This window comes from Caloenas nicobarica, chromosome 5, assembly GCF_036013445.1.
Source record: "Caloenas nicobarica isolate bCalNic1 chromosome 5, bCalNic1.hap1, whole genome shotgun sequence".
Classification (NCBI taxonomy): domain Eukaryota; kingdom Metazoa; phylum Chordata; class Aves; order Columbiformes; family Columbidae; genus Caloenas; species Caloenas nicobarica.
Window position 1 is genome coordinate 15,873,122 of NC_088249.1, and position 71,415 is coordinate 15,944,536.

The 71,415-nt window shown below is 45.3% G+C and overlaps 2 protein-coding genes across 5 annotated transcripts; one reads left to right on the top strand and one right to left on the bottom strand.

Moving 5' to 3' along the window:
- The first annotated feature begins 2,645 nt into the window (after positions 1-2,645).
- Positions 2,646-35,317, top strand: ASB2 (ankyrin repeat and SOCS box containing 2). 4 transcript variants are annotated; one of them, XM_065635464.1, is made up of 11 exons: positions 2,646-2,961; positions 6,725-6,806; positions 9,120-9,380; positions 10,980-11,084; positions 16,013-16,179; positions 16,821-16,976; positions 18,968-19,213; positions 21,468-21,639; positions 26,565-27,126; positions 30,638-30,791; positions 31,711-35,317. In XM_065635464.1, exons 3-11 carry the CDS (start codon positions 9,139-9,141, stop codon positions 31,845-31,847), a joined length of 1,941 nt encoding a protein of 646 aa, XP_065491536.1. In that variant the 5' UTR covers positions 2,646-2,961; positions 6,725-6,806; positions 9,120-9,138; the 3' UTR covers positions 31,848-35,317. The 4 variants fall into 4 exon arrangements, with proteins under 4 accessions (XP_065491536.1, XP_065491535.1, XP_065491538.1 ...); XM_065635463.1 differs by lacking the exon at positions 6,725-6,806; XM_065635465.1 differs by lacking the exons at positions 2,646-2,961; positions 6,725-6,806 and adding an exon at positions 6,813-6,950.
- Positions 35,318-38,143: 2,826 nt separating this feature from the next.
- On the bottom strand, positions 38,144-39,013 carry FAM181A (family with sequence similarity 181 member A). Its single transcript, XM_065636802.1, has one exon. The coding sequence runs from the start codon at positions 39,011-39,013 to the stop codon at positions 38,144-38,146; it is 870 nt and encodes a 289-aa protein (XP_065492874.1).
- Between the last annotated feature and the right edge of the window lie 32,402 nt (positions 39,014-71,415).

Consider the following 71,415-nt stretch of genomic DNA (forward strand, 5'->3'; position numbering starts at 1 on the left):
GGGGTTGTTTTGTTGTGTTTTGCTTTTTGTGGTTTGGTTTTGGTTTGGTTTTACCAACCTCAGTTGCCTGATTCAGTTGTGTCTTGAAACAAAACAGCACTTAGTAGAGCTGAAGGGCTACTTAATTCCACTAGTGGAAGCAGAGGCTCTGAACAAACCCAAAAGTGAAGAAAATGTTAAAAGTGCTTTCCTAACCTGACTTCTGCTGGTTATTTTAAGGAAATATGAAGAACGAAGTGAATCTCGCTGTTCCTTTAGCCATTTCTTATTTTCATGTGGTCATGCTTCTTTGTCTTTTTTCACACTAAATTCTCTTTTTTTGCACCCGGTTTGTGAGACCCTAGCTCACTCCCTCATCAGCATGAGTTGGCTATTCCTATAATTTTCTATTTAAAGCAAAAGAAAACAGATCTAATATGCATTATCTGGGTTTGAAATCTGTCTCAGAAAATAGCATTAACTTATGTATTTATTTTTGCAGGTGACATTTTGTAATCTCTAGGAATGTCTTGAGGTTAGGCTGAAAATGCAGATCCATAACTGTGCATGACCCGAGGGAAATATTAACAAATCTGATGCAATACTAATAAATCATAATGATTGTTACTATCATGCTTTGGAGGTGTTATTAAAGCCACAACATTGTTTTACTGGGAAAAAAAATCAACCCCCAAATGTATTATTTCATTCCTGTAGAGTAATATTTCTGTAATTAATATTTCAAAATTCTATGAGGTCTTCCTCTGAGGATACCAAAGTATTTCACAGATACTAATTAAAAAAGGTCTTATTCGGCAATCTCTATCCATATATGTAGTCTCATTGGCTTCCCATCTGCAAGGAATTTTTAACTCTTCTCTGAAGTTAATGGATTTGATTATTTCTACTTCACTAATGTAGAAAATGAGAAACAAAGGAGTTAAATGATTTACTCAAGACAAAAGGGAGAGTTAGTGGTATCTGAAAATAGATCTTCTGAAGCACAGTCATGTGCTTTTATTGGAAAATGATCCAGTAGCATTCATGGGAGTTCCAAACACATCAAAGAGGTGCACGGGGTTTCTCACGGAAACCCAGGAGTGTAGGAGGAAAGTGCAGTGTGCTTGGTGTGAATGGCAGGGGGAACCACCTGCAATGTTCACAGCCACTGAGACCTTGAGCCCTAGTACATTTTTTCTAATCAAACAGTCCATCCTGGAAGACATAGGTACCCTTGCTCTGCCAAGCGTGAATCTGCATCACAATATCGGCATTTTTTCTTGAGTTCAGTGAGACACCAAGCCAGCCATAAGAGTGCCAAAGGCGTGGATCTGATGAGAGACTGCCAAAAGGCAAGCAGAAGGGTTAAATGTGGAAGATACTCACTCTTGGTTCTAATCCAAGGCTGCTTACAATCTGAAAGTAATATCAGGGAGAAAAGTCCTGGGTGTTGTTCAAAAGTCACAGAGGCTGACATGTTGTCAAGGGCGTAAGAGTTTCACACCCTCTTGGTGACGACATCCAGGGCTCCTTTGCCTGCCACAGTAACTGCTGAATGTCCTTAACTTTGGGCAAAACAGCAGCCCTAGCACTAGTTATGAGGGGCAGATGGTTTCGGCGGCAGCTGAGGAGGGGGACGTGTCACGTACTTGCCATCCTGTCATGCCAGAGCAAGCCGGATCAAAGAGCAAGCATGGAGAGGGAATGATGCTGGTCCTGAAAGACACTAAAGGCAAAGGAGGTGAGTTGGAAAGGATCACCCATTAGGTGATCCCCTAGGATCCTTGCAGGATTAGGTCTTGCTAAACAGGTTCCCTTCAAAATCACTCTTGCTAAGCCTTAGACAGGGGGTGTTTATGCACTGACAGATGAGTACAGCCAGCCTGAGGCTGGACAAGGTCCTTGGAAAGGAAACCAGACTCATTGCAGTCTAGGCTTTATTCTCTTCATATGCAATGTTTTGCCACAGGAATTAGTGATGCAGGAGCTGAAGGAAAACACATAGGCATCGTTTTGGTACTGTCTTTTACTGTTTCCCTTCATTCATCGTATTAGCTGGGTGAACACATAGAAACCTTCCCAAACTGAGAATTATCTCCAAGTTCCAGCTAATCCAACAGTGTCAATTCTCCTCTATGTGCCTGACTGCTTTCTTCTAGCTCATCCCTGGATCAGTGCTATCTCTCCCTTGGCCAGCTTGCCCTCTGCCAGATGTGGGGAAGATGGCTACCATTTCACATTTACGGCCTCGAGGAATCTGACAGAGGGTCTGTTGTTCACATTTATGTGGTACGAGAGCAGTTCTTTTCCAGTAGTAAGCTCTTAAAAATACTGCTTGGAAAAGGTTCACAGCTGCTTTTGTCATCTTTTGGAATCCTGAAGTCTCAAACTTGCAGCCTTAAAAATATGTGAACCACTCTAAAACATCAGTAAATACCACCTAATGTTTGCCTGTTTTGTTTAACAAGCAGCAGCTAAAAGAAAATTGAGCTCTCTTCTCCCCAAGTAAATAAAACTCCAAGACAACTTATTTTAATTCAAAATTATAAGGCAATTTTTTTTTCTCTTTAGGTTCCAGAAACATGTCCATATATGGTCTACTTGTCAGGGACAATAAATAATGATGTAATAGAAAGGTCAGTTTTGTGTCATTTAGCTACAGGATGCTTGATGAAGTGAAGTTCTTCAGATAATGCAACAAAGAACTATAGGATGGGTAAAAGTTTCTGCCGTGCATATTCAAACAGGAAATCTGAGATTCAGAACAACTTATATTTTGGCTTGTATTTGCTGATCATGGGGTGATCCAGAAATAAACTCCAGGCTTCAAAGCGGGAGTGTTTCGAAGCTGTCCTGCAGTTGATCGAAACATCCAGGCAAAGCAGGGAGATGAATACCAGCAAGGATTTTCTGAATTAAGACCTAATCAAGAAGATAACCCATTTCAACAGTATTATTACCCTTTTATTTCAGAACAAAAAGGTAATTCAAATATGCATGTTTTGAACTTATTTATCACTTTCAATCTGTCAGTTTGCTATGTCTATGCAAATGTTTATTCCTATAACGGTTTGTAACTTAACACCCTGACACAGTCTTGGGAGATTTTGTGGTTTGCTCTTGGTGTTTTGGTTTGTGTTTGGTTGTTGTTGTTTTTCAGATAAGTCATAAACCACTCACTGGTGTTAAGCAGAACTGTAGCTCTCCCTTTTCCTTGTTTTTCTTTTACTTGCAGTTGATGCTTATATCTTTGTCCCTAAAATAGTTTGCTCAGAAATAATTGTTGTCATTGTTACAACATATGTGTACAACGTAGAGCACAAGGTGGAGTGTGAGGGGAAAAAATGACATCACCAAATGAATTCTTTCATTTATAAATTTCCAGTTGGTATGACATGAAGGTAGTATTGCACTGAATGCTGTTTGAGTTAGTGCTTTCTGAGAAGAAATAAAAGCTTGCAGGTGCATGCATTTCCAGTAAAGAATTTGCACAGAGTCACAAATTAATGGCATTGTAACATATGCCAGACTGATAGGTGACCTGTTTTGACAGCTGGGGCTGGACAAGGGGATTTGTTTGCTTGTAGGATTCCTTTAGGAAGCTTGGCTTTGCTCCTTCAGCACTGGGCTGGAACTTGAGTGTTTTGCATAAGTCATCATTACAAAATATATTTGCCTGTTGCCACAGCTGGACAGCACGAGGTGTAGGTCTTCCCATGTCTCAGCTCTGGCAGGTCTTATGGGCACTGAAAATCTTTCTATTTAAAAAAACCAAACCAAACCAAACCAACAACAAAATCTGCTTCCCAGAATTACTGATCCAATATAATATCCTTTAAAAACTGCAAAGATTTATCTGGAAACTGATCTTAAACACAGCAAAAATGTGAGCAGTTTAAGTGCTGTAAATTGGCCTAGTTTCCATTGCCAGCAGAGGATCTGACCTGAAAGGTGCTGCAGGAAGAGCTGAAGTGGAGGTTGGTTTACTGTGAAGACTTCCAGTCGTATTTACCTTCTCCCTGTGCGCACTCCCGCTGCTTTCAGAAGTAAAGGCAAACACATGGAAGGGTAAACACGTATCTGCAGAAGCTGGCGCTCAGTCATTCCTTACGAAAGCAAAATGAGCAAGCTGCTCCTCTTCTCTCTCTTTTGCAGCCTCTCAAAGACTTGTTTTTGTTTTTAGAAATGTGGTTTATCAGACTGAACCATAAATACTGAGGTCCTGTATTGAGTTACAAGCTGACTGGAGTAAACTCAGTGCAAAGGCAGGCAGAGTTCCTGGCTCTGCTCCCTTAATGACCCTGTCACTCACCTGCCACCCTCCTCTGACAGCAGTAAGTAATTCTGCTAATTCTGCTGCCTGGAATCTATTGACGAGGACAGGCAGCCTTGCTAAGCTTTTTATAAGGAAGAACTATCAATGGGGACCAGTTGTTTCAGATGCTAATGGTACTGAATAGAGCAGTTCTGCATGTTCAAAGCCAGATGTAATCCTTGTTGTTTATTTATGTTGCATCAGGGATCAGAGGCCCATTCTCCCAAGCACCGTATGTTGACAGAGCTTGTAGGCCAATTACAGTAGCAAACTAATTGTGTTTGTCAGTGGCTTTTACTACAATGTGGGTGGTTACTAGTAGTCACCCTGGTGAGTTGTACCTTTGGTTTCCCAGATCTGCCAGGTACAGCTGCTCATTAACACAGGACAGAGCTCACAGCCTGGCCCAGGCACAAACATTTCATTTCCAACCTTACCTTCTGGTTGGTGGATGCAGTCAGGTTACCTCTGGATAACACAGGTCTGATTTCTACATCTAAATAAACAAACTCTCACTGAAACCAGGATGGTAAAATTAAGAATCAGGATCAGTCCCTATATGGAAATGATGGTAAATTTAGATCCAGAAGATCTTGTCAGACTGAGCTATTAAATGGCAGCACAGGCAGCAGTATCCTAAGATGTGTCTCTGCCAAGAGATATCACTAATGAAGCCATGCAGACCTGAAGACAAAGTGACATCTAAGGAATAATAAGGGCACTATACCCACAGCTTTAAAAATCAGATTCTACTCTTATAGCACATGCAATGCTGTGTGCTACCTGCCAGCTCATGGGTTGCCAGAGAAATGCAGGGGACAGCCAGACATTAAAACGTCCCTCAAAAACCTGAAATTAGGGTGAACAGTAAACCCAGCATTTAACTTATGAATCTGATTACAGTACTTTAAACGTACAGTAATCAGGCTTAGAACAAGAAAATAGATTCAAGCTGCATTTAGAAAGACCACTTTGGAAGAACTTTATCCAAACCGATTCAACCATTCCTAGCAACAAAGACTGATTTTTCTCACACCTTTGTTACAGAAGCTTATAGCTTATAGTGCGTTGGTCTAGTGGGCTTTTATAAGGTTGTACTAGTTCACCACTGGCCACGGATGGGGTTACCTTAACCCTGCTGTGTCACCTGAGCCAGGGTAGGTCTGGGCAGCTGCAGCAGCACCAGGAGATGCCACCAAGCTCAGCTGTGGTGGAAGAAGGTTAAACCGGATCAGGCTGCGTTGCATTTGCCTCCAGCTGAGGATACACACTCTGTCTGTTACTGCAGCTCAGCTGGCTCATCACAGCTTGTTACAGAAATAACCTGAAATAGTGCCTAAGCCTTGTGCCTCTACAGCTTCAAACAAAAGCATCTCCAGGTGGAAGGGGAGGGTGCTGGCTCTGCTCCACTCGGGGCCACAGCACAGGGAGCTGTAAGGAGGAGGCATGCGTGGTGCCTCCTGCCGAACTCAGACACACCCCACAGGTCAGTCTGAGGTAGGGGAGGCAGGCAGAGGGAAACAAGAATGGCTTGAAGCCCAACTGGAACCATCTCTGCTAGGGGTCAGGACAGCCAAGGCTGCCCTTGGCTATCAGGACCAACCCAAAGGCTTCTGCAGGCCCAGGACATGAGCCTCACACCTTCTTCGGGGTTGTGCCAGTTAGATGAGCAGAACTGAAAGCTTTTTCTATTTTGGGCCCCACGATGTTTCTTTCTGCAGGATGAGTCAGTGGCAGGAGCTGCAGCCAGCACTGTTGTTTCTGCACTCCGTGGGATTCCTGTCAAAATATTTAGATTAGTGATGATCACCAACATGCAGAGGAGGTTCTCCCTTTTCTCTGAGAGCGGGCGGGACCCAGTTAACCCATACTAAGAATAAGAGGGTAAAATAGGAGTGATCCCCAAACTCAAAATCTCCCTCGCCCTCCCTGTGCCTCTACAAGGTGTGAAACAAAAGAAAAAGAGAGGGGAAGATGTCCAGATATTGCTTTCATACCTAGATCCACTGGGGGATTTCGTGAGGCACCTAAACCATTCGGTCCTTTGTGCCAGAGTGCAGAGTCACATCGGCAGTGGTCTCCTGTGTGCTCCTGCCTGCCCACGAAGGGACTCCAACACCCAGCTCAGATGCACGTGAGGCTGGACCCCCTGCCTGCTCTGCCTCCTGCGCTGTCAGGATGCTGGCGGTGGGGCTGGGGAGGATAAAGAGGAGCCGTCTGTGCCCCGTGCTCCACTGGCACAGGCTGCCCTCAGAGAGGAGCAATTTCATCTGCGTTCTTGCCTCCTTCAAAGAGTTGTTGTGCATCACCTCCATTAGGAGCTTACAATCAGATCCTGCCCTCTCTATTAACTGCTTAGTTTAAGTCTCTGAGTCACCATCAGGGCCAGGTCTGTCACAGGAAAGTAATTTACGTTTCTGCTACATTTAGGCATTGCAGAGCTGGGTGCTGCAGGCAAGCCCTCTGACTCCAGCCCGTGGGTTTTGCACATCTGCAGCGCATCGGTTATTGAGTGAGTACATGGGCTGACAGACTATGGAAGTGCTGCCCAGGGTGCCAGGAGTTGAGTAAACCAAGCAGTAGCAGAAGCTGCTGAGAAAACAAAGCTGTGTCATGGTTCTTGGCCAGCCATGGACTGGAGTGCAGCCAAGGACAGGTACTAGAGCGGATGGGGCACGGGGCAGGCAGGAGCTCTGTGTGGGATCTATCAGCTGCTTGATGCCTGGGCTTGGTTCTCGGGACAGGGAGGGTCATGGCAGAGCTGAGGCACACCAGCTCTCAGGGGAGAAGGTAACCAACGGCAGCCATGAGAGATCTGGCTGAAAATGAAAAACAAACATTTTTGCATTATTTATAGCAACAGAAGGTTTTATTTTGGCAGTTTTCATGGCTGTAAAATACATTATTCATTGTTAAAAGTCATAATGTCAATCTGAAATCTGCTGGGCTTCCCTATACCCTGAACTCTTCCCACTTCTTCTGGGGTATGCTTGGAGTCTGAGGTGGCTGTTGATGTGGGAGATATCACCATTTCTGAAGTGAAAAGCTTAAACCCAAGAGTTTATGTTGCTTATGGCTTGCTTTAAGTAACTGCAATTTCTTCAAACTGTGTTAGTTTTGTTTTGTCTTGGTTTTTATTATGGTTAGGGGAACAAACATGAGTGTCCTAACATGTACAGATAAGGCTTTGTCGCCATTTGGGGAGTTTCCATTTCCCCCAGGTCGGGACCGTCCCTCGGCCATGCACACAGCAGTGAGGACTGCTGGAGCAGGGCAGTCACCTGGCACAAGGCTTGTGTCATACTGGACCCCACTGCCATCGATGTGGGTGAGAGTCCTTGGGAAACCAGGCTGCTCTGGGCACTCGGGGAGCGGGCACAGAGCCCAGGCCTGCGGAGAGAGCAGCCACGTGTGCAGGCTTCACCATCAGTGGTGCCCGGTGTGGCAGGGGCAGGTCCTGAGCAGCAAGAGGCTGGGCGGCTCTGCCAGCCCCGCGTGTGGCTCTGCCGGGGGACCCAGTGCAGCAAGGCCCATGGCTGGGCAGGGCTGTGGGGAGCTGGAGACCAGCCCTGCTGTGGGATCGCAGGGGCAGGGGCTGACGGCCCCAGGGTTGGGGACAGGCAGCTTTGTCACCAGCCATGCTGGTGCACTCAGCCAGCCCCTTGCCTGTCTGTGCCTGGGGATGTGCCTCCACAGCATCTTTCTGCTGGGTCCTTGCCCTCCCCTGATCTACCTGTAGGCAGCTTGTACCCGTTGCTTCTCTTCCCAGATTTCTCCGTTATTTTACACAGTTCTCACTCACTGGTGTGCTTATAAAAAGCAAACCTATTCCCTCTTGGCTCTCATCTTCTTAGAAGAGGCAACCTTTTCCATCTCCTCTCATGAAAAAAGCCCTCGGCTCTTGAACACTGGTAGCCAGAGTGCTCTCTGGCACTCAGATGGGCTCTTGCTAGAGCATTGACCCGTTCATGGCATTGCTACTTCCCTATCACTGCTGGAAATACAATAATATTTTGGATTGCCTTTGCCTTTTTTGAGTCCACACTGCGGATATGGTTTACAGTCATTCTGTGATTGCTGAGTGTGCCCTGATGTTTCCCCCTTCTCTCATTTCCAGCTCTCAACCACCAGTTTTTGTAAGAGAGTCTGACCATAAGTCTTAAAGCTCATGACCTTAAACTTTGTTCTGTGAAAAGCAAAAAAATCAGAAGTGAAACTGAGCAGTGTCATTTTGCTCTCCTAGCTGTGTGAAACAAAGAAAGTCACTTCAAAGAATAGTTTTGCATGTTGCTCAAGAGATCTCCAGATAAAGTGGAAAAAAATTACTCCACAAAGTCTCTTTACACTTCATGGTGGAGAACCTGCCCTTGCATAAAACCAGCAGAGAGACAAATCTCTTCCTTTAATTTTCTGCAATTAGAGCAAGAAATTAAAAAAAAAAAAAAAAAAAAAAGATATGTCCATTGGCGTTCTCCTAGGCAAATTCATTTTAAAGCTGTATCTCTAATCTTACGGGGATTTCCTTTACCTACTTTTCTCTTGAGCTGTGGTAACCAGAATAAGTAGATAAAAACCTGCCTTGCTTGCAGCAGCTCCCTTCCCTTTTTCAAATACCAGCTAAATCAGTTACTTCTATGTGATAGAAATGAGTTAGTTCATTAAGTTCACATGCAGATTTTAGCTGATAATGTTCTCTCACTGGTGAAGGATTTCTGAAGGTTTTCTGGTCAGTCTAATCAAGAGGCAGAGCTGAACACAAGCGCATGATAGTTGAGTTTCTTTCTTTCATTTTCCAGATTTTGATGATCACAATTTTCTTTTACAGGAAAGCAAAATAAAATAAAATGGCTACAATGGCAGCAAATACTCAAAGACAAACAATAGGCTCTGAGGAATACAGTCTGTACAGTAGCTTGAGTGAAGACGAGCTTATAAAGATGGCCATCCAGCAGAGCTTGGGAGAGGACCCGGTGGGTCCGGCAGCTGCCCAGAGCCACCAGAAGCCGCTGGTGGCGGGTCCTGGCGAGGCGTCCCCCAGCCGCGCCAGCAGCCACAACCCGCCCTACCGCATCTACCCATGGCAAAGGTGAGTGAGTGCCCATCAGAGCTGCCCCGGCCCAAACAGCCTGCCTGGAAAGGGCCAGACAGCTTCCCCTGCTTGGACACGTGCTCTCTAATTAGCTTTGCCGAGTGGCTGCTCTGTGAGTCTGTCATTAGCTTGAAAGCCAGAGTCTGCTATAAATCCAATGAGGTCAACAATTTACACGGCCGCGACAAAATGAGAATTTGCTTGCTGTCGCCTGTTTTAAGCAACAAATAAAATAAGAAAGGGGACACTGCTATGAGGCCTCCTGAACAAAAGCAAGCCTGCTGAAGCCAGCAGCTCCTTCCCCTCATAGGCATACTGCATGCCGGGCTTGGGCTTTGCCAGAGAGGGAACACAGCATTTGTTAGAGGAAAACACAGGAGAGAGGCCAAAAAGAGGCATATAAAACAGTGTGAGCTGGCTACCTTTTATATACTGCAGACTTGAAAGGATGTAGTTGTTTCAGATCAGAGTCTGACCTCAATCTCACCACTCAGCTAAGAGCAGCTCCAGACAAGAAGCGTGGCAGCATCTCCCTCCCCTGTGATGCTGGGCTGTGGGTTAGAGAGATCTACTGTCAGCTTCCAAACCAGACATTGTTCTCCTTTCATTTTTTAAAAGGCAGATTTCTCAAGGGGGGCAGGGAGAGGAAGAGGTTACAAAGTCACCCTAAAACCAAGTAAGATAGAAAAATATCCTTTTAAACTATTTTTTTTTTCTGTAAGAAGCTGGGAGCAACTGAGGTTTTGTTCCTCCTTCTTTCTCATAACACTACTGTCCTCTGACACCTCACTCATTACCACCTGTGACTGTTTGGTTTCCAAGGCTGGGAAACTGGGGACAATTTGATGAGCAGTAAGTGCATTTCATAGCTATGGAATCAAGATACTGTATAGCAGGCAGTCCTGCTCCCATCAAAGGTCGTGGCTTCTCAGTGTCGTTACCGTACCCTTGTACTGTTAGCTCTGCCGTGGGGACCCAATGTGGAGGAGAATAAGGGCTTCCCTGGCTGTTTGGTCCTGTCTTTGTTGAAGGTCCTTTGACACCTGCTGTTTTGGCGAAAGACAGTGCCTGCAGTTCTGTTCATTAACCTGCCCTGCCTTTGCCTCAGCCCAGCAGCTTTTGACCTCCCACTGGAGGGAAAACCTTTGCAGCTTGTAGCTCCAGATCTCCAGCATTGCTGAACTCTTCCGCCACCTGTGAGAGCTGGGCTGGAAACGGAGCCGGCACCCGGGGGCCCTGGGTCCTCCTCCACCCCCACCTCTGACCTGCTCGCGTGGCACTTCGTAGGTGATGAATGTCACCTCGCCTCATGCCTGCTTCCTGTGCGGTGGTGGTAGGGTTAACCTCACTGTTGTCTTATATGGTCATTTGAATCCCCTGACGCTTCCTCAGAGGGCCAAAAATAATTTCGAGCCGAGCGAGCAGCTGAATCCAGTGCAGAGCAACCCGTGGCCATCTGCTTTTATTCAAAGCCCTGACCGACAGGCTTTCTCACTCCGTCTCTGTGGATGTGTGTCTCTGTTTCTGCCTCAACATGACCTGTTTCTCCTATTCGGAGTATTTCTCCTTATTTCATTCATGTCATCGCCACTCCAGATTGGCGGCCCAGCCGAGAGGCCGTCCTCAGCCGTCCAGCTCAGGGGCAGCCTGGGGGTTCAGGCGAAGGTACGACGGCAGCATATCCAGCACATCCCAGCCCGTGTAAGTGCCTCTCTCTCCCCCTTTCCCCCGCGATCAAAACATGCCTTGCTGCCCACTCTCCCCCTCAGCCAGATCTTCTGGGTGGTGATGGTGTCTGGTGGGGGGGAAACGGTGATGTTCACCTGGAGGAGTCCATTAAATGCTTAGAGAGGTCTTGCTGATACCTGCACCACACCCTTGCTGCATTCCCACTCTTCCTTCCAACCTCCCAGCTGCCCTGGACCATGCCCAGCCTCTTGCGGGTGACCTACCCCAAACCCCCCTTGTTCTCTTCTCCTCCTTCATCCCCGTCCGTCCCTCCAGTGCATGTGTCCTGGGGACTCTGGGTCATTTGGTAGCTCTGTGGTGACAAGGACAGCAGGGAAGGGATGCCTGCACTGTCGTTTATTTATATAGGCTGGCTCCTGTATCAACATGGTAGATGAGGCGGGCAGGTGTTGATAGCAACTGCATTGGTATTAAGTTCATGGTCCAATGGTGGGGAAAACAAACATTTTATTGCAGTACATGAACAGGGTAAGAAAGTCCAGTCCTTCAAAGTAAATATTTTATAAATGCTCCCAAGATGCGGTGCCTGTTCACAGCAATACCTGATTGTCCTGCCACACTGAGGAGGGCTGCTGGGGAGACATACCGCATCTTACCTGCACAAGGAGGGAACCAGCTTGACTGACTTTGATCCTCCTGGCCACATTTTGCTGTTGGCAGAGACCATAAATAAGCTCAGGTTTACACAGTCATGGATGGGGAAAGCAGACAGGCAAGCAAGTGGCCGCAGCTCTGCCCAATTGCCTGTGTGTAGTGAAAGTGTCTAGACCATGATGAGTTTATTACAGCTTTCTCTGGGGCAGAATAGATGCATGCACCTGCTTTTATTAAATGAAGAGAGGAAAGTGCTGTAGGCAGCACTTCTGTGTCTTGCAGAAAACCCCTCCACCACTCTTCCTTTCATCCCTCACTGAGCTCTACAGTATCCCGCACCCTGGTTGATCCAGGCTCTGTACCCAGCTCTCCATTGACATTGCCCTCCCTGACACAAAGCCTCCCACACCCTCATCACCTGCCAGCTTCCCTTGGCCACACTGAAATCATATTCTCTCGTTAAGTGCTCTGCACACCTTGCATGCCTCTCTCCTGCTCTGGGTGCAATGGCTGGAATGCAGACTTTTCTTCTGCATCACAGAGCTCAATAGAGTTCAGTCCACAATGAAGCTGGGATAAGGCTGAGAGCTAGTCCTCCTCTGCTGCCCAGTGAGAGCAAAAATGTGGCTAGGAAGCCACAGAAGAGCATGATACATGGCTGTTTTATAGCCCTGGTCTCAAAGCCAGGCAGGGATGACAGTTGCCTTCACCTGGGAAGATGTTCCTTCACGCTGCCTGCTTCTCACCAGGCTGCCAGGAACCAAAGGAGCTTCCTGAACCTTTTCGTGCTCCACTGAACCTCTTCAGCACTCACAATTGACTCTACTATACATTTCTTCTGCAATGAGTATTTATTATCTTGGCTACTGGCCTTTGAAATGCAGTAATTCTTTTGATTCACCTATAAGGTTAAGATTTCATCAGATTTTCGGGCTTCTTCCATAGTTCTAATACTCATCTTTTCTATAGCTGATGAAATCCAAGCAGCAGAATGTGTTGGTTTTTTATAAGAGCCAACTATGAACAAAGCAGAAAACAAGGATTTCACATGGAGATTCATTAAACTTTCTGTACTGATCTGGAATTTGCTTGGCTAAAGCATCTACAGCCCAGTCCAGCAAACCCCCTCATCTTACTTGGGAATCATTTAAGGTCAAGGAGCCCAACAGAAGTTTGCTTCATTCAACATCCGAGGGCTCGAGCAGAATAGCAACTGATTCTTCACACATTTTAACCCTACCACAGATTCCAGGTACCCACTGCTTTCACCGAGGCCTCAACAAACGCAATTGACCTTGCGTTTGCTGTGTGCCAGCCACACGCACAGAGTCCCGCCACGGCCCACCTGGCACGCAGTAACTCACAGAGCACTGGTAACACTATCGTGTGCCCAAATCCCGAGGTGGAAGCGAGGAGCCCTGCATGTGTAACATGAACCTTTACACAGAACAACAGATGGCTTCAGCAGCCTTGTGCCAGCGGCTGTTAAAGACCAAGATCCCCATCTCCTCCTCCTCCTCTCCCAGCTAAACATGCCAATTGTTGCTGTTGACTGCCTTAAACAAAATGCTCAATTTCAAATGCCTGTATAAAAATCTATTATCTACGCAAAACTAGCAACTTCAGTTTTAGTCCCCAGGGTACTCTATCTGGTATGGAGGTACAGCAGTGTCCCTGGGACCTCAGCCCAGCAGTTAACAGAAGGTCAGCCAGCTCCTCCTGGCTGGGCTGTGGCCAGGGAGGCAGCTGCCTGCTCTAGCTGTTATCTCCTCAGGCTAAATGCCTGGCTTTGTGTCCCATATCTCTCCCCATTCCAGTGTTGCTATTTTTGTGACCCTGCTGTCTTGAGATCACTCCTTACAACTATAAAGAAGGAACAAGTGGGAACAAGTATTTTTTCACCTGGGAAATGGTGTGTTTTCCTATTTCTTGGCACCTGTGTTGTGTTCACCTGCTTCCACCCCAGGCCCTGAGTTTATCCTCAGAGAAGCGGTTTGGTGACTTTTCTCAGTGCTAATATCTGTGTTTATGGCACAGACTGGGTACCTCTGGGCAAGCTGAAATTACTGAAGCCTGTGTGATTTTCAGGCTGTTGGTCTGTGCAGCCCCTGCAAGGCAATGAAATCCAGTGTTGCTCCTGTAACCTGCGCTAAATGCAGATGTTGTACCAAGGGTCTGCTTTGTGAGGATTCCTGTGCTATGCTGCCCATATTTTCCTGTCTCTGATCTCACTCTGTTGTGGCATTTTAAACCTTCCATCATAACCAAATTTTCTGGTTGTTCCCATCGTCATTGCCCTGCATGACCTTCATCACATACTGTATTCCTACCCTGGCAATGCTAATAGTCTCCCTGAGACATGCACCTCCCTCCCCAGTCTCTCTGCCTTCAAGGCTGCAAGATTTTTAAGTTAGTTCAAACCACAAACTCTCCTATGTTTTCAGCATTCTCTTGTTCTCAGTCTCTGAAAATATAGCCCATGTTCATTTATTGCAAGTCCCCATTAGAACTGGAAAAAATGCTTCTTCCTTTGCGGTGTTTGCTGTCCTGGAGCTCAGCCATGTGGTGGCTGCCTTCTCCCAGCACAGCTCAGCAGAGCACAAGGAGGTGCCAGCGCTGGAAGGCACAGCACACCGCCCTGCACCGGGCTGCCTGCCACAGGCAAGGATCCTGCCTGCATGGGCTGCAGGGTACCAGCTCCTGCTGTGCGGCCAGCAGCCTCAGCCGGGCTGGAAGGAGGGGGACAGGCCCTTCTGCGGGCACTGCTGGGCCGTGGTACCATGTACGGTGGCTGTCAGGCAGCGCTGGGACTCCAGCAGAGCGGGGAGCCCCGCATTGGGTCTCGCTGTGGCTCTGCAGCAGGACCGGTGCGCCCAGGTCAGCCCAGCACTGCAATTGCTCTTACAGAGCTCAGAAACATGGGTTGCTGCCCAGACTGGGCAGAATGCCTCCTTGGCAAAGGGAAGGCTTGTAAGGGCGAAGCTCGCTTGCAGGCTGCTCATCTTGTCTCACTTCTAGGTGGCATGGAGCACACTTGGTAGATTTTCACAGTGAGCCTCTTCTTGAAAGCTTCAGAATTCGGTAGCATCAAAAAAGGTGACTTTCATGCTACTTTTCACTGCTAAAAACTGCAATACTACTTTAACACTTCGCAGTGACTCTACACATTTCAATGACTTTCTACTCCAAAGAGGCTTTAAAATATTCCCTCCCAAATATTTTTTCATTCCTTTTACTGCTTTTTCCTAGAAGTTACTTGACCCTATATAGCCTTACAGTGGTTTGCTGGGTTCAAATGGACCATAATACAAACCACTTCACAGCTCAGCACCAGGTCGCAGTCAGGTTTCCAGAGGCCCCTGACTGTTGCTGTTGCTTGGAGAACTGCTAACTTGGCTAGGAGCTTTGCAAGAGTGGACTTGTCGACAAAGCTAATGGGTTTGCTCCCAAGCAGGCTTCTAAACACCAGATTTTAAGAAGTATCCAGCACCTAACATGTCTTACAGGGACACCAAAGAAATATGTTTGAAGGTCTACAGTGTCTGAAGTGGTTATCATTTCTGAAAATTTGAGTACTCAATGCTGAAATAGCAACTGGGGTTCTCTGAGGCATGGTCACAAAGGGTAGCTCAGAATTTCATTTGGGTGGGTGGATAGTTGGGGTTTTTTTAATCCTCCCTGGCTGAAAAAGGAGAGCCCAAACCACCACTGTAATGTTCACATGATCTAACCAGAGCTCACCCTTCTTCATGACTGGTCCAACTAACTTCTCAAAACAGGCTTGCATAAGAGAAATAGGGGGTATCTTTAAAACACAAGAACAAGATTAATGGAGATTAATTTCTGCTCAAGGGCTAAGCCACCTCCAAATCAGAGTTAAAAGTTTCTTCAGGAATGGACAGGGGCAATTCTCTTCAAAGCTCATCTTGTTTAAAAGATCTTAAATGGAAACACCTTGCCACATGGGAGGGTGATGTAATTATCACAACTATGGATGCTCATGGCAGTGTGCAGAGCGCGGCTAGAGCTGGTCTCCCCCAACTCCATATATCTAATATATAAATGTTTTTGTCAGAGATTAGTCACATCTACACTTTCCTAACACTCCAAGCAAAGAGATCAGCACCTCCAGCCAGTGGTTCTTCTGCTGCGAATGGCCAAATTAGAGAAGACAAATTTTATGCCCACAGGCTCTGTAGCAAGACACCTTAGGGCCACAAATACTTAATATAATATCTTCTTGGTAATGAAGGAAATGGTAATCAGATTTTAATCTTGTTTTAAAGAGAACTTGACCCCGTAGTGGCAGCAATCAAGGATGGAGATGAAAAAGCAGTATGTAACATGATGAAATCAGGAAAAGACCTCTCTAAACCTAATAAGGACGGCTGGATACCCCTCCATGAAGCTGCATACTATGGCCAAGTGGGTTGCCTGAGCCTGTTACAAAAAGGTCGGTGAAGTTAAAACTAATTCATTACAAAAGGGAGAACAAGAATACGAATAAATTAAAAAGCAGCGGCCCAGTCCTTGCCTGGGACTGTGTGTGAAGTGTTTTTTCAAGTTGACTGTATATTAATTTCACCTTCTCTTTGAGAATAGGTTTCCAGACTGAAGCCTCTAAAAGTTAGGGTCTTCGGGAGAAAATTATATCTTGAGAGATTTTGCCAAGCCTGGATTTCTCACAGTAAAGCCTTGTAGCTGACCTCTCAGCTGTTATGAACTGCTTGGCTGCCGTAGCTGACAGCAATTACCCCAGCTGGAGATCCAGCCCAGCACCTCTTTGTTGGTGCTCGAAGGTGGTTAACTGCCATAGTTTGCATTCAAGCTGGTACTGAAGAGCGGTTACTCAGCAGCTTTCAGAATCACTAGTGGTGATAGCTGAACATTTTAATCTAAATTGCTACTGATTTAGATACTTAATCTGAGGTATAGTGTCTTTATAGTGTATTCTTATTTGATCATGGAAAAGGAAAAGAAATAAACAATGAAAACTCACCTTAAACTCCAAGGACTTTGAAAGGCGATGGTGCTGCAGATACTTGTGTACTTACTGCATGCCGTAATGACTTTGGGCTTGCCATTTACTCACAGCATACCCTGGCACAATCGACCAGCGCACACTCAATGAGGAGACAGCGCTCTACTTGGCCACCAGCCGTGGCAACCTGGATTGCCTGCTCACCCTGCTGCAGGCTGGGGCTGAGCCTGACATCTCCAACAAGGCCAGAGAAACACCGCTCTACAAAGGTGAGTGGCTGTGTTTCCAGGGATGCTGAGCTCTTCTGGCGCCACCAAGGCGGAGCTGCAAACACTCTTGCGATGTGGGGCTGAAACTCAGCAATTAGCTCCCATTTTGCACGTTCCTCCAGAAGTCCTGTGTCTCTTACATCTGACCTGCCATGTCACGGACACTCTTCTCATCCACATCAGAGATGGGGTTAGTGGCTGCCCTGCGGGGTGCAGGCTGGAGCGCAGTGCTGAGGGTGGGGTGTGTGTCTTTAGTGGGGGCCTAAGCACTGGGTGTCTGCAGTGTTCCAGACTTACAAAAAACAGGAATCTGGACGGTACAGGAATATGTATGCTTTTCTAAACAGCAGGACTTAAGTAGCTGTTAGAGGTGGGAGTACAGCACTGGTAGACATGCCAGTGATTCATATACTGTGTGGGCCAGGCCAGGCTGTGTGCTATGGGAGATGCATAAGGTTATAAACAATTCAGTGAGGTAGATAAAGTGTTTAACATGGACAAATGATTTTGCTGCTAGTCAGAGAGAATTCTTTCTTCAGTAGAACAGCATTACATTGACGATATCACAAAGATTCAAAGGAGATGGTCTCTCACAATGCATGTCCCTTCCTCTTTTATTGACTGCTCTTGCCATGACTATTTTTAGCACTCTAAACCAGTAAAGAGCTCATATCACTGATTTTAACAGGAATCTAGCCTCCAACTTTGGGTGCCTGACATTAGAGCTGCTTAGTTTAAAATACCTTCCGTTTAGAATTCTGGCTTATAGTCAGCTGAAGGAAAGCAGTTCAAATGTACATTAAACACACAATAGTCATAGCAGTAGTACTCATAGTAATAATAACAATAATAATAACAATAATACAAAGACTCCCTTTAGCCAGAGAAAAGCTATTATTAAGCATGTGCTAGTGTTGATGCAAAAATGTTCTGGTCTATCCTCCAGCAAAAAAGGAGGGAAAAAATTATCATATCATAACAAATTATTCATCCCTAGTAGGGATGCAAGTTAGACTCTGCAGATCTATGCATATGTAATCACAGCAGTGCCTAATCAGATAGTTGCTTTCAGTATCTGTGAGTGACAGCTATGTTTGGTAGAGGAAGCAATGGCAATGTCCCAAGGAAAGAATCAAAACCAAAAGGCAGGATCTCTGTGAGAAGACAACACTATTATTTCAAAGAAAAAACAATTGCTATGGAATGTGCTGGTCTCTCTGCACATTGTACAAAAAACACTAATTGGTGATTGTAAAAGTGGCTGTTTATTCTAGGTACCTTTGGTTTGGGGTCCACACTGAAAAAATATGTACGAAGCCTCATGATTTGGGATTCAAAAAGCAGTGGAACAAATTGGTAGAATAAAAATCAACAAAATACTATTAATTATCAAGAAAATGCGTTTAGCTCAGGATGGTCCTGAACTATATATTTTTGCAGGCCAAGAGAGTGCTACCGACTCACATCATTATTGTTTTCTAAGGATCCTTTTCTGCCCATTTTTTGTTTGAGCTTTTTTTTTTCCCTGTCTGTATAGAGCTTTATCCGCAGTGCAGAGCAGTAAGATACAGAGTCAGTTTGCATTGAATTTGGAAAGAAAGTCTTCAGGTCCTGTGATTTCTGTAACACATTTGTTCTTCATAAATTATCCCCTGTGCCTTGCAACCTCCCTGTGTCACTGACGTGTCCAGTCGGTACAAATGTGCTGATCTGAATTCCCCTCAGTACCAGGTGTGGCACAAGTCCTGCACAGGAATCTTAGCCTTCCTCAGGTCCTGGCTCAAGACTGAATTCACTGCACATCATTTATGAACTCCACACAGTGTCATTTGGCAACAGCCTTGGCCCTCACATTGACCCAGGTCAATCTTTGATCTTATTCACTATGGCCTAGTTGTATTATATTGCCTTCTGCTACATAAAATGGGTGCCACAACACCCAGAATCTTTTCAGAAAACCATCCTAATCACTTCCATTTTCCCCAAAACAGCCTGTGAGCGCAAGAATGCAGAGGCCGCAAGACTCCTGGTACAGTACAATGCTGATACCAACCATCGTTGCAATCGAGGATGGACTGCTCTCCATGAGGCTGTCTCCCGAAATGACCTGGAGATCATGGATATCCTTGTGAAAGGGGGTGCCAAGATTGAGTCTGCAAATACCTATGGGATCACTTCTTTATTTGTGGCAGCTGAGAGTGGGCAGTTGGAAGCCTTGAGATACCTGGCAAAATGTGGTGAGTACAGTTGTGCTGTTACATGCCTTTACTCATGTAATTCTTAATTTTTCGAAGTTCCCATTAATTCTGCCTGGCTCGGTTTTTCTGGAGACAAGGCCTAGCTTGCAGAGATGCTGAAAACCCTTTTGCTCTAGATGGCTGAATTGTGTAGGGTCTTTCAGAGAGCATGGTCTAGATAAACATGCTGCTTCATCATTCATTTGTGGCCACCTACTTTGGGCAGTAATATGGTGCTCTCTAATCGCATTACCTGACAGCTTTCAAAACCCATATTGCTGCACACATGTAGCCTAAAATCCAATCAGTCATAAAAGACAACTGTAGGTGGTAATACATGGCAGAAGTTGAACATTAGCCAACCCCATCTGCTCATGAACGTGTGCAGTGACGGGCAAGGTTAGCTCTCCTCTGCTAATGAATTCTGCTGAAAATAAAGTACTATTGTATAGTTAATGGATATACACCAAGGAGAAGCAGACTTGCTCTCCCCCATGTGTATGTGTGCAAACACATACACAGAGTGAATCTTTTACTGCTCCATTCATGTAAAACAGTTACAATAAGCACGGCATACTTTACTACTATTTGGAGGCATATTTTATCTTCAATGTGGGCTAATATCTTCAGTGTAGGCAAGAACTGGGTCCTGCACTTGTGGAACAAGAGCTAAACAGTGGTGAAGGTAAGAAAACCTTCTGAAGCCATTAATATAGTTAAGAAAGATGTGACAGCTGGGGAATAAAAAACGTGTTCTGCTGTCCAGAAAGCATTGTCAATTCAGTTTTATATGACCAGTTATTCCATCATACTGCCTACGATTTTAGAAGCTAAGCCAGAATGTGATTTGTGTTTCAACTTAGATAGATATTAGGATTTTCTTAAAGTTCAATTTTGAGAAAAATACACAGGAGAAAATCTAATAAAACTGTCCAATTTTTTCAGGCCCTGAAAAGCTCCTCTGAGAATCCCAGGGATGATATCATGGCATTGTTTACGATGAGCAATCTTCATCATAAAAAGGATTTCTTTTTAATTTCATTTTCATTAGGAACATAGTCCTGTGTTATGTTTTGTCACTGCAATTCTCCTGATGTTTCCAGCTACAACATCTTCAAAAGGCCAAACACAACACAGATGTTTCAGTTTGGGGTGCCAGTGCAGGGAAATGTTCTCTTTGGCAGAGAGTTTTCATGATCAAACGGGAGACTGATTGGCTTCTTTATTGGGTTTTAGAAGCAAAACTCCAGTGAACTGTCATTCCCATTTAGAGTACACATAGAGCAGCCTTCCTGAAGACACCGTGGTACAGTATATTACAGTCAAACCCCAGGCTTTGAGACCTTAAGTATCTAGCACAGAAAAAGCTAGGTTCCAAATTGTTTGTGGCCAAAAAGTATTAGGCCTTGGTTTATTCTTGCATGTTGTTTATTAAGTCAAGCACACACCAGAGCTCAAGAAAAAAAAGCTCCAAATAATCTAGTAGTTCATTAATAATACTTATCCTTTCTTGGTAAAACTTACCATTTGGAGCCTAACTTGAACCCTTGTGAAATGAAGAGATATGGCCACAGGTATTGAGTTTCAACATAAAATATCAATTGACTAAGGCATGCCCAAATAAAAGCTAATTAAAGTTGTTACTCTGTACTATGCTGATGTCATATTATAGACTCCTATTTTAGCCTGGATATGTACTAATATTAAAATACAGTCTAAATGTATTTAAAGTGTGAATATATAGAGTATAAACATATATAAATACAAATAAATATGTATAATAAATACATAATAATAGAATTTTGGAGAGCACCTATTGAGATCGTCTGGTCCAAACTCCTGCTCAAGAATAGTGTATATACATAGTGTAAACACATAAATACTAATGGAATTATTGTGTTCAAAGAAAAGGCCATGCTATATAAAGAACATCACATTTTAAAGTTTTTGCCTTTGAGATAAAGGTGAATGGAGCCTGGATTTAGGACTAGGAGCTACTTGTTGCCACCCATGTTAAACTCTTCCTCCTAAAATTCAGATCATATTAAAACAAGTGGACACCTATGATATAGCTGTATATAACTGCTATGACTAGATCACCTTTTCATTTTGCCCTGATGTGACCTCATTTGCATATCCTTCCAGCATATTTTGTAGCTCCAGTGTCATGGAGATGTATGTGTTCATTAAAAGTATGTTGTTTCCATCTGATTTAACCTTTTGGTGCTACAACGATTTTTTTTTTCCTTCCTAGGTGCTGATATAAATACTCAAGCCAGTGATAATGCCTCTGCTCTTTATGAAGCCTGTAAAAATGGACACATACCTATTGTGGAGTTTCTTTTGTCCCAGGGAGCAGATGCTAACAAAGCCAATAAGGATGGACTGTTGCCTCTTCACATAGCAGCCAAAAAAGGGATTTGCGAGTAAGTTTTAGTTAGTTTCATAGTTTTGTCTTTTAGACAAGAATTCATAGTGCTTATAAAAAGGGGAATGTAATGTCCCAGACCTAATTCTGAGCATTCTGAGCAAGGGAGCTGCCAGCTGAGAACTGGGCTTTCTGCTTGCAGAGCTTAGGTTGGAAACTGTTGGCAGGATGGGATGGGATGGGATGGGATGGGATGGGATGGGATGGGATGGGATGGGATGGGATGGGATGGGAGGGGAGGGGATGGGGTGGGATTGAATGGGATGGGATGGGATGGGATGGGAGGGGAGTGAGCAAGCAGGAATGTGAGGTGCAAGACCCTTTTACCTTTGCTAAGATATGACCTATTACAGATAAATAAGATCATTTCTCTTTGAAGTGGATTAAACTGAGCTCCACAAAATATGCTTGAGATGGAATAAAAAAGCATCTGCATGTGGGGAGTGGGGAATTAGTCCTCAATAGCTATTGCAGCATAGTTTTCAATCACTTTCCTACGTGAGCCCATTGTAATTCTGCATAAGCAGAATACGCTTCATTCACATTTGATGTGTTAAGGTTTTATTTACAATAATTCAGATGCTGAGAGCAGGAAGAGGTTAAGTGAATTCTAGGGCATTAGTGAGATTGTTGCTAGAATACGGTGTCCAATTCTAGTATCCTCCCTTTTAGAAACCTTTCAGGAAACCGGAAAGGCTTCAGAAAATAAGTACAAGAATTACTCACGGTCTGGAAAATATACTTTATTAGTGAGTGATTAAATGAGTCTTAAATGTAACAGACATGGATAAAACGATCCAGTGGTTTGTTTCTGAAATGAAAGGTGTTTGGGATAGAGCTGAGCACATTTTTAAAACAGTGGGAAAGTAACTAACAGAAAAAATAACTAAGAATTGGGTAGATTTACGAGTCCTCACTGAAGTAGAGGTGTTCATAGGAGGAGGAGAAAATCTACAGCCTATGATAAAGGATATCAATTTAGAAGATGCTGTTTGGGGATAGGATTGTTGCACTGTCATGTTAGTGTTTACCTAGCTCTTTCAAGACCTGGGACATTGCAGCATGCTTCTGAGCCTGGACTGCTTAGCATTCACTTCTGATCCAAGGATAAGTTTTAGCTCTTGCCTTTAACTCCTGGCTGCTGGAAGGGTGAGAGACCCACAGCTATTTTTGCAAAACACAGTCACATCTTGCAGTGACAGACCTTTTCGATAACTCTAGTGGACTCTTCTGGCCATCACAGTTTCTACCAAAATCCTTTCAGCAATAGTCAAAGGAAACAATATAAACAACTGCAAAGACACTTTCTGGATAGTAAACCTATATTTGCAAACAACTGCTAGAGTGTCTTCTCATATTTCACGATGTCTGAGGAATTAAGACTTTGACAGAACTACACCTTACCATAGCATCTTTTATCCTAGTGTTTAGGTCTGCTTGGGAATCCCAGTTAAGCTTCTCAAATCACTTTGATAGACTGAGGATATTAATTTTCTGTAGTTGGAGCAGGCCTCCTTCTTCGTGCAAGCTGCGTATTCTACAGGGCAGCCCAGTGTAATTTCTGCAATGGGTTTATACACTTACAGCGTGTATATGAATACCCTGCATAGACAAATGCAGGCATGATTCAAAATTTTCTCCAGGTTTTCAGGTACGAAGACATTTTATTGAAAACAAACACATTTTAGATGAGAAATATGCCAGAGACAGAACCCAGCTCCAGTTGCTTACTTTCAAAAAAGTTCATCTGAAAGTACAGCAAATTGGTCTGAATCCAGTTTGTATATAGAGCCTGGACCAGCTGTCTGAATCTTTTCATTCCCTCTATAGTTCCACACCCTGACCTGAAAATTAATTTGTATGGAAACTCTGCAACCAGAGTCCATCCCAACTTTATGAAAGAAAGGGCCTGAGTCAGACCTCACATCTATTATTCCAGACAACCAACAGCATAAATAAGACCAGAATTCAGCCCAAACTCTAGGTTCCTTCACTTGCAAGAGACTGAGCACAAACTTTGGTGCACAACTGCTGCAAACTAAGTGCAAAAGAAAGAAAGAAGAAAAATGTCTTCTCTTATAAATATTTATTTAAATGACAAAGCTTTAGACCAATTGGCTGATGATTCTTAATTCCTTTGGTATTCAGTAAAATAACACCCTTCACAGTGACCTCTCTTTGTATTCCTGCAGATTTAATACGTAATTCTGCAGGAATTCCACACTTCAAATTTTTGCCAGAGCACAAAGGCTCCCTACCATCAAAAAACTAAGAACGTGATTCCAAGGCTCAGCTGTCAACTCTTGTTGCTTGGTGTTTGTTTATTTTAAATGACACCTTGTCAATACTGAACTGACATTCATAAGAGTGATCTCATCAGCTGTGGGACAATCGCAAGCAGTCATTTAACTCCTTCCCCCTTGGAAGTGAGATGCTGAGAAGGGAAGACTTTGTGAAGTGTGGGCAGATTTATTAAATAAATGCAAGTCAATAAACTCTTGGCACACTCATACTAAGGATGCTCTGCCTCCTTCTCCATATAATTTCTAACAAATAGAAATCACAGAAGCAAGTGTCAGGGATGAGGGGAAACTCAGCACTATTTCGAAACTGTACATGAAGCTCAGCCCTGTGACAGACATGGGATGTGGTCTGGCTTGTCTGGCCTTGGCTGCCTTCTCTTGAGCTGCCTTCTCCCTCTAGACAGACAGGAGAGATTGTAGAGGTAGAGGCACCATATTACTGAACCAGCCCACTTTGGAGGATGAGGAAGAGAGACAGGTTCAAGCTGCAAAATTAAACTCTGATACAAATGTGACGGTTCCTGCTTTTGCTCCCAAAATAAGTCTGGGGTACAGGTCTGGGAGACTGCAGTATTTGGAGCCAGAGCCTCAGTGTGGCACCCCTGCAGCGAGGCTCAGGTCCCCCTTGCAGACAGAAATGACGCAGTGCCTCTAACTCAGATGAGAAATGCTGGCTGAAGCACATGAGCTGGAGGGAAAGAACAAAACAGACTCTTAAATCTTTGAAACAGTTGATCATGGGATGACTAATGCTGGCACTTGACATGGTGTCCTCACAGTGCTCTGTGCCCTTTTCGTTATTATGGCTCTTACAGAACATTTGCTAATGGTGGGAAGTTGCCAGCTCACCAGCACCCAAACCTCCTGCTCCCTGGTGAGCATCACAGCGCTGGAAGGTTAGTGAGGCTACTTGGAGAAAAAAAAAATAAAATAACAAACCTAATTTCCCAAGATATTTACAGAATTTTAAAAGCCTTTTTGATTAAAAATTAGATGTAGAAGTAACCTGGAGACATCAACAGTCCATCATGTAAATAGGAACATAATCCTGTAAAGTATTATGCATCTTCAACGCTTATATCAGCTCCTGGGAGGGTTGGAGGCTCAGTCTTTCATGGGATCATTCAGTGCATCACAGACAAAGGTTTTCCTGAAACTAGTGCTTATATTTGGTTTAGTTCATTACGTAAATATATGTTTGAGGGCCCAGTGTTGTGACCAGCCATGGCAGTCAAGCTGAAGATACGCAGTATTTTAAAGGAGAAGCAGTATGTGGTAGGAAACTGAGCTTTGCGTATTTGTGTGTTAGAAGAGCTGTTCACTGCTAAATAGAGGATTCTGCATGGGAGGAAGAAGAGGATGAGAAGGTGTGCTTAGCTTGCTGGCTTCCACAAGTTCGTTTTTTTAGATGTCTCTCTCTCCACAGGCATTATAGAGGGCATCTCCAGAGACAGCAGGCAGAATCAGGTTGAATGGTCCCTAGTCTCTTTCTAGAAGTAGCTTAAGATAACTTTTCTGCATTTACAGAATCAACCTAGTGCCTTGGCGAAACCGCCCAACTCCATGAGCAGGAAATGAGGGTTTAACCTATGGGGGTGGTCATGCAGCTCCAATGGCACCTATGGAGACATAAAAACGATCACAGATTTGCAACTGTGGGGCTCCTCTACATCCTATATTTTAACTTCCCATTATGTAATGAAAGCAGCTTGATTGATGTTGCTGTGTTTCAGGACACATCACACTTTCCAATAGCAATCCCTGTTTACTGGGGTTTAGGACTTGTCTGTACATTTTTTCTCCCTGGGCTAAAGCACGGAAACCGGCCTGGAAAATATTATTTCTTTTTCTCCCCTTTCCTAATTGTCCTTTTGGCTCCTCATGATCTGAGATGGAAGTTGATAGCCCCATGGATTTGCCACCACCAACAGCCACACAGTGAGGTCCTCCAGGACGGGGATCAATCCAGGGTATAACTGGAAATTAAATATGCATTTTATCCTAGCTCAGTCCTGCAGAGGGAGATTTGGCTTCTTGTCCTTTCTGGTCTCAAGCTTCTTGCTGTGGCTGTGACCCAGGAGACATACTAATGCCTTGAGCTGGTGCCCTTCTCTGCTGAGCAATAAAGAAATCCTGATGGAGTGGGGAGATACAGCCTCTCTGATGGCACCTCAGGCCAGAGGCCATGTGCCTGTTCCTCCAGTTCTACCCACAGCATGATGATGAAGGTACAGAATGTCTGGGACATCCTGGCTGTGTGTCTGCCATCTGGACTGTGGCAGCTAAAAGAGTTACAACAGGGTAGGTGATGTGCCAGCATGTCATCTCTTCCATCATAACTGCCCCTATAGGTGCCATTACGGCACAGAAACTGGATTATAATTTCAAAAAGACTTGTTCCCCCATGAAAGAGGGAGTCACACATCTCAGATTTTTGGCAAGGTTGAAGCACAGGGAGTTGTTGACAGGTTTCAAGTTCACACTTTGGTTTCTCTCAGTGTTGATCCTGCACCTGAGTTAGCAGGCTCTCTCTTCTAGTTACAACCATATAGCTGTGATTTGCTGGATGGCTGTAGATCCCCTAGAGCTCACTGCTGTTCACTGACTCTTCACCCGGCAGGATTGTCTCCATGCTGATCCCTGTGACCAGCCGCACCCGTGTCAAGCGCAGCGGCATCAGCCCTCTGCATTTGGCGGCCGAACGCAACAATGATGACATCTTGGAAGAGCTGATCGATGCTGGCTATGATGTCAATAGCGCCCTCTCTGATGAGCGATCCTGCCTTTACGAGGACAGACGCACCACCCCCCTCTATTTTGCTGTTTTTAACAACAACATCTATGCCACAGAACTTCTGCTGCAAGCTGGAGCCAACCCCAATGTTGACCTCATCAACCCATTACTCATCTCGATCCGCCATGGCTGCCTGAAGACCATGAAACTGCTCCTTGACCATGGAGCAAACATTGATGCCTATATATCAAGCCATCCCACTGCATTTCCAGCTACCATCATGTTTTCGATGAAGTACCTTTCCGTGCTGAAGTATCTCCTTGATCTGGGCTGTGATGCAGGTTCCTGTTTTGAATGTCAGTATGGAAATGGCCCACACCCTGCATTAAATTACAGACGGGACAGATTTAATGATCCTCAGCTGTCCAAGGAGCCAACTGTAGTACAGGTAAGCACTGTCTGGTCTACCTACAGTACTTCTGAGGATGTCTCCTACCCATATATCTTGATAACTTTAATGTATTTTTTTCTCCCAACTTTCCTGTGAGAGAAAATGCCTTTATTCCTACTTTATTTACAGAAAAAAAAGGCTCAACGAAAGTCTATGAATGTTCCAAGACCATGTTCAATGACAGCAGGAGGGCAGGCAACAGCCGCTGTGGCCCTGGCTTGAATTTGCAGTGAATTAGAGCCATCTTGACAACCTTGCCGTTAGATCAACAATATTATTTTCCTCTGGACCTGAGGTGCCAGGAGTGAAGCATGTTTTCTTGACAGGCAGTGTGATATGGATGGTACCATATGGGTGGTAGCATATGGGCAGTAGAAACCTACTTGTTTTATTTGCCCTGTAAGATTTGTTTTGTCTGATCAGGAATTTAAGCTCCCGGTTAAATTAAAATTGTCTAGTGCTTCCCTTTATGAGGGTAAACTAATTAATGTAAATAGTTGCAATTTCTGAGTCTCCTGGATAAGGAGCTCTAGAAAGGGGCTTCAACATGCAACACAACAAAGAAATCCCTGCACAGCAGTCTTTCTATTTTGCAAAGAACCAGAAAATAAATAAATCATCTTCTATCTAGTTTAAGGGTAGCTTTGAGGGATTCAGAAGAAAGTGTCATTTAGCCCAAAGAGATGGTCACCAATAAATGCTTCATGGTGTTGAAAAGGATAAAGGAAAACATTAAAAGATCCTAGGAAATCTTGATCTTTTTATCAGTCCTGTCTTCCAGAAGACTTCACTCTCCAGTAACATGTCTGGGAAACAAACAAAAGGAAATCTTAGAAAAAGGATTGTAAGTGTCCATGAAAACAACCTCTTATCCCAAACAGAGCTGTCTTCTTCTTGAGAGGGTCATCACAGCAAAATTGCTCCAGGACACGACATTTTTGTCAAAGAAAAATTAATAAAATATATCATCACTAGTTCTTGAACCATGATATGGTAGCATGTAGAGTGAGCAGAGGGCTGGAATTTCAAGGCAAGGAGAGAGAGTTTGTCTGTAGCCCTCTATGATACTCCAGCCACTCAAAACCAGTTCTGTTTTTCCTTATTTAAGTACGTTATTTCCCTCTGGATCTCACCTACAGCTACTTTTAGTTCTTAACAAAATATTAGATCACTCACAGAGTCATCACCTCGAAGGTCAGACCACATGAGGCAGACGTAGCAAAAGTTGTGTAAAATTTTATCTGTGCCTAGAGAGAGACCACTGAGGGACAAATGCATACAGATAAAAAGTAATCCCTTCCCTCCGATATAATTTTAAATTTTCTTCTTACTGCTGGGAATTTGGCTAACAAAAGTAAGTCTTGTATGGTGCAGCTTCATGATATAGGCATGATATGGTTTGGATTATGAAATATAGAGGATCTTATGAAGCTATAGCCTTCTCCACACAAAAGATGTGCATTTTTAATTTTCTTGTATAAAATTACATAAGGATAATAAATCTAAATTATTAGTCTTTATACAGGAAAGACTATGAGCTACTGCAAGTGGATTTGAAAAATGCGTAACTATAAATCATTACTGTTGCTACTAAATGAGTGTGTCCTGGATAAACTGAATGCAGAAAAACGGTTGCTGTCTCATTCCATATTTGCAGAATTGCAGTGTCAAAACCATGAACGTGGGGAGTGAAGTATCCTACTGCCGCGAGAGGGCATTCAGGGCCCTGCCAAGACTGCGAGCAATGTCCCAGCCCCAGAGTCACTTTGTCCCTGAGTCAATGCATTGCCTGTAGTTTTGAGTTTGCATTGTTTTGCTTCATTTTGCTGTGCCTCTTTTCCTCCAACATGTTTTGGAACATTTTTGTTCCAGAAAATGTTTTTGAAGGCTGAGCTTTGGAATAGGAATGAGATAAAAAGGCAGGCAAGGTCTGTAGCAGAGACAAGAAGAGGAGAGCAGTAAGATCCCATGTTATATTGCCCTACGCATGTGTCCTCATTTAAATTCCAGCAAAGTGGCATTACTGCTTGGAGGTGGTAGTGCAGATTCCCAGTTTGCACATCCCATGAGTAACTGCATGAAAATTGCATATGCACTGGAGAATCACAGCCAGATATACTGAACTTACTGAACTGAACTCCCTATAAGCGGCCCAGGTAGGGAACTGTGGGTTGTCTGCTGGGATCCTCCCAACATTACTGTATCTAATTTTCCTGGGAAACATTACATGGTGATACTCACTGGGGAAAAAAAAAAAAAAGGTCAGAAGAGTAGTAAACACCTCTGTGAATGTTCTCACCTTGAATAAAATGACCTTAAAATTTTCTGCAGCTTTATTCTTTCCTAGGTGAGCCAATATAATTTTACTTCTGAATGAGAGTATCCACACAAGAGTTTAATGCATTTTGAGTTAGGGCTTGTGCATGTATAATCAAATGTGATCTAGTTACAGGAGCTTAAACTGAAAGAGATTTAAGCTGGTGCATTTCTTTCCTGTTTGGGGTGGGCTTGGTGGGTGCCTGCAGACAGTCTCGGTGACTAAGCTGACGGATGGTGCTTAAGTCACCATAATTCAGTTGGGTTCAGCCATGTGCCTGAGTTCTTATCCGCACAGCGTGATTTAATTCATCTTAAATTTTCTGACTGCTCACATGCAGATAAGTGAATAGATATCTTCATCATATGCAGCACCCTAACAGAGATAGATGAAGCTGTCTGGTGTAATATACATATTTAGATTAAAGTGGGAAGAGAAGTCGCTACTTTTTTGAAATAAGACTGCTTAAAGTCAGGTCCTTAAGTCTGTTCTTCAGTATCTCCATAAGCAGCCCTCCATGCAACGGCTCTGATTTGCCTGATCCAGGGCTGAGTAAGGAAGATGCCTCTTTTTCTGTATTAGGCCCAGAATTGTTCTCCCATAGGCAAATAAAACTGCCTGGGATTCATCTCTGCCGAGATTTCTCCAGATTTGTTTCTAGTGAGGTGTTTGTTCCCTAAAAGCTGCAGATACCAGTGGGTTCACCAGAAGTAGGAGGTGCTGCGCTCTGCCAAATCTCCCTCTTTCCCTAAGCCTCCTCTGTGCACAGTTGCCCCACAGAGCCCCTCCCAAGAAGGGAAAGGGACCCAGCACGGTGTGTCACAGCTCCCTGGGCTGCATGGATCTTTCAGCAGCTCCCTCACTTGCTTGGGGCAAAGCTGTGAGCACTCTTCTGCCCTCCCATTTCTGTGGATTAGACCTTGTAAACAATTCAGCATTCTTTCCGTGCTCCAGAGCTATGATAACACCAGGGTCTTGTGTCCTCCTGTGGTTGTAAAAGGGGATTCTGCCCTCAGTTGCAAAAAAAAAAAAGAGGCTGTAGTTGAGGTTTTCTGAGAAGAAACTGGTAATTGCTCTCACAGATTGTAGAAGGGTGGGACCACCAACACAGTGGGAGCTGTTGCTATCGATGCAGTTTCCACAGGTGCATTCATGTCCCATTGACTGTAGTCAATCTGTTTTTCCTTTAAGTTTTGTGAAATGGTGTCTACTCCAGAGATGAGTCGCTGGGCCGGGCCGATCATTGATGTTCTCCTGGATTATGTGGGTAACGTGCAGCTCTGTTCCAGGCTCAAGGAGCATATTGACAGCTATGAGGACTGGGCTGTCATTAAAGAAAAAGCAGGTATGGTCACCCGGGAGAGAATTTGGTACAAATAGTCCCACTACTGGATTCAAAACCTCAGTCACCATCTTGTCTTAGTATGCATCCCTTAAATTTGATAGAATTTCCCTACTGAGACTGAATTACATTTTGGACCAGATATAAGGCACTAGAAATGGCTGGGGTGTCATTGACTCTGTGATGGTAAATGCACATCGGCTGTGGATCTGATCCAATGGGAATGAGCATTGCCCGTGCAGGAAAACCCATTTGGCTGCACCTGGGGTGCAGTCAGACAGGGCAGACAGGCAGCATGACCAACTCCACAGCATCCCAGCAGACACCAGTGGCCTTTAAAGCCTTGACTAATATTCTGCTCTCCTAAACATCCTTTCCCTCAGGATCCAAAGTTTTTCATAGACATTATCAGAATTAGTTTTCTAGCACCAAACTAAATTTGGTAGGTATTACCTTTATTTTCAGTGGGAAGACTGAGTAGACTCATAGAATCATAGAATAGTTTGAGTTGGAAGGGACCTTCAAAGGTTATCTAGTCCGACCCCCCTGCAATGAGCAGGAACATCTTCAACTAGATCAGGTTGCTCAGAGACCCATCCAGCCTGGCCTTGAATGTTTCCAGGGATGGGGCAACTAACATCTTTCTGGGCAACCTGAGTACTGTGAAGTGGTTTGTTTAAATCCTCTTAGAAAGCCCATTGCTCAGGCTGAGATGGGATGCAGCACCCCATCCTCCAGCCTCACTTCCTTCCCTATGAATAGATGAGCTGCTACCAATGCCAGACACATCATCACTCCATTACAGAAAAGCCCCTTTTTTTCATTCCCTTTCCCATTTTCCTCTTGCCGGTGAGCCAAGCCAAGCTGTCCCTCTCAAGTTTAAACCTGTTATGCTCATGTTTCTGACTTGCTTGTCTTTCAGAGCCTCCACGACCTCTTTCCCACCTTTGCCGCATCAAGGTACGAAGCCTTGTTGGAAGAAACCGCATTAAACTTCTTGACACCTTGCCTCTCCCGGACAGACTGATTCGATACCTACAGCATGATTACACACAGTGACCCCAGGCACACTGGACACACAGCAGCTTCCTGGCATGGCACACAGCGTCATCGGCATGGCGAGGGCGAACCTCTGCACGGTGGGGAGGAATCGCTGCTGGCTTGGTCAAGCACCCTCCAGTGACTAATCTAAGAGAAATATGGAGAAGACAGAGAGCTAGACATAGGACTGTTATTAGGTTTTCCAAGAGAAAACACATATGATTCACCTCAGAGCTTTGTCTGTAAAGAACAAGAAATGAAAGCCAACACCGAAAAACAAATAGTGCTGAACCAAGTATCAATGGGGAATTCAAGGGCATCCTGAGGCTGTGATGGAGCTTAGCATCCTTGCTGTGATCACAATATAGAAATTGTCAAGAGTCAACATATTTGGAAAAACAATCACATTTCCTTCACTAACTGAGATTTTTATTTTAGTTTCTATTTACTTTTTGGATTTCTGATAAGTGTGCTGGTTGCTAATTTTTGATAACTTGGCACTGTCTTGCTAACACTTTTGCTTTCATTTTTTTGACTTTTTATATTGAGCAGAGTACTTGATTTCTGAACATTCAAAGCTCGCAAATTTTTAATAGACTAAAATCCAGAAATGATGATTCCTTTAAAATTCGAGGGAAGGTTTATTTAAAAAGCATGTAAGAATTATACTTGCACATACTAAATACAGTTCATGTTGTATTACATTTGCAATAAGAAGCAGGTGAAATTCTGCTTGAATTTCCTAGACTGGGTACTTGAAAGCAATTCTGAGCTCTATTTCTTTTTTTTTTTTTTTTTGCGTGTGTGTGTAAATTAGTAAATTAGTAGTAGCTGCACTGTAACCAATAGCTTTACGCCATGAGGAAGCTGGTGTCAGAACAGAATACAGAATAAAGCCCTAGACAAGCATGTACAGCAAGTGATGTGGAGAAGAGAGGTACACAGAGAGAGGCAACACTACTAAACCAACTTTATCTGTTGCTCCACTAGAAGATCTTGTTCCTACAAAACCCAGCCTCTCTTACCTCCTTGGACCTCTGTGGCTGTAACAATACCACCACTGGAAGAAAAGAGAGATTATTTTAAAATTACGAAAGACAGACTTTGAGATTTATGAAAACAAATACCCAGAATTAGGCTTCCAAATCCTTATTCAGGTGCCTAAACAATGCCAAGTTGCTTGTACCAGGTGTAGTTCCACTTAAGCCAATGGGACCTCATTTGGTGCCAGATATTACTGAGGTAGAATAAAAATTTTAGGATTTAGCCCTGGATTTCCTGACCTTGGAAGTCTGAAGTATCCATTAGCTCCCCTTGACACTGCAAAGTTATTATCTTAGCTTCTTTGAAAATTAGGTGACCTATATACAGCTCAGATCCACAACTGATTTATGGCAGCTTAACAAGTTACCATCTATCAGTTGAACCACTATAATTGTCCGTGAAATTCTTTTATTGAAGTTTTTAACAAGTCACATTCCCTCACAGTTGGGAAGGCCAAGGAGCTCATGAACGGTTACCGGCAGTGACTACAGCTCAGCTGACAGGTGTGACTTGCTGAACCACTGATTTGACCAGTGCCTCATTCCTGACTAGGCACCTAACGAAGGATGAAAGACTCTAAATTTGGAACTGCATCTTTGCAGGTCTTATGCTAGAAGCACACTCATTCTTACCTTAGGTGACAAATGAGCTGTGCACCATGGTTTGTTTGGATTCCCCACCAGAGAGACCTGACAGATCTGGTTTTGTTTGTTGGCCTACATACCATCCATGGAATCAGATAGAAATGTAAGTAAGGAAAACACGTCACACCAAGTTTTATTTGTGTGGAGTTTTACACCTTAACACAAGACTAAAAGTGTGTTGCACACATACAAGTCTATCTGGGCACAGAAGTTCAGATTCTGTAATGGTTTTATGTGAAATGTGTTTGGCACTTGTGGGACAGGATGTGAGCAAAAGAACTGGTTATAGCTACGGGCACTCTGTCCATAGCTGTCCACTTCTGAAGTGCAAAAGAAGTTGAAAAACCAACAGAGTTTCAATTCACACTGAAGAGTGATCTTCATGCAAAGCTTTGGAAAGTCAGGTGAGACTCTTCCACTGCTGAAATTTTGACCAGTGCCTTCCGTTTCTACCAGTTTAGAGTCTAATCCCTTTTTTCCTGCAGCATGAACAGGGAATTGCTTCAGGTTGGAAAACTACTGGGTGGAGGGAAAGGGATGGGGAACAGGAAATCTTTAGACTAGTTTTGCCAGTGAAGGCCCTGTACTGGTAAGCAATAGCTTGAGAGATAGAAAGCCATCTGTGGAGTTTGTGCATCTCTCACTTTACCAGGCTGAGCAGCAAGGTCTGGGTCTTACTCACATTGGTATAAATGAGAAGAAAATTCCTTGAAATTAAGTGAGTGTAACATTCAGAGTAGTAGAGGTTGATGGATACAGACACGGTTTGGTGGAGACCATTTACTTAGGCACTTGTTGGATGTACAGTGACAGCCCTGGAGGCTGCTGACTGATAGAAGGATTCACAATCACCAACTGCATGTTTAACCACAGGGGTGGGGTTTCACTCCCGAAATGGGAATTTCCCCTGAGCCAACATTCTTATGTACACAAAAGTCTCATGAGATGCAGTGTCTTTTCATGTCCTTGGAGAAGTCGAAACTGGGTTTGAGTGGAGAAAATATAGAAAATCCATTTCTCCTTTCAACCAAGAGACCTTCATCTCTACTGGGAGACCCATGTCCTGGTTGCTGTCAACCATCAGTCCTGAGCAGGGGAGTCACTGAGCTGGAGAGCACTGGTCTGATGGGAACGGACTGCAACTGCAGGAAAGATAAGGGCACACTGTGCACAGAAATTGAGGAGAGAAGAGCTTGTTAGGGGTGGGGGGAATCAGGTAATTGCAATGTTACTAAGTCCTTTCTGCTTGATCCTTACAGCAAATACACACTTGGTTTACATGCACTTGTACTAAATGGAGCCCACTACCTCTCCACTCTGGTCATTGACACAATATTTTGTGCACCATACTGAATCTGCACAAATTCAATATGCATTTAATGCATCTATCTAGGAGTTACTGTGAAAAAAATGAATACCCCAAAACCCAAACAAACCAGGCTTTGTAAACAGATCAGTAGTTCTAGCGCAAAGTAAAGTGGCTTGTTTTTACTGAGTGCGATAGATAGAGTCCTTCAGAGATTATGACTTTGTGTGAAATGTTCTAGGAATATTTCATGACCAGGTTACTGTACTTTTTTTTTACTGCAACATGTGCAATTCACTTGATGTTCTTGTGCACTTTTTTCATTTTTTATTTCATTTTATATGAAAGCTTTTTCATTTACCTATCCCTTCCCATTATTTATAAAAGCTGTTGTGGTTTTAACAGTTTAAATTTGCATTGTTGTAGTAAATAGCAGCTCTCAAATGTTGTTTCCATCTTTCAAACAAAGTGTGAATAAACAAGTAGATTCTGAAGGGCTATCAGCTGTCCTGAATAGCAACATTGAGCAACCAAACACAAAAATAGCCAGGGAAAGTCTGAATCAATCCAAGCTTGAAAAATTAATAATTTTGATGTTAATCTCAGTGGTGAGAGAACAGTGAGTATTGCTAAAGAGCACATAGAGTTGCTATTCTGTGCAAACCTTTTGGAAAGTCTCACACATCCCTATTCAGTGATTTCTAAACAATTTTCTTCTGTTCGTTTGTGGTTTACTTTGTTGATGCTTCAGTTCAGAGCCCCGGCAAAGGCCACTGCCTGCCCTGAGCTGGGGAGGAAAGTTCCATGTCACAAAGAATTTTAAGGATCTTTTAAAGTAACATCAGTTTAAATCTGAGGGTAAGTGCATAAATATCTGTGTGTTGGAGGTAATTTGGAATGATATGGTTCGATCCCTCATTGTAACTTTAAAACATGCTATTCTACTACATGGAAAATGTACAGCAACTTACATTCAAATGAGAAACAGTATAAAGGAAGAAAAAGAAAACAAAGAATTTAATACCCAGAAGGTAGAAACTTGATTTTAACTCTTTTCTTTCTCTGGATTTCTTCAGAAATAAAATTTCTAGAGAGGCTATCCACTTTCCCAAGTATTTTCATTTTGATAGAAATCCATGTTCTGGTGTGACGCTTGTGCACAGCAATCACTGCAATAACTGTGGCTCATTCCACGACTTGCTCTGATCACCCAGATGGAAAACCAGACCAATGCCAACGAGGGTGCTCTGCATTGACAGCACTGAGGCAGAGTTCAGCATCTGGCTTCATCTGGATTACAACAGCGACACAGAGCTATTGGTGTGAGAAAGCACCCCTATTTCAATGTAAAAAATTCCTTGCCTACAGCTCTGTAAATTCAGAGCCACAGTTCTCCTCCCACTCACTTAAATGGGGGGACTGCCTCTGGTTTCTCTTAAGAGTCTCCTTGTGGAGACAGACAGAGTTTCCTCATGGATTTTTTTCTTCCCAAAAAAAAAAAAAAAGGGAAAGATATCTAAGTATATTCCTATCTTCACTTCTGGATCAAGAGCTAACCTGATGTCTTTAATCCTTAGATCAGCTCTTTACCACCTTGCACCTCGGATGCAATTGCAGGTATGTGTTACCAAAGCCATTTCCTGCTCTCCTATAGGAGCAGTCTATACAGGCGTGATACATACATTAAGTGCTGGTAGCATGGAGAAAACAATGAAAGCCACCTCCATTTCTACTTTTGGCCTGCTGGACTAACGCGTTACAGCTGTTGTTTCCATGAAGTAAACATTAGTGGGATATACTGTGAGGTTTGGGGAAAGAACAAGCTATTTTTAGCCTGAGAGTAGCACATATGCTAGCCAAAGTTACAAAGTGGTGATATAACACCAAGAAAGCCCCATCAGAATATCCAAAATTATAGTCTACAGTTGCTTAAGATTATATTTTTTTCATGACTGCAATGTACTAGGAAGAAATGTTGCCTGTTTATCCCCTTCTGGAGATACCAAGACTCATGGGGAGCTATACTAGCCAGAGGCCAAGCTGATTGAGGCCACTTTTTATTGAAACCTGGGAGAAGTTCCCATTAGCTTCAGTGAGAGCAGAAGACACCTGAGACATCACAGGTGTCCATTCTCTGGCCCTTTTCCCTCCCATAATATAATTCTCTTGACCTCAAGTGATTTACTCCAGTATAACTGAATAGATACATAGGCCTGAGGTATTAAACCTTTCACATATCACGTTTTGTCCTTAGCACCACTTTCTCCATGGGTTTAAGAGAAATCTAACTTTAAAAAATCTCCTATTAACTTTTCTAATGCCAATTTGTTGAAATACTTGGGAAACATCAGGCAAGTGACTTGCAGCTAAGTCTTGTGATAGCATCTTAAAATCAGGCAAAAATAAAAGATGTCTGTGAGCCAGAAATCAAGGCAGGCTATTCTACACACTTTTTTCTTCTATTTTATGGGTTTGTATTTAACTAATTATACAATTTCTCATTTGTTCTGTTGATGCAGAACAACTCCTGATGCAGAAATTCATGCTGCTTGTTTGCACCAGCTTAACACTAGCTAATTTCACAGTCCCAGAAGAATTGCTTTTGATTTATATCAGTCTGAATACGCAGAGATTTCAGCCCTCATATCTACCCACCAGCTGCAAATCAAACCTGTGTCTACCCACTGGGGCAAAAATAAACAGGCTGCATTTGCACAATCACCAAAATAAAATTACCTCCTTTCTTCTCATATTTTTTTAATTCTCTCACTATTTACATACAAGAAGAGCTTAAATCAATTCACAAGCGTGGCTTCTACATTAAATACTGTCCTTCCAGTCTCTTGCATGCCAAAAGAAGTGACCTGAATATCTTGACTTCTCTGGAATTACTTTAAAGTACAAAAACTCTTTGAATAGGTCTAAGTCATTTCTTTTTGCTGCTGCTGCCTCAGGGCAACCCCAGAAAGATGTTCCCACATGGAGGAGGTCTCCTAGGTGTTACAAGTGCGGCTGTGAATGGCCCGCAGCCCCGCTCGCCGTGGCTTAGACAATGCCCGTTGATGAAAGAGCCCTGGTTTGCCTTACGCTCCTTGCCACTGGCTTCATAAGGCTTATTCCTGATTTATACCCGTGTACTGAGAGGACAGTGGAGCCTGAGTATCTTCCCAACAGTTACAGTTTCGGTCCAGCCTGCCCATGAGGAAGAGGGTGTGATCCCCGGCCTCCTTCCCACCACCACCCCACCCAGTGCCCGACCGGGCATCTCAGTTCACCCTCGGGAGCTGCCATGTTCAGCACAACTCTGATACTCGCTGCAGCTAAAGATAGCCGAAAACATTGAAAATCGGTGGGGGAACAGCAGGCTTGGTGGGGATGGGTTTCAAAACCACGGGCCTGTAGAGTTTCTGCCCTGTGCCGTCGGCCTCCTTGCAGAAGTGTGGCACCTCCGCCGGCAGCGTGGCCGCACTCTTCCTCCACAGCCCCAGCCCCAGGAAGGGCGATGGGGGCAGGGTGCCCGGGGGCTGGTACACCCCCGGCCTGGGGCACGGGAAGGGGCAGCAGGTCCAGGTGCCCACCCGGCCTGAGATGACCCTGGCAGGGTCCTTCTCCCCACTGCGCGGGACAGACTCAGGGGGGCTCTCTGGGCCGGCGGTGTCTGAGCTCCGTTTGCTTTTCTTCCCTTCGTAGGGAGGAGGGTCTCTGGGGACTGGGAGCCCCTCGGCGTTGGAGGGGAAGGCCCTTGCTGGCAGGCTCTGGGCCGGCCGTGGCTCTTCCCAGAAGGAGGCAGGGAGCTGTCGCTTCCTCATGGGCACCTGGTCCGGCCTGGAGGCCTCAGGGTTTTGCTCCTGCAAAACCCGTTCCCCAGTGAGGCTCTCCTCCACCTCGGCTGTCCGCAGCACCTTCTCGGTGGCAGCCCCGCCATGGGGGCTGGGATCAGGTGCCTCAGGCTGGGGGCCGCGGCCCCGGTCCTCAGGCCCCCTGCGCCAGCCACATTCGGGGGGTTTGCTGGGGTGGCACCGTGGGATCCGTGAGTACTTCTGAGAAAACCTTTTGAGCTGCTTCTGCAAGTATTTTCTGTGGTCAACCGACCGGCGACAAGGAGCTGATTTATCCAGAGCTGCTTTGATGTCACTGGAGGCCAGGTTGACGAAGTTCAGTAGAGTTTTTACCTCACTGTCCGATGCCATCTCACTGGATGCGCTGTGCAGAGTTTCCCATGAAAAGTTTGTAATCCTCCTTTGGACGAACCTTGGTAAACCTGTGGAACACAATGGGCAGATTTAGAGTGGGAAGCTGTGGTTCAAATAGCACCAAGCAAACAGAGAGAGGGTGCGAGGACATGTCAGATTTCCCAGCCAAACAAGTTGTCCGTCTGCTCACCTCCACGCCAGCAAACTCCCGTTGGAGCTGCTGTGCTCCCACAGCCCACCGCCCCTCACCACTGCCCCGCCACGCACCGGCACAAGCGCTGGCTCGTGAATGCCTGCCAGCCCAGTGTCTAATCTCGTTAGATAGTGCTTAGGTGGAAAGAAGCCGGGGCAGCCGCTCCTGCCTCCCTGCAAGCAAGCGCGGACACTCACCCGGCGTGCGGCGGCTTTTCTCGCCGGTGCTGGCGGCTGCGGCGTCGCTGTGGAGAAGAGCCCCTTCCCCGCTAATCTCGTTAGGCAGGTTACACACCGCCAACCTCGGCGGAGGCAGCCAGGGCCCGCCAGTGTTTGGATGCAGTTTAGCAAGCACTTGAGCAAGCTGAATGAATATCGACTCCGGAGAGTTCGGGGCTCTCCCAGGCCAATCAGAAGCCACTTTACCAAATACAAAGCATCCCAATCAGGCATCAGCCTCCCCCCCTCGCATTCTTTGCCATCACAAATTGTCACCATGGGGACAGCCACAGAAAGACAGCTAATAAATACAATCATTTCCCCGCAATTTCTACCATTCTCCCCTATGCTCTTCACCCATACTGAGGCCTTTCATTTTAAAAATGACACAATCCAAAGCAAAAATGCTTAGGATGAGTTAGGAAAGTTTAGACACCCTTTTCTCCACACTCCCTGAAGCTGTCTAGAGGCTGATACTAACCATGCTTCATTGGCACAGGACAATGTAATACGGGGGACCGGGCTAGCCTACTTTTAACCGTTCCCCATCAGAGCCTTTTTTTTTTTTAAGGGGAGGATGATGTCAGAAAAAGGTAGGAAAGGAACAAATCTCTAAAGAGATGTGCAGATATCCATGGAAAGGGAGCTTGAGCGCTCAAGAATCTTGTCTTTATGTTTGCCCCCTCAATTGAGTTACACAAAAGCTGAATTACCCATTCAAACTACCCGGACAAAAGGATGGAGTTGGATAGTACTCTTGCATCTGTAGTCAAACAGTTAGAGACTTAAATCGAGTCGTCATGATGGAGAAAGAGTTAGACAAAGCCCATAGAATTGCCATCAGCAAACATTTTCCTGTGTCATATTAGTGGGTCTCCATGACTCCCCCTGGCCTGGGGACAATAGCACAAGTTTGCACACTCGACTACTGTCACCCTGCCAACGCTGGCAAGGAGCAGAAACAGGACAATCCTTTAAGGGGAAAGCATGCCCGCTGCAGGGAAGGTAAGAACAGAGGGAAGAAAAGGCGTGTGAAATGCTAATTGAGCTGCTTCCTTTACTGACCCAGAGCCATGCGAGCCCTCCGCCTTCTTGCAGCCTTGTCCCTTAGGGAAGGCAATAACTTAATAGCAGGAGAGCTGGAGGAAGAGGAGAGCAGAAGGGCTGCCCTTGGTGCACACTGGACACACCGACAACGGAGAGCAGGCGGCAGCCCGTGTGCCAGCCTGGGACCCGCTGCCCCATGGCCAGAGCAGCACTGCTCCCGTTCTGCGGCCTGCAGCACCCTGGGAACAGTGGAGAGGGGCACAGGACATGTGCACCCACCATCAGAGAGATGCTGCCAGCTTTGGACCAAACACAGACATGCCCTGGGGAAAGCAGGGACTGATATCCAAGCCATTTTGCAAGGAAAAACTAGCTTACTCACGTGAGGCAGCCCTGATGAATGAGGGCTGAAAACGGCTACACTCTACAGTTATTTTACTGTATTTCTATTACTCTCATTTTCCTCAGAGAAGGACAAGATCCAGACTGTGCCATTATAACAAACTCTGGGCAGAGGCCTCAGAGATGACTCTTCAGTGTCCCCGTACTGCTGTGCCCAGTGCTGCCATCCTTATCCACATTGTTTCTCCCAATCTGGCCTGAGCCACATATGCCAGCGCCCCAGCTCAGGTGTTTCAGGTCTAGGGAGGGCCCAGGGCCAGGACATCCTGCAGCAGAAGGTGCTACAGAGCTTTTGGCACCACAGGGGGCTGTAACATGGTGGCTGATTTGCCACCACAGATGTGTCTTTCTCCTTCCAGTTTCTATTTCAGAAGCAGTTCATTCCCTGGGAGACCTGGGGCAGCTAGCCCTGCCTGCAGCCTCTACCACCTGCCTCACGCCAGCAAGCAAATCTCTGCAAGATATGCTCCATTCAGCTCATGCTGGTGCAGGGGCCACTTTCCAGTCGCCCACCTGAGCATCTATTTTGGGATGCACTAGCCAGGGCCTGGCCTGTCTGTGACCCAACATAGATTCTTCTGTGCACCTGAGGCTACAGGGAGAGGTTTTGTCTAGCTCATTGAAAGAGATGCACACCAAGGGATCGCATCTCTGTTTGTAGGAACCAGCTGCCTCCCATGCTTGAGTGCTTGAACCCAACCTGGACACCATGTTGCATGGTGCAATCTCTTAACAGATCTGGCTGGCTGCCCAAGAAGGTGAGACAGAGAAACGGAGAAACACGAGACAGGTGCCTGGAAGCAAAGGATTGTCTCAAGATGTTAATGAACTGTCCTCAGAGGCCTGGGAAACTCATGCCACATATTGTGAGACCTTATATCCAATCGTGGGGGCTCAAGAACCTTCAGCTGTGCTCTGAGACTGAGGGCTAGTGGGCCAGTTAGACTGAGGAGGGTCGATCTGTCTTGCCTGCTTACTGGAGGATAAAGGAAACCCGGTACTCCTCCAACAGACCCGTTGCAGAAGCCGTCTCCAAGCCCGCAGACTCCAGCCATGCCTGTCCCCTCCTGGAAGGACACTTGCCCAGGATGCAGCTCCACCGGCATCCCGTTCCCCTGCAGCTGAGTAACGACAGGGAGCCGGAAGACAATGAACCGGCGAGCACGATTTAAAAACAAGAGCAACCCACCCTTTCAAGGTCAGACTCAGGTTGAGCTGCACAGGGTTTTCTCTAAAAGGCCACCGGAGCCCCTTTGTTCCTCGCTGCTCTTGCCATGTTCATCCCAATGTACATGTGAAAGGAACAATTAACAATAGGGCACTCCTCTCCGAGGATCCAATGCACTTTGAAGTGTCCACCAACCAAAGGCTCAAGAATGATACATCATTTTCCACTGTGAACATGTCAAACTAGTACAGCAATTGAAAAAATGTCTCCACATGCCTTCCCAGCATGCAGACAGGGACCAGCTGGAGAGCCACTTCATATCCGACATGTCACCCCTTGACAGCTGTCTTCTTGGGAATTTTTGGTATGTGAAATTTTCTAACTCCTTTTTTTAAGTAAAGCACAAGAATAAATCCATTCACTTCAAAGTTTCAGCCAGGCCTCTTCTAAACATGTAGTATTTCCTTCAAAACTGAATAAAGAAGACAGAAAAGAAGATTTTCTTACACAAAAATACCTGGGAAGTGCTTTTAAAGTTTCACTCACCATAATTGATATCAATCTTTAGCCACTTTTACACCAAAACCTCTCACAGCTTACTTCCAGGCTGAGGGGCCCATTCAGCAAAGGTGTTTCAGCATAAGGCTGGCCTGGACCATGCAAACAGACCCACTAACTGCAACACACACCATTAGCTGGGGTAGGGTTCCCTCCACCGTAAATGCCCTGAGGAGCTCAAACAGCATGAATGCTCAAATCACTGCTGTTATTTTAATGGTCTGTAAAGCAAAGAACAGCTCAGTGAACAGCAGAGCAGTACAGAGATGATACAGATGTCGCTATCTTGACACTAGTTTACTCAAAATACTTTTTCCTCCCCTAAACCAGAGCTTTTTGTCCAACAGGTGTTGTCACAGGATATACCCTGCCATCAGAGTAACAGCTCTGTGTATCTCATGGTACATTCTCTGAACTGAAATCACCTCTTGGTCGCTTCTTGCTCTTACTGATATGAGGCATCTGTTTGCCTGAGGTACACATCAGTATGGTAAGCACATCTCTTCCCTATGGGTGTTAAAACTAGGCAATCTCCCTTAATTAAAAGAAAAAATCAAACCAACAAACAAACAAAAAAACCCCAAACAAACCAAACAAAAAAACCCTACCCAAAATCTTTCAGATTTTAACTTGACAAATAAAGCATCTTAAAAATGGTCAAAAGATTTTCTTTAGAAATTACCTAGAGGTTTTGGAGAGGAGAGGAGAGGAGAGGAGAGGAGAGGAGAGGAGAGGAGAGGAGAGGAGAGGAGAGGAGAGGAGAGGAGAGGAGAGGAGAGGAGAGGAGAGGAGAAGAAAAAAATTCCATTTTTTTGTGGAAAATTTCAACGATTTTTCCCCATTTGGGTCACTATCCTGTGACTCCTTGTTGAACCTAATGAATGTGCACTTGGAAGCAAAGGGAAAATGGGGCTCCAATTGTTTTGAAACATCACAAGAAAATAAGCTGGAAAATTCCCAGATGGCCCAACTGTGAATCATCCCTCTTCTTTATCCATTAAGGGCAGATAAAAGCAAAGGTGTTCCAGTTGTGTGACATCTTTTCACTCACCTGCTGTTGCCTAAGCTTCTGCTCTATCCTCACACTTGGAAACAGAGAGAGCAAGGGGTTTGATGAGAGCCAGGAGCCTGCGGGCAGGTGATGTTGGCTCGTGTTGAAACCAGAAGTATTGGCCTGGAGAGGAGAAGTATTAGGATGGAGGAAGACCACTAAAGCTCTTCCTCAGGAGTCTTGATTTTAGATTTCTTGTTGACAGTGACTGAAGCAGAGAGATGCTAATGGTGCGCTGATGGCATAAAAATGGAAGATATTATTTAACATCACACTGCAAGAACTCGGTGACCTTAGGAGTGAATGCAATGGGAGAGGAAAGAATTGTAGTAACTCTGAGCCATGCACCTCAGGCACTGATAGCAGGAATTCCAGCCATAAGGGGAGATGTCACTGTCTGGAAATGAGAAGGAAAACCAGGTCATAGGCTGAAAATGAATCCCTCTCCATCCAGTCTTATCTTCAAAGAGAGGGCATTGACTGTGTTCAGGCCTCCAAATGGGTTGTCCTTTGGACTCAGAGCATGGTCCCAGCCTGGGACATGAGCCTGCCCATGCCAGGACTGGCAGGTTCATTTTGAAAGGGAAAAAATCTTTTATGTTACCTTCATAAATATTTCTGAGGATGAAAATCATCTGTGAGAAAACTGGTGTGGGCAAAGCCAGCAGCCTGGCTGCCAGTCCAAGAACCTGAAGGACATCTGGGACAGGCAAATGGTGACTGTGGTTGCAGGTCTGTGGTCCCTGTCACCAGCCCCCAGGGGATGTCTGACAGTGTGTGCTCAGGGGCGCAGGCAAAGCCCTTAGCAGCCCTTCCCACACCCCAGCACGCAGGCTCTGCAGGCAGCAGTGGGGACATCTCGCCCAGGTACTGACCCTCACACGGCCTGGTCCTGCCCCGGAGCTGACTCCTCTAAGTTCAGGGAGGGAAGAAGGAGGAAGAATATGGGATTTCTCCCCAGACTCCTGCTGTCCAGTTGTCCCCTTTGCCCTCCCTCCTCTTCTTGTCAGAACCAACACCTCTGCTCCCAGGAGAAGAGTAACCTGGCACTCCCACCAGACGAAGCTTTGACTCTTTGCCCCCCACTTCGCTTTTTTCCTCTTGACAATCTGGTTTGACCTGAGTGACATCCTCTCTTTGCTTTCAATCCCCGATTTTCTGCACTTGGGGACAGACTTTGAGCAGACACTAAGTGCTGAGGCCACGCAGAGGCGGCGAGGGGGGTCGCTGCTACCCTGCAGCCTGCCATTCAGGCAGATGGTGGAGGGGGCCGATATGAATAGCTCCTGTCAGTCTTATAGAGCGAACTTTACAATTGTGCTACGTGTTAGACTGCACGTGACTAATGCCATTCTTCAGCAGGCTGCAGGAAGGACACAGCTGTTTATTTAAGGAAAATTTATTTTTTTTCTGGGCAGAAAGAACCACCCATGGCAATACTGTATCCATGTATCCAATATTACACTCTATAATTAGGCATGATCAAAGCCCATCCTGCCTTTCACTGCCTTTCTTTCTGGTAAATTAGGTAATGTTTAAAAATAAGCCTGGCCTTGGTTTGGTCCTTCTGGAGGTTTAAATCCTGCCTCCCCACACAGCAGGTATGCACTGAGAAGCAGCAGCAGGGCCAAATATAGGTTTCTTTACATAATTCTGAAGTAATTGTTTCAAGATCAGCGATTAGTTCAGTGCCAAAAGCTAGACAGAGCTTCTGTTGACAAAAAATAGTGCTGCAAAAAGGATTTAAAAAATACAGAAACTAATATAAGCATGTGAAAAGGTGAAGACCTTATCTTAAAAGCTGCCAAAAAGTTCAAAGCACAGTGAGATCTGGACAGGAGATGAGATGAGCCTGGGTCTTGAGTCTATGGTACAGAAGAGCCATACCAGACTGGATGGGTAGTGCTCCTCCTGCCGGCATTTTGGTCAGGCTCATAACCCTGTTCCCTGCTCCACTCTCTTGGACAAAGCTTCTCCACACGGGTGTTTCTGCAGTGAAATCAGTGTCAGTGTCTCCAACTTGGGTGCAGCCAGAAGTGCACCCCTGTCACTCCTGCACCTGCATTTCTTGGCAGAGCCCCGCCCTTGCCCCGCAGCCCGGCCGGGGCTGGACCTGCAGCTGGGCAACCCTTGGCAGTGGGACGAGGTGCAGGAGTCGCAGGCAGCGCTGCCTTGAGCTGGCCCTCTGTGGCCGTCTGGCCATGAGGCTGCGAGCAGGCAGCAATCTAGCAAGGCACCGATGCGTGGCTATCCCTCGTATTTCCTTCCACCTGCCTCTCTTGTTGCATTTCCAGACAGGGTGCCTGCCCACCAGGGCTGTTGAAACCCCCTGTGGAGTGTGGAGCAGGGCGAGAGCTTTGGTTGGACTGGTGGTGAGCATCACCCGCAGAGCTGTGGGTGCATCGGCTCAGCGCTGGGGGAGTTCAGAGAGGATGAGCTTTGCTTAAAGCACCTTTGCCATTCCTGTGTGGGGTTAGCAAGGTAGTGTTTGAGCAAGGAGGGTGTCTTTGCTCCCCTTCCTTTCCTCTCATTAATGGGTCACAGTGGCTCTAACATACTGTTTCCATGGCACTGCAGTCCCGGCTTCAGACTGTGTTTGCACAGCACAAATTGCCATCAGACCCACACTTGTTTGAGGTACTTCATACATAACATAGATAAAGAGAATAAAAACTAGCCCTAACTACTATTTTAGCTTCCCTCTGTTGAGAAACAAGTTAGAAATAACATGGGCCTTTATTGTCAAACAAAAAAAAAAATCCCTCCTGGTATACAACGACAGCTAGAAATAGCTGATGAACTACGCCCCTCTTCTTGGACCAGATCTTCAAACTCTCCTGGTTGTCTGCAGTATGGGAGCTACCAGGGAGCTCTTCCAGACCCATGTGTCCCTTCTGGAGAGACGCTAGGATGAAGGCTCACTGTCCAGCCTAGTTTGGCTGAATTACCCATGCAGAACGCCTAGCAAAAATTCCAGAGAGTCCTCTAAATCTTCTCTACGCTGTCTGTTGTCTTGACTCATAACTTTAGCACTATTCATAGTTTGGGGAATTCAGCCACCTTTGCTTTAGGCAGCAGTTGCTTGAGGAAGCAGCACCAGCCTGTACCGAGTTCAGCGTTCCATCTCAGTTTTGGAAATGTACTTCTCTAATGTTGTCCTTATGCTTCAAAGGAGTGTGGAAAGGTGATGAGGGCTGCAGTTCCTGATGAGGCTCACCCCAGGAACCCCTAGAAAAGTCTGTGGGAGGTGAGTGCCAGGAAATGTGAACTGCACTGTGCACTTTTTAAGCAACCTGGGGACAAGGAGTTTCGCAGGGTCTGCTTCTCTGCAAGATGGGTGGAAGAAGAAAGTTCGGTGGGAGAGGCAGTTGTTATCATATAGATTGGAGAAACAGGTGCTTCGCTGCAGTGCTGGCTGCAGCCCTTCCCACTGCACCGGCAGTGCCCAGATGTGCACCCTTGTGATACGCACCTCGGGGATGAGCTTGTGTGCCAGGGTCTGTGACGCAGTTGATTCACGAGCTGACACAGCTACATGGCCACCGGCAAACACCTGTCTGCTGCGTGCCTTTGCTCTGGGCATCCACACCTTTCCCAGGGGTGTGCTGATGGTATTTGTACTGTGAAGCCACAGAGCAGGAGGGAGCACTACTCATGTCCCCATGAACCAGCTCTAGGTGAGGGCAGGACCGTGGCTTTTCGGGAAGGGAGGCACCGACTCCCAGACTGGTTTCACAGCAAGATCCACATACCAGCAGCGTGGCCATGGCTGCTGTGCTCTTGAGGGCCATTGCCCCGGTCCCCCTGAGCCTGGGAGCAGGCGGGGGGCTGCCGGCTCTGGGTGAGCCCCGAGCCCGGGCTCCGGCGCGGAGGTGCCGCTAGAGCGCACTGTGGGGCCCGGCCGCTCCCGGCTCCGTCCCTGCTCCGCTCCCGGCTGCTCCGGGCTGCCCCGGGCTCCGCTCCCGGCTGCTCCGGGCTGCCCCGGGCTCCGCTCCCGGCTGCTCCCGGCTCCGCTCTCGGCTGCTCCCGGCTGCGCTCCCCGCTCAGTCCCGGCTGCTCCCGGCTCCTGTCCCGGCTCCCTGGAGTTTACACTGCTTGTTTTCCTCTCTGCTGTGATCCTCCCACCGCGGTTTCCTGACTGGGCGGCAGCAGCCAAACAAACACTATTACTCCGGCCAGAAAAGTCGACATTAGGGTTTTAATTATCGTTTACAACAAATCTAAAACTCCCTTACCCCTCTTCTCACCCTATACGCCATGATGCTGGAGTGCATTTGGGAGGTGTTCTCTTGACACAGTACTGCTTCTGAAATGATGTGCGGTAAGATGTGCATTGTAGGCAATCAAACCAGGCTCCTGTGTTCAGGAGTCCTTTGCACAAGCAAAAGTTTCAAAGCTGCCTGAGCAAAAGCCTGAGCAGCCCCAAAGGTTCATCAAGTCCAATGGTGCCTCAGTGTGCTCAGCACCTTCCAGATGCTCGAGTCCAGCTCCTTGGGACCAATTCCGCATTCAGAAAGCAACAGGAAGAGTTTCAGGGGAAAATGAGATCTGCACTACATATTTCAGTGAAGAAATTGAACAAATCACAAAGCCGATATTAAGTAAGCATCAGTGATCAGAATCAGTCTCTGCTGGAGTGCAGGTGTTTGCTGCAGTAGTTCTGGTCTCATTTATCTCACTGACAACAAATTTGAGCTGGGTGTGGATTTCTACACGTGCCAAATTAGGTTCCCCCCATGACTTTTCTGTTAAAAACACAAGAGCTGGGTACCTGGAGAAGATTAGCACTCTGCTTGTCTGGGATATCATGATTGGGATTCTATATGTGGGTGTTGATGGGAGGCATCAGGGTTTGATATGTGCTCCTGGAGAATGTAAAGGGCTTAGAACAAGAGACCAATATGCTGAAATTAAAAAAAAATTTTAAAAAAAGAGAAAAGCATGTTTATTTGCCCTACACAGTCTCTTTAACCATCTTTTGTAGAGAGAATGCTAATAAAAAATATGAATATTTTGTTTGTTTATGACAAATAGCAAGATGAATATGTTGTCCAAATTGGGTGGTCAAACCAATTTTTGCAAGTTTGATGCCAAGTCTGTCATTTATCTTCTTTTCTTTCTGCCCCCAGTGGATCTGGTATATAGAAAATTCTGTCACTGTTGCACGAGATGGATCTGTGCATTGAGGATCTGCGCATGAGGCTGCCAGGCATGTGCAGAGCTCTATGTGAGAGACAGTGGTATTGGGGAGCCTGGTCTGATCCATCATGGGTACCATGGAAATTAATCCAGACAGATCATGCTTTAAACTAGCACTTTACTCACAAAATTCTATAATCAGTGGCACATGATGAATGGGAAGAATTTGTAGCTATTTCTAATAGTAGCTTATATGTCTGTTACTTGCGGTGTGATTTGCACCTTAGCAACAAAATCTAAAAGGCTTTTATGTCTGATGAGGCTTTTATATCTGAGGAGGCTTTTATACCTAAAATACTTAGTCAGAATTTGTGTTATTTTCCTCATGAAGTGTATTGTGGAGCCAGGCTGCAAGGACAGCAGAGGGTGATACAAGCAATACTTTGGCTCAGCTTTGTCAATCTTCAACTTAGCAACTGCTGTTTGTTCTAGCACAGAGGGACAGGAAAGTAAACTAGAAGAAACCAGCGCCTTGCCAGTTTGCCAGCCTGCCAGAAGCAAAGCCCTGCATCTGCTTACCAGAGAAAGATCTCTAGACTGTAGAGCTGCCTGCACTGAAAGTAAATGTGAAAAGAAAGGGTCAAAACACAGCTTGCTCTCCTTCTAGGAGTCTCCTTCCGACCTACAAGAAGAGGTATAACCATATATGTGTGTTACTATAGAGTGAACACATGAGCACAAGCTTATGTGCAACTCTACAGATGTCAACACAGACTTACTGAGAAGGACTCTGCTAAATTATCATTTGATTAGCAGTATGACTTCCCTCTACTCTCCCTTTTTTGGTCGTTTTCAGAAAGACGTTACTCCACTGTGTTAAACGCTCAACAGAATGCTAATTCGAGCACTCCAGGTTTACAATGTGGTATATTTAAAACTGTTCTCCAGTTGCAACTGTTAGAACTTAAATTTTGGATAGTGAAGGAGTCCTGACCCAGTGGAGAAATCAGCCTCAGTCTAAGAGCTTAACCTAGGTGTACAGGGCTCTTCTTCTAGGGGTTAGTTTTGCTGGAAGATGCAAAAGGTTGACATTTTCTGATAAACTAATAATTACACCTGCATTATTCCCAGGGCTGGAGCTTTTATGGCAAGATGGAACATCTTTCATCAAAAAGAAGCATGGACAGCCTCTGGAAAGCAGACCCTCTTGGATAAATTGACATAGATCAAACCACAAGGATGAGATGGTATTCAATTAAGTGTGCTAAAATAGCTCAGATATTAAATGGCTGAGTTACAAATGCAGATCTTACACCAGCCTCCACCCCAAGGAACAAAGGTGACTAACATGATAGATAGTTGTACAAATAGCGGAATAAATAAAGCAAGATTTCCTCTGGACTGGGGACAGATTTACCAGAGGAGTGCCCTAAGGCTTAGGCTGAGATCAGTGCTGTTCACCTTCTCTGTATGTGGCATGTCAAAGCGAGTGAATACTGGCAAAGTTTGCAGATGACACAAAATTATTCATAATAATCAAAGCTAAAGCTGACTGTTGCAGAAGGAGCTTATAATACCAACTGACAGTGAAGTGCCAGATGAAATTCAGTATTGACAAGTACAAAGTAAGGCACTTAGGGAAAAAATAACTCTACTTATACATCTGCAGTGACAGGCTCTAGATAGCAACACTCAAGAAAGATCTTGGGTAACTGAAATTAAGGTATGAGGCTTCTGAAAGCATCACTTATTGACTTGCAACTATCGGATAGTAGGAATTTCTGAATGAGAGAACACAATAAAACACAATAAAATAGAACAGAAAACAGTATTACAACACTGAGCCAATAACTTTAGAAAATATATAGAACAGGTAGCAAGGATGGTCAGAGTTTTGAAACAGTTTTGAGGAAAGACTAAATTAGACCTTTTCAGCAGAGCGGACTTGATATAAGTGTATAAAATCACCAATGGCATGAAAAAGGTAAAGAGAACAAGGTTAATCTGTGTTTCTCCAGTGCAAGAATGAGGGGTAAGAAATTCAATTATCATAGAGCAGGTCTAAACCATAACAAGGGAATTGAAGCATTAAAACGTGGGACTTGTTGCCAAAGTACAAATGAGTTTATAAAAGACTTGCAAATTTGGGGTCCTGGAGACAATCCAAGCCAGAGGGAGAGACATAAAATCACATTATTTCTTGTTTGCTCATTTTCAGATCCCATCAAGGGTTCAGATGTGCTAGTTCAGTGACACAGTGTCTTCATCTAGGGCTGACTATGGGGTCTAAGACATAAACAAAGTAGGCACTTCTTGAGGGCAGCCCACAGCTGGCAGCAGCCAGATGTGAGCCTGGCAGGAGGAGCAGCCAAGCGCCATGTTCGTGGGGCAGCACAAATTCAATTTTGCTCAACTTGCTGCTGAGTCTTGAGCTACTCTGCCTGGTTTGCAAACACAGGGGAGGCATGTTCCCACTGGAGATAAAAAGCACTCAGATGATGCTGTTTCTGCTGTCCCATTTTATTCACACAGATTTCATGACCACATTTGAGGACACATTTGATACATAGACAAAACTAAAGATTTTGAGATTTCCCAGGAGCAAGACAAATACCCATCCTCAGCCCCATGAACCTTCAGATACTGCAACAAAGTGTTTGGTAGGAAAACTTCGGTTGCTTTCTTCTCCAAACAGCTCAGCTTTGATAAGTGCAGTAGGATTGATCTGTGCTGTGTGTCCCTTAACTGAGTTACAATGTGTAATCCTCCCTGGAACAGAACATTTACATTCCACTGACCTACTTGAAAAAAATGTATTAATTTTAATTTATGTAAAATTCTCCCAATAGAAGAGTGAGAGAAGAGAGGTGATGTCTTATTTGCAGTCCTTGCCTGCTTGGAGCTAGAAGTGAAGTCCAGCTTTTTAATCAGGATTTTTGAAAATGCTGAAGTGTTTCAGTGGGTGGCTTGTTCATGTTAATCCAGGCACAGCTTTCTTACCTCCCATTTTAGCTCACGAGGTCACAAACGAAACATGTGCCATCGACCTAGCTCCTCTGCACTGAGGGATGCCTCTCCTCCTCTGAAGACCCTAGGGGTGTACCAGGGGCAGTTTGACACAAGAGGGAAAGCAAAGGCTTTATCCAGACACCTCATTTCTACTCCCCCTATTGCACACCTCTGTGAGACTGATCACATAGTGCAGGGATTGAGGAACGTCGTTGTTGAGGGAGGAGCTTAATGGTGCATCTTCCTACATGGGCTGACCTGAAGATCCTAGAGAGTGTGGTTAGCCCACAGCCCCAGTGCTGCAGTGCCCACAAAGAGAAAATGACCATATTTGTGAAAGCTGGTTGTACGGCCCAAAGTTTGGCTGTAGAGTCACTTCGTCCATCTCAGTGAGTGAAACATCATAGGTACATTTACAAAAGGCACTGAGTGGAGGCTGGTTTTGTATCACTTCAGCATGGAAAAAGAGCTGGAAAGATGTCTCATATTTGAATTCCCTTTACTAACAATTACTTGTGGGGTGTTGACTCAGCAATGTTTTTCCTACTCCAGCCAGCCAGCCCTTTTTCCATATAGGAGGTCGTCAGATGAAGGAAGTGGTAGAAGCCATCATTATTTGCTCAGCAGGCTCTTCAGAAGCTTTTCATACCAAAATGGCTTAGGTTCAGGGGAGAACAATGATGTACATAATCTTTTCCTTCCTTTCTTAACTCCTGCATAAACAGTAAATTTGGGGCAGGTGAAGGCTCAAACCCAGCCTGCCTTACTCATGCTGGCAGCCCAGCTGTGGCCAAGGGGACTTCTCTTTCGCCACCCAAAGCAGGAGCTCCGTGAGCCTAAGCAATGCTGCAGCCATCCACAGGAGCCCGTATGCGACCTGAGGGAGACAGTGATTCAGGGAGATGTTTGGATCCAGATCCTGCCCTGACCATATAGCAGAAATATCAAACGCAACCCATGCTTGCGCAGTGCTGCTGCACAGGATGTTGTCTCATGCAGTCTTTGACAAAAGTCGCCTTGTAAAAACAGGAACCAGAATTTGAGCAAGAAAGAGGAAAAAAAAAAAAAAACAGGCATCTGCCTACAGCAACTTTGTAATTCTAACATCTCCATATTATGTATTACCCCTGCTGTTTACAGTCTTACACATTTCTCTGGTTCAAAATCATCTCTGTTATAACTCCAGGAATGAGAAAAACTTCTCTTGTAGGTGCAAGTAAGCATTTGTGTCTGATGAAGATATCTCAGGGATTAATTTGATCACCAATGTGTAAGGTTAAGAGCCACTGTGCTTTCAGGAGACTGCCGCCCACCTGACATGATATTTTTTCTTGGTTGCTGGTATCTTTAGCTTACAGTAAAGCTCATTTCAGATAAGAAATACTGTAGATATTGTGCTCATTATCAATGGAAATGCCATGGTGTGTTCTCAGTAAGGCTCTGAATGTGCTAATCTCCAACTGTTTAAAGACACATTCGTATTGCTGAAGAAGGGCAATCCCTACACTAGATTGCAGCTGCTCAGAGAGATATAGTATTGTAAAATGCAGACAGTGATTCGTAAAAATAGAGACATTTTTCTTTTTTCCCAGCCAAAAAGCAGTCATTTTGCACCCTACCTTACGCAACATGAAAAAGCTATTATGGAAAGTAACCTTTTCCTGCTTTCTAATAAACGGATACCAGCAACATCAGCGGTACAATATCAGGCAGGTATAAAAAATGAAACACAAGGAAAGCAAGAGGAATATTGTCCACAAAAGGAAGCAGTCCATCAGCTCCCAGAACATTTCCAAATATTTATTTGGTAATGAAACTGGCAATGTTAATTTCAAACACTAGAACCCAATTGTCAGCTGTTCAGCCTTGATAACTCAGAAGCTGTCAGATCTCCTTCCAAACATACATACACCCTCACGAACTTTTCTTTTTCTGCAGCTGTACTTCGGCAGAATCTTAAAACAAATGTTTTGAGAAAGAGAAATGGCTATGTAATGATACAGCTTTCACTAAAAAGATAGGAAAGAGAAATAAATAAGTAACATAAATGAACCAATGTGCATCTCTCTATAAAATTCAAGCTTTGGAGGAATCTGGCAGAACAGAGGGAATTTTATTAGCCATTCTTCCAGGTATGGCAGTGCTGAGAAGAGACCAGATTCGATTGCTAGCAGGGGTAGACAAGTCTTGGTAAAAGCAGTCTGCAGGTAGAAATATTCAGGAAATTGATTTACTCATACTTTGTAGGGATTTTCTCTTATTAAACTAGTTTGTTTTCAGAACCAACAGCATGTTAAAGACTGTCATTCTGCAATGTGACTCTGAGGGCAAAGCTGACAAAATTATTTCTGACAGAGAAGATTGTTTCAAATCCTAGTGGTCTTCTGTGATGGAGTGACTACATCAGTGGACAAAGGAAGGGCTATGGATTTTGTCTATCTGGACTTCTGTAAAGCCTTTGACACAGTCCCTGCAACATCCTTCTCTCTAAATTGGAGAGATATGGATTCGATGGTGGACTGTTTGGTGGGTGAGGAATTGGTTGGATGGTCACATCTAGAGAGTAGTGGTCAATGGCACAATGTCTGGATGAACACCTGTAACAAGAGGTGTCCCTCAGGTGTCCGTACTGGGACCAGTACTGTTTAAGATCTTCATCAATGACAGAGCGGGATTGAGTGCACCCTCAGCAAGTTTGCGGATGACGCCAAGCTGAGTGGTGCAGGTGACACACCTGAGGGACAGGATGCCATCCCAAGGGACATAGACAATCTTGAAAAGTTGGCCCATGCGAACTTCAGGAGGTTCAACAAGGCCAAGTGCAAGGTCCTGCAGCTGAGTTGGGACAATCCCCAGTATCAATACAGGCTGGAGGATGAAGGGATTGAGAGCAGCCCCACAGAAAACTTGGGGGTACTGGTGGATGAAAAACTGGACATAAGCTGACAATGTGCACTTGCAGCCCAGAAAGCCAACCCTATCTGGGGCTGTATCAAAAGAAGGATGACCAGCAGGTCAAGGGAGGTGATTCTGCCCCTAAACTCTGATTTGGTGAGAACCCACCTGGAGTTTTGCATCCAGCTCTGGAGCCCTCAGCACAGGAAAGACATCGACCTGTTGGAGAGGGAGCAGAGGAGGCCAGAGAAATGATCAGAGGGATGGAACAGCTCTGCTGTGAGGACAGGCTGAGAGACTTGGGGTTGTTCAGCCTGGAGAAGAGAAGGCTTCAGGGAAACCTTATTGTGGACTTTTCAGTATTTAAAGAGGGCTTATAAGAAAGATGGAGTCAGACATTTTAGCAGGACCTGTTAAAACAGGACAAGGGGTAATGGTTTTAAACTAAAAGAGGGGAGATTTAGACTGAATATAAGGAAGAAATGTTTTACAGTGAGTGTGTTGGAACACTGGAACAGGTTGCCCGGAGAGGTGGTAGATGCCCCATCCCTGGAAACATTCAAGGTAAGGCTGGACGGGGCTCTGAGCAACCTGCTCTAGTTGAAGATGTCCCTGCTCATTGCAGGGGGGCTGGACTAGATGACTTTTGAAGGTCCCTTCCAGCCCACACTATTCTATGATTCTATGATTTTGAACACATCTGGTATTTTGTGCAATCTAGTGGCCACAGCACCCAGATACTTGCTAAGAAAAGGAGCGCAGGTACTTGAGTGCCACACCTCTGTCATCAGGTAGGATTGCTTTAAATAGGGGTGGCCCAGTGTGCCAGACCCTGGACCTGACCCTGTTCTCTATGTAAGGTCTCTACCAGTGCAGGCAACTCGAGGGACCAAACTGGGGATGACGCTAAATGTGTTTTGAGGGAAGAAGCGATAAATCTATTGAGAGTATAGAAAGGCTTATTATATCAGCTGAATTGGCCTATAAGCATGGTGTGATCCCAGAATATCTACGAACAAAACTGTCCATGAATAGCTCTTGTCAATTAACTTCTGTGTGCCACCTTTAGGACAGGCTCAGTTGAATACTACCAAGGATTTCTGGCATGGTAGCCTCGCTGGCTTGATGCGGATGCATTAGTCTCTTCCTTTTCTTCTTGCTATTACTTTATTTCACATTTATGCAAGCACACTGGTCAGAAAGTCCTTGAGACTAAAATAAAGATCATTTTCTTTCTAAAAAATAGTCATTAATTATCTAGCTATGATTTTGTGGACTATTTCATTAACCCAAGTTCCAGATAATGGGTTAATTCATTTTAAGTCGCTTCGGCTAGGTCACATTGTGTCATTTTTGTTTCTTGATTGGGTGAATGAAACCTTTAAAATGGGATGTAGCAAGTAATGAATACCCTGTTCATACAGTAGAGTAATTCTTGGTTTTGTGTGTGACTGACTATGCAAACAAGATTACATCCAGGCCAGTGCAGCCGGCCACCACGGGCTGAATGCAGCATGCCAGCTGCACAGGGAATAAGTGGAGTTTGAAAATGTCATTGCAGACCTAGTCCAAATGTTCTGAATGAAACATCCCTCTTTTACAATGCTTTTGTAGGAAAAAAATTAAATGGCCCTACAAAATGATCAGCACTATCATCTGTCTTGGGGTTTTTTGGGGGTTTTGGTTGTGGCTTTTTTATTAAGAGTCTTTTTCTTTTAATTTAACAGTGACTTTTAAAAACCTTTTAAACACCTATTGTCACCACTGGATGATATCCGATTTTGTTATATGCATGCCTTTCCTAGGAATAGCTGTTACCAAAAAATGAATAAAAATAAAGAAAAACACAGTAAACCAAATTTGAGTTAAACAAATTGAACATTTGAAAACTGAACAAATTCAGAAGGGTTGGTTTGTTTGTTTTTTCTAAAGTTGCTTTTGTATTTTAATGCACAAGCATGCCCATCAACCACTCAGCATTATTTTTGCAACTGAACCTCACTGTCCTTTGCTTTAGTTTCCTGTACAGGCTGAGCTTCAGTCATGAAAATCTATTTGTTCAACAATTATAAAGGAAGGGGAGGAATTTTCTAGAAATATCTGAAAAAATAACAAGTGTATGGATCAGGAACATGGACGAATCTAGCAGCATTTGGGGGTTTTCACAAATATTTACAAGTGCTGTTTGCAGTGTGCAGGCAGCCCTAATCACCAGTACAAAAGCCGTATCAGCCTGGTGTTTAGCAACTGTGGTGAGCATTAAGAGTCTGAATGCTTGTTGGCTCTAGAGAGATTGCTTGGTAGTGGGAATATTGATTTGCAGGCAGAAGATTTAGATAACCCATTTCCACGAAGGCTTATAGAAAAAAATAAGTTCTGATTGCTGTGTATTTTACACAAAAGAGGGCTGCACTTTGTTTAGTTGCATCTGCATTTTACACATCAGAAGCTGAATAGCTTTCTTTAAAAACTGCCATTTGCCAGACTTCACACTATTCTGCTTCAGGCAGATGGAAGCAATGCAAAAGGGTGTAGAAATTCATTTTATCGGTGCAACTGATACAGTTGGAAAAAGCAGGCAAGCTTCTGAAAACACAGATCATTTTTTAGATCTGAAACAGGCATCAAGCTTCAAGCTGAGTTTAATTTAGTTGCAATAATTGATTAAACAACCACATTGACTGATTACGAGCAAAGGCTGGTTGGTACCCTTGGAGCAGGTGAATGGCGCAAAAGGAGACATGACAGCCCAGTGAGTAACAGCTAACCCCAGAGCAGCTTTGTGAGGGGAAGAGATTTTCATGTACCACAAAACTAATGTCTTTCCTGGGCTGGTAATGCCTAGTCTCCAGCACAGCTGTGATTTTTCTAGGTAGAGCTAACCTGTTGAGTACACTTATCTGCTGGTGATGAGGAAAATGGAGCAGATCCTTCACAGTCTCATATCAAGCAGATCATATTAAGTGCACCTTGTCAATGAAATACATCCAAGCTGTCTGACATGTCTCTCAAACGCTGAGATGTTTATTCAAAACGAGATTGTGGGGCAGAATGAAAGAACAGGGGGAATATATATGGCTAATATTGATTTGGTTAGGAGCTTGCTATAAAGCCAAACACTGCTCTGGGTCAGGGCTCCAGGTCCCTCCTCCTTATTCTCTCTACTCTCTTGCACCAGGACTGCTTTCTCTATGGGTCCTTCTTCTCTTTGTATTTTCCTCTGTCATGGATTGATATTATTTCTATCATCATCTTGCTAACAGCTCTTATTTAGAAATAGAGGAAAGTAGGATCTCTCACCCCTGTGTTTGTCTTGCTAATGGGAATTATCTGAATAGAAAATGAGCACAAGCAACACTCATTTACCATGAAAAAAGCAAGCTGGAAAGCATCAGGGAGATGCAATGAATGAACTCCTCTTGCTCATGGCTGACTGGCCTTGTTATTAATATAGATATAATGATGTTAAGCTTCTCTATTAAGTCAGCAGACCAGGACTATTGGTTACACTTCATTTCTAAGTAACAGGCTCATTTTTCAATTACGTTGTAATCCACAGTGTCTTTAAGTGCCTGGAAAATGCAAGAAGTTCAAGAACATCTCACTGAGGATGCTGAAAAGTTTCACTCAAACAAAACACTCAGTACAGAAAGACCACATTCACTGGCTTGTGATTCATGTATTCCCCATTCCCAGATGAAGTGAAGAAACCGATTACATCCATGCAGATTGGGAATCGAAGTTTGTAATAGAAAGTAAGCAAAGATCATCCTGAGGACATGACTAAAGTTGTCTGCTTAAAACCTTCTGCCAGAACCCTCTGACTGCTCAGCAGTCACATACTGGTGTGCAGCTGCAATTTTGGAGTGCCTGGTGGGGTGAGGTGAAAGGCGTTCAAGCATCTTTATCTCTTCCTCATGCGTCTGTGTCCCTGGTGCAAGCACTGGACCATTTTGAATCTCTACCTATTGCTGGGGCATAGAGCCACTGGAATCCATCCTGGGGCTGATGGCTACCCAGGGGAGCAGGGCAGCAGCACCCTCATGCCCCCTGAGTTTCTGGGTATGCTGGGAAATAGCATTACCCCAAGGATGCTGCTGAACACTGATGAAAGCAAAATGCAGCCCGTGCCATTGGCATCTGGATCACTCTCCATATACACTGTATGCATTGGAGCACCCAGGCTTGCCCAGGTCTCAGCAGCGTTTGTTGCCTTCCCCTGCTGTGCACAGAGATGAGGCTTTCAGGTACAGCCTGTCTCACAAGGCTGCTTCTCTCAGCAGAGTCTTCTTCCCTCTCGGTGTCCTTCTTTTTGTCTGTTCAATTTAGTGATTTTTTAATGTATAGTTGCTGAGAGTCCCAGGGAATGCTGTATTCTCTCGGTTGGAAATATTGTGCAAAGGAGATGGTCAATGGTTGCCCAGGAGGGTGAAGCGTGACGGCAGAGGGAACAGTTGGCTCCGACTTAAGCAGCAAAGACAAATGTAATGGTGGTTGGCAGGAGGACAGCATTTCCCTTGCCAACACCCTCCCTTTGCCATTGCTTGGGGGCACCAGACCACACACGAGGCCTTGCTGGGCCTCCTCAGACCTCTTGGATATGTGTATTAGCAGGGTGTTAAGGGATACCCTCCTCTCACTATTGCTGGCAGAGGACCCTGGCCCAGATCCTCACAGCTACTGCCATACTCGAATTTAATTTCAGCAGCAGTAGCTTGCCACATACCTTTCCTCTTTTCTCTCAGCTGAAACCTGGGCCACACTAAACTGCTGCAAATCCCTTGGGTGTCTTTCGAGTCCCAGCATCTAGGACAACCCCCAGAAGAGACTTCTGCCTCTCCTGGCCCTTGTGATACCAGCTCGCCTCTCTCTCATGCAGCAAAAGTGATGTGCTGTGCTGGTGCCCTTTGTCTACTCTGGGCATCTTCATCTGGCAGAGCTAAAACACTTGTAAAGGTGTCCTGGGGGTGGGTTGCCATATTCTTAAAAGGGAGATTGCTTTTGCAGCCTGGTTATCATGGGTTATCTGGTTCAAGCCAGCCTAAGGTAAAACACAAATAAAACAATATATTCACAGCCTCAAAATACACAACAAATTTACAATGCTTGCAAAAGATGGTGAGGAAGAAGATAAAGTTAGCTTCCTATCTAATTTAGTTATGCTAATATTAAATCAAGAAGGTCTCTTTCTCTAGTATCTGTCTAGTGATATCAATCATCCTGGCAAGGCGGCCTTAAGGGACGATACTGCCACTGCTGCCTCCTGCCTCAGCCCAAGCCCCTTGCTGCCCTTTCCCACATGCTGCAGCTGTTTGGCCACAATGCGAGTGTGAGCTGACACACCAGGGAGCAGCCAGTGGCTGAATTTACGGCAAAGGCAGCTGCTGTGCAGCCCAAATAGGAAGATTTTCAGTGTAACTTGCAGGTTTCCACAGCTCGGCATTTACATTTTAACACCTGGGGCTCTTTCAAGTATCACAGATCAACTATGGTAGCTTGAAGCAACAGAAAGCAGGAAAGATTAGTAGGAATATGATCTGTGGGCCGAATCAGGACAGGGCAGCATGCACACCTCTCTACCAGGGCTTGCACCACCACTGCAGTTCAGCCTCAGTCCAATGTCACAGAATCACAGAATGTTAGGGATTGGAAGGGGCCTCAAAAGCTGATCTAGTCCAATCCCCCTGCCGGAGCAGGAACGCCTAGGTGAGGTTACACAGGAAGGTGTCCAGGCGGGTTTTGAATGTCTCCAGAGAAGGAGACTCCACAACCTCCCTGGGCAGCCTGTTCCAGTGCTCCGTCACCCTCACCGTGAAGAAGTTTCTTCTCATATTTAAGTGGAACCCCCTGTGTTCCAGTTTGAACCCACTGCCCCTTGTCCTATCATTGGTTGTCACTGAGAAGAGCCTGGCTCCATCCTCGTGACACTCACCCTTTATATATTTATAAACATTAATGAGGTCACCCCTCAGTCTCCTCTTCTCCAAGCCAAAGACACCCAGCTCCCTCAGCCTTTCCTCATAAGGGAGATGCTCCACTCCCTTCATCATCTTTGTTGCCCTGCGCTGGACTCTCTCCAGCAGTTCCCTGTCCTTCTGGAACTGAGGGGCCCAGAACTGGACACAATATTCCAGATGTGGTCTCACCAGGGCAGAGTAGAGGGGGAGGAGAACCTCTCCCGACTTACTAACCACACCCACTGTGACAGAAGTTTGCGGCTGCTGGTCACCTCTCCCCAGTCTCATTCTGGGCCAGAGGAGGCTGCTCAGATGTGGAGCCCAAGGTGCTTTAGGTCAGGAGAGCTATCTCCAAGCTCTCCCTGTTGCAGACACTGCATTTGGATTTCCCATTTGGACTTGGATTTTCTTTCTGCACAACTTCAGGCAACAGTGTTGGAGCAGGACAAGCTCTTGGCTGGACACAGGCTGCAGTGGCTCCAGCACTAGACCCCAGACCTGGCCACCACAGACCCTGCCCTTCTACCAGCCTTCCGGCCCTGGGGAGGGAAGGAGTGTGTGGGGCGGAGGGACTGCTCACACTTCACACATGGGGAGCAGCTGTGTGAGATCAGTTCATCCACAAGAAATTCAGACCCCTGTAATGCTGCCAAGGTCAGGGAGACATGCTTGGCTGCCTTGAACTGAGCAAGGGATGGTCAGGCAAATGAAAGTTGCCTTTGCACGCAGCTGAGTGCTGTACCCACTCTTCACAAGATATAAAACAATACTGATAATACAACTAATAATACCTGAGAAGGCAGTGTGTGCTTTCTCTTGCTGAGATAGATCCACCTGATTTTCTGCTTAGGAGGTCTCCAATGCATACTGCACATCACCTGCTTCTCCAAGACACAAGCCAGCCCCTGAGAGGGGAGAAGTTGCTTTTGCCTCCCAGTCAGGAAACAACGAAGGTCTATTCCCTAGTTCCCACTGGGATAAACCCTCTTCCGAGGGCTCTGCTGGAGCTACTGAGCAATAAGGAATAAGCTGCCTTGGAAACAGGGAATGGCCCTATGGTTGTAGGGAAAGGTTGAGCTCCAGTGAGTGAGCCAAGCTGCTCTGTGGAAGGTTCCAGCACTCAGAGTCCAAGGAGCAGAAAACAACCAACTTTTCTCTAATTCCTTTTTTCTGAATCTCCTGAGTCCCACCCTGGTTGCAAAACTAGGATTTATCCTTATGCTTAGCTCTGTCTTTCCAAGACAGCCACGTGTCTTCTAAAGCTAAAGCTGTGGTTACTCCCCCACAATGCAGGAGGAAGAGACCGAACTTTGAGAAACTGTTGGGCAAGCTGGAATTTTAAAGTTGAAGTTGATCCAGTTGCACAACATGTCCATCAAGTACTTATTGTTTGCAAACACCCACTGCAAGCAGAAAAATTAAATATCTGCTCTACACTGTTTGAGAGACCCAAATGGTCGGTCTTTGTCAACCTTTGGCCGCTGATCAAAAGCAGTTCAGTTTCTCTCTGACTCTTTCTTGCTTGCTTTGTAACTCTCCATTGAGGCAGCTCAGCTCCTGCCAGCCCAGCAGTAGTGATTTACTGCTCACATTGTGGGTAGAGCAGTAAATCACTGATCATCTCCATCTCCTGATCATGTCCAGTGACTTGCACTGCACTGCAGACGTGAGCACAGCTTTGCTTGGTGTCCAGCTCAATGGGATTTATTGTAAGAGACCTTTTCGCAGGTGGTGGGGCTGTTAGTCAGCCAGTGATCTTTTTCATTTGGAGGTGTGGGGGTGTCTGTGATAAGACTGAGCATCTTTGACACTCTCAGAGCGAAGCACTGGCTGCAGAGAACAGCCAGTGACATTTCACCTCCCTGATCAGGAAGCAGCAGCCTTTTGAATTTGAGAGTGACTGATGTTCATGACCTTTTCCTCTCAGAAGCGAAGGACTGTCTTTAAAACACACTCTGCCTGCATCTGGAGATGTGCAGCGAGCTGAGCTGTTCTTGAAAACAGGACTTGAAAGGACTTCACTTCCCAGGGTCTTGGTCTGGGACCGAGAGCTTGCCCTGTGAAGGGGGAGGAGTTGGAGATTTGCTCAGCCGGGTTCAGAAATAACACGTGAGGCATCACAGGTAGGTAGCTGCACTTTCTATCTTGCTCGGCTGTGCCCAGCGCCAGGGCACCCAGCAGCACAGGCCAGTGAAGGCGGAAAGGATGATGGCTGGAGGAGACCTGCCAGAGCACGGGCGCATGTCCCAAGTCCCACCACAGGACCACAGGGCAGGACCTGCCCCGGTGCCAGCTGGGTTACAATAGCGCATAGCTCATTCCCGTCCCAGTGTGCCTTGTGCTGGCATTTTGTGGTGGGAAATGTTTCATCATCTGGGAGGGTCTGAGAGCTAACGCTGCTGCCAGCTTGTTTCACTAATGGACTGAAACCCTCATAGCTGCCATGAGGGTCTGGAAAGCTGAAGCCACATTTTGCAGATCCAATGCACTGTTGCAATCTGCTACCTGTACCCTGCATGCGACAGGGAAGGAACCTGTGTGCCCGATGTGGGGGATGAAAATTCTTCCTTAGCACAGACGAATAATTAATGAAAAGATGAGTTCTCTCTGTGCACAAACTTAGAAAGACAACATGCACAACTGAGCAAGGGGGTGGAGATGTCTTCATCACAGCCACAGGACTCTTTCTTAGTTTCATACATACCTGTAAGTAAACAAATATCTGACAGACCGGCATTTGATTCTGGTTCCTTGTAGGAACTAGGAATGCCAGGCTTGTTGCCTGCAGCCTTCTCAAAAATCACAGCAAGATAAATTTCTCTATTAAATGATTAAAAAAAAAATCAAGGGGTCAGAGAAGATGATCATGGCAATCTTATGATCACTGTGAACCTTTTAAGCTTCAAAATTATAACGCTATAGAAAGGCTATTATTTTCTGTGAAACATTAAAACGTCTGCACATTGCCGCAGCACTATTATAATCATTATCACTAGTAATGCCTAAAACAAAGCAGAGTTTGTTTCCTGTCTACATAGTGGAGGGGAAGTCCTGAGAATTGCAGACCTGCAGCTAAGGGTTAAATTAGGGTGAAGATATTTTTATAACTTTGGCTTCTTTTAGCGTACCTCATTTTTCATGGACGTTCTTTACAAGCTGGGGCTCTGCAGATGTAAGTAGGCACCATGAAATATCCAAGGAAACTTTCTCAAATACATGGATGAGTGACTAGTCCTGAGTCTCATCTGAGGCTGTTTTACCCAGTTAGGCAGCATTTGAAGAGCTTTCAGATCATGGTGAATTCATTTAAATACATGGAGATGCCATTTTTCAGTGCATAATCCTGAGGTCTCCTATTTCATTTTGCACATCAAACAAGGTGGTACTTGGTCAGCCTGACCCCAATCACGCCACCATTATGAGAGCACAACAACTCCTGCTCAGGGACCTCACACAGGGGTGACACCTCAGGACAGACTGTTTTGTGCAGGGAGCAGCACCCAAGGCATTAATACAGGGATGAGGGGGTAAAGCGACCCCACTGCCCAGCCAGGCTGGGGGGAATCTGCCAAAGATGCAGCATGTGGCTCTGCCTGCCAGCCCCCACCCATCTCAGCCACAACTCTGAGGGTCCCAGCCCCGCAGCAGGGCAGGAGGTGTTCTGAGCTGCATCTCTCAGTCGCTTCCTTCATCCATCCACCAACCTCATGCAAACACAGAAAGGGATGATAGACTGTTTACTGCGGATAATATAAGGGCTTTTCAGAAGACAAGGGAGTTGGGGGAAGACTTTGCAAACAGGGCTTGGGGCCTGTATTGATAGATAAGTTAGTTGCTGAGATTCACAGCAAATAAAGGCTCTTACTTCCAGCAGGCTTCCCATCCAGCTACGTTTTCATGTAAATAAGACTTTCACCTCCATCACCTCCTTGTTGTGGTGGTGGACCTTAACATGCCCCCATACAGCTTTTGCACATGCACTGCTCCATGGCTTGCACGGCAAGGAAACTGTCCCTCTCTGTGCAGAAGAGCATTATGCAAAGGCAGAAAGTTACACACTATATACAGATTCTGTGCTTGTTTATACACGGACCTAAGCTTTTTATCTCCCTTTAGTTAATATAAGGACACCTCCACAAGTATGCGGTGATGTGCACCCCCAGCTTGCTACACAGGGCTTCCTGTGATACAAAACCCACTACCTCATGGCAGCCTATGAAGGTGCATGGAGTTCCCTGCGATGACAGTGACAGGGGTTTGGTTTGGTGCACAAAACTCTGACCCCTGGTTATATGACCCCAGAGATGTTCCCTCCTCCCTCCTTACATCTGAACCTGGCCCAATCCAGACCTCTCATTGGTAGGGTAAGGACCAAGAAAATTGAAAGAAACCCAGGGAGAAGAGACACCTGGTCTAGAGGAGTTGCAGATGGCCGTGGTGTATAGAGAGAGCTATCTGCAGATGGTCAATGAGCTCCAGACTGGCCTAACGCTGCTCCCATCTGTGGCAGAGGGTGGTGGAAAAATACCTAGTCTGCACTTAGTCTCAGGTGCCAAGCTCCCAGCCTCCAAAATGCTTTCGATGCTCAAAGTGCCCCTCACCAGACCTTACTGCTGTGACAACTGCAGAGGCTTGAGACCCACTATTGCCCATTCACATCTGCTGTGGCTGCTCCAGTATGCCAGCACGCACCAGTCCTCTCAGGGACCCTGTCCCCACCTCTGCCAGGCTTGCCCATCACTGGCCTGGGATCACAGGCTCCGTTCTGAGGTCCTTCAGAAAGGGGTAAATGGGGAAAGCCTGCTGCAGGCTGTGCCAGAGATACCTGCACAAGCCCAGCAGGCACCTCACTCACTTGTTGTGGCCCTCTCTGCACAGCAGCTAATCCACAATACAGATAAAGTAGTTGTGGGCAATAAAGAGCTGACAGTGCTGCCCTCTCCTGTGCTGGTGGGGTGGTGGATGGTGGGCTGGCTGGAAGAGGTGGCTCTAGGGCAGCATCAGCAGGGCCCATGCACAATGCTGTCAGCAAGACCGCTTCTGATCACGTACGGTCTCCAGCTGTTTTGCAAGAGTAAGCACAATGGACGCAGCCTGGCGTATGAATCACAGAATATGCCTTCCCGTGTAATTTTATCAGCCGTAAATCATGAGTCACAACCAGGTGTGCCAAGTACTGAGTTCTGTGCGAGTGCACAGACAGTGTCCACACCTGGAAGACCCCACCTTTGGGGCCTTTTAACACAGTCTCTAAGACATGTTGTCCATAGCTTGGTGTTTTTCCCCTGGTAACCTGCTCAAAGTGGTTGTCTCAAGCACAGCAGATCTCCCACCCTGCATGTGCCCTATTTCTCTTCTCTGGAGTTAGCAGCATCCAAGCCTTCCCAGTGCCTTTCAACACCTTTTTTCCCATCACTAGGACGAAGGACGGGAAGAAGGGAGTGCTATTTTTCTAGATGCTAAGCAAAATGCACGTCTCAGACTCAAACAGACTGCAGCCACCATGCACTTGAGGTGCCGCTGTCCATCTCACAGGTGGATGGATCCAGACGAAGTCTCTCCTGTGCGGTTGAGACTGACCCCTGCCCTGTGATGTGAAGGGAACAAGGCCAAGAGATCTCCCATGGCAGTGGCACTGGGAGCTGGTAAAACAGCAGCAAAACCAGCTTGCACAGAGGTCTGCATGGCGGTAAGCTTGCCCCAGCAAGCTAGTTAAAGCCACCTTGGGTACCCCTACCCTACAGGGCAGGCATGCCAGGTTCCTTCAACCTCCTTTGAAAGTCTAGTGGCCTCAGCTTGACCCTTGGTCCATGCTCTGGTTGCCTCCTATATAAAGGAGAAAGTCCTTTCACACCGCCCCTCTCCCCTCCCTGTCACTGTCCCTTGCCTATAATTAAATATTAATGGACTAATGGATTATGGCATGATGGTAAGTGGTTAAAAGATTCACCTTTGTGTCTTCATTTAAGACATTGTAGTATCAGCCAGGAGTTTCCAGCCATCGTGGTAATTTATTTAAATGACTTATGTGAAAAAACAAGACATTCCATGATATCTCGAAGACGGCTCCTGGAGCACAGCTGTTGCTGGCTGACACTGCCTCTGGGAGCAGAGGCACTCGTTTACACCTTGTTCTTCACATCTCTGCAGGGGGGTGATTACCCCTGACAACAACACCCCTTGCCAGGGATTTTAAGCATTTCTGTTTAAACAAATATGAAGCTGAATGGAATCATTTAAAAAGCACAGTGTACAGGAACAATATGGGAAATAATTATTTCAATGGTGCTCAGCACTGCAAAATGAAAGGACAAGAAAAGAAACCAACCTCAGAAAGAGATTTCCCCAAAGTAAAACCAAAATGTATTTAGGGACTTTAGAACAAAAATTGAGGGAGGAAGTGGCCTGATTAATCCATAGGAATAGTCGCACATAGACACTACCCCATTAAAGCTCTCAGAAGCATTGACTGAGAGCAGCTGCAGAAAGTACATTTTTGCTACATAGAACAGTGGTGAGCCATTCTACAAAAACAAACAACCAATTTAAAGGATCACCATTGCCTCTAGAACTGCCTGCTTTATCCATTTGCAGAGAAATATTGCCAGTTAAACAAGACTGCGGTGTACTAAAGGCTGGATTATCCCATTTTTGAAGCCATTCAGTGAGAAGTGCCACCCATGATGCCCCTACATGCTACATCAATTTGCAGCCTGGGAGTCCAATCCCCATTACCTTTAGCTTTACTCCAAATGCCTTCCCAATACCAATAATGTGATATATGCAGCGATATGACTTCCTTGTCTACAGGGACTAAGGGGACTACAAGACTCATCATCCTGCCAGTCGAGAGCTGCCCAGCTGGAGTCAGGGCAGTGTTCAGCAATTTCTGCCTTGCAGAAAGGGGCTCAGGAGCACAGCGTGGTGGGCTGGCTCGCCTGGACCCACACAGGGAAGGAAGCTGAGGGGATTGTGAGGCAGAGCCCGGGGTCGGGATGCTCAGCTCACAGCCAGGTCACTGGGAGCTCTCCCATGTACCCACAGACGTGTACCCACGAGCATGCTTCCAGTCTAGTTGTGGTGACCCCTCAAACACCACATCAGAGAACTTTGTATGGAGCTTGCTCAGGTCTCCTCTATGCATGTATGTTGTCCACCCTCATTTTGTAATGTCACTGTGTGATTCGAGACCTTCAGTGGGTGGCTGTGACCTTATTTGGGCCTCGAACATGTGCTATTATGGTAAAAAAGAGACAGACAAGAGACACCCTTGCATACACGGGGCACTGTGCATCCCCATTGAGCCTCTTTCCAGAGCATCAGTTGCCCGGCCGCTGGCATGCAACAAAGCAGAAGGGAGCGTTCAGCCTTGCTTTGTGTTTGCCATCAGAGGCAGACAGCAGAGCAGGAGGACTCGTCCAAGATCTTCCAAGTATTTGAACATATTTCTAGCAATCGAGTAGGAGTATTTCCAAGATTAAATAGAAAGTTGCTTATTTTCTCCCGAGGACCACAAAGCCTGCTAAGCACTGCAGAGGGCACAGCTTGTTGAGTAAATCAGCAGACGCAATGTCTCGCCACAAATTGTCCGCAAGCAGTGGATCTCCAGGCCAAAGACAGAGGGCACAATCCCGAAAGACGCCTGTCCTCACTCTCCTGCTCTGTGCTGGTGTAAGGGGTCTGCCAGAGCTTTACTGCTGTCACCTGAGCAAGCCCTGCTGGTGCTGCCTAGGGGGTAACATGCCCTGAAACTGCTGCAAGTGTTTGCCGTGTGTCTCTTCCCATGACCCACCACCCCCAATCCCATCTCTCCTTCTCTGAGAAATTTCAACATGGCCAGCAGCAGTAACCTTGTTGGGTAATATCAGTTTCCCAAGGCCTCTGTTGATGTGAACAAAGTTAAATAGCCTTCCTTCTGGCTGGGGACCCTGTCTGTGAAACGCTCGAGGTTCAGGCATCTATTCTCATTACACTCAGTAACATATTTCACCAGTGCAGCCTTTTGAGAAAGAAGTAAGTTTTCATTTGAGTTGTTAGCTTTGATGAAGCTGTGATTCTTGATAAATAATGAAAAACCCAACTCAGAAATAGCTATTAATTATTCACTGGAACAGCAACTACAGCCTCAGTCACCTCATGTCCCAAACCAATGCCCCAGTAAAGGGGGAAGACAGGGCAGGGGAACAAAACAAACCAACCAACCAAAAAAAACCCAAACAAACAAACAAACCCAAAAAAACAAAAAACACCAAAAACCAACCAAACAAACAAAAAAACCCCAATTATTTTTAATTTTTTTTTCACTCTGCTCCACTGAACCTGTGGGCTCACAATACTACTTCAGCTCACAGGGAATAGAGCTATGTGTTTACCTCTGTTACATCCCAAGGAAGTGACCATGCTCTTACCAGGTATATTAAATTAGTTTTATTACCAGGGCAAGTTGGTGCAGGTCTGTGGTGATTAAAGAAGCCGTGTCAAGGTATATCAGTTGCAATCCAGCCTGTACTACTCATATTAGCTCTTACAAGAAAGGAAAGCTCTGAACAAGCTCTAAATTCCCTTGCAGGGACTCTGGGACTGCAGTCAGTCTGCAGTGTTACTTGAGACAAGTCAGCAAAAGACCATCAAAGCACACAAGACCAAGTACTAAGATAAGCAGAGGGACCTGACATTTCAGGAGCCCTCTCTTCATAAAATCTCAGTGTGCACCATAGGCATGAATGAGCAAGAAACTCCCTCACTCTGTATACAGTTAAGCTTATGCCCATTACAGAAGTCAGGATTTGCCTGCGATTTATCGACCTATGGTAGTGATGGGCGATAGCTGCCACCAGGCATTGATCTTTTTCTTAATGACCTCTTCTGCATGAGTTATTATCCCTAGTCTAGAAACAGGGAGGATGAGCACTATGAGGTGAAGCGATTTGTACAAATTATCTCAGCTATTATGGAAAGAAACAACAAATTAAAATCACACAATTTGGTTTCCAGGATCAGTGCGCCCATGAGTCTTTGCTCTCTGTTACTGTCCTTGTAAGTATAGGGAAAGGGAAGGTGGCTGAGGTAGGAAGACCTATATTCCCTTTTTTTCATTAGTTCCTTCTAATAAGAAGGGAGGTTTGTCATGAAAAGCAAACTTTATCTCTGACTATTGATTTAAAAGAAATGCAAGGGTATATATTTGTTTTAGGAAATGTTGTGTTGTTCACTGGTGCATGGAGAGGGCATGGATTTGGTCAAACCGGTCCTGGGCTCCTCTGGTGTGGTTGATGCAAAGGCAGCTGGGCAGCCACAGCAGCACCTCCCCCAGCTGCCTCCTACCCCCAATATATTATGTGGAAACATTCTCATTATATGCTTGAGAAAGACATTTTTGCCAGCTTTCGAGTCTTCATATACATCCGTCATTCCTCTTGAGATAGGAGAAAGCTTTTGTTACTGATTTAGGGCTTTGAACTTAAAAGTTCTTATAAGCCAGTGCTAGGAATACTAAAAACAGGTATATTTTTAGTACAGGGGACCAAAATATTGAGGCATATAGTTGAAAGCCAATAATAAAAGAAATAATGGAATGTAAATAAATACTTGACAGGAAGAAAAGCAAAAAAAAAATATAAAAGCCCACATGCCACTGTTCGTACTTTCTTACCTCCCTCAAGGAACTCCACAAATCCACTTAGTGCCCTCTCTTTCTCTCTGGGGTCTGATTCTCCTCTCATTTACACAGCTGCAAACCCAGACTAATTCCTTCAAAGTCAGAGAAGTTTAAGGAGCTCAAAAGACATGAACTAGGACAATCACTGGTCTCTTTATAAACAGAGACTCTACAGCTGGCCAGATCCTGATCCAGTTGATTAAGCAGGTGTTTCCCACTGGGTTTAACAAGAGCAGGAGGAGCCATTTCATTCAGTGAAGTTACACTTGCAGCCAGATCTTGTACTGACTCCACAGTCTCAGCTCCACAGAAGTTACATTTGTCTCCAATTCCAGAAAGGTTTGATTTTGTGTGTGCTGGCATAATTTGGCAATAATCTGAATAGGCAGGTGAAGTCCAAGTTAGGTCCATCATTTGCAATGATAAATATCTGTGCTATTTGTCATCAAAACACTGATTGGCGTTTTATAGCTTGAATTGGGCAAATAATGATAAAATATCATTAGGCCTCCAGCTGAAAGTTTGATAGCTGATAGGCAGTTTGGAATATTAACTGGTACAATCAAAAGGCAAAAAAAACTTTGAGGAGACATCCTAAGGACAACTCTGGCCAGGCACCAGAAGGAAGTCAGTAAATAGGTGTAAAATGGGTTCTAGGCAGAAAAGGCAATGGGCCTTGCTATTAACAGAGTATTTTAATTCACATGCAGTTAGAAAATGACATTGTCAAGAGGCTGGATAAAAATCTGGAATTGTGAAAAATAGTGACTTAGGTATCAAAAGGGCTTGTCGATTCTTGTAAGTACCATATTCATCTATAAAATATACCATTTTTAATTTTTTACCTTTTTATTAAGCAGAATTAATCTTTTGTATTTAAAGACTAATAGCTCGTGGAAAACTTGGTGATCTCTTGGAACACGGACTGCAGAGAAGGTGCAGAAGGTGAAACCAAAAACATGATTTGTAGAGCTGAAACTGCTGAGTGGTGTTCGTCTGTTTGCATGCATGGCAGTAACCAACTTTATCTTCCTTTAACACACCACGGGCTACAAGATGCATTCCTCTCACCATGCTATCTCCCGAGCATAGACAATACTGGAA

Bases quoted from the DNA above. Each gene is read 5' to 3' on its own strand.
- FAM181A (XM_065636802.1), bottom strand. From the start codon at position 39,013: ATGGCATCGGACAGTGAGGTAAAAACTCTACTGAACTTCGTCAACCTG.
- ASB2 (XM_065635464.1), top strand. From the start codon at position 9,139: ATGGCTACAATGGCAGCAAATACTCAAAGACAAACAATAGGCTCTGAG. The intron at 9,381-10,979 runs GTGAGTGAGTGC...TCGCCACTCCAG, and splicing joins CGCATCTACCCATGGCAAAG to ATTGGCGGCCCAGCCGAGAG. The intron at 16,180-16,820 runs GTCGGTGAAGTT...ATTTACTCACAG, and splicing joins CCTGAGCCTGTTACAAAAAG to CATACCCTGGCACAATCGAC.